General features: G+C 38.7%; 2 protein-coding genes across 3 annotated transcripts; both read left to right on the forward strand.

Moving 5' to 3' along the window:
• The first annotated feature begins 6,519 nt into the window (after positions 1-6,519).
• Positions 6,520-38,091, forward strand: ELOVL7 (ELOVL fatty acid elongase 7). Its single transcript, XM_054285131.1, has 8 exons — positions 6,520-6,595; positions 25,894-25,982; positions 27,930-28,120; positions 30,371-30,451; positions 30,951-31,007; positions 32,675-32,780; positions 35,595-35,731; positions 37,006-38,091. Exons 2-8 carry the CDS (start codon positions 25,919-25,921, stop codon positions 37,207-37,209), a joined length of 840 nt encoding a protein of 279 aa, XP_054141106.1. The 5' UTR covers positions 6,520-6,595; positions 25,894-25,918; the 3' UTR covers positions 37,210-38,091.
• A 3,108-nt stretch (positions 38,092-41,199) lies between these two features.
• DEPDC1B (DEP domain containing 1B) lies at positions 41,200-58,050 on the forward strand. Of its 2 annotated transcripts, XM_054287625.1 has the most exons (11): positions 41,200-41,247; positions 41,706-41,971; positions 45,734-45,869; positions 48,087-48,214; positions 50,931-51,061; positions 52,100-52,147; positions 52,589-52,729; positions 54,889-55,055; positions 56,550-56,726; positions 57,388-57,573; positions 57,889-58,050. In XM_054287625.1, the coding sequence occupies exons 1-11, from the start codon at positions 41,200-41,202 to the stop codon at positions 58,048-58,050; spliced, it is 1,590 nt and encodes a 529-aa protein (XP_054143600.1). The 2 variants fall into 2 exon arrangements, with proteins under 2 accessions (XP_054143600.1, XP_054143607.1); XM_054287632.1 differs by lacking the exon at positions 57,388-57,573.
• The last annotated feature ends 13,814 nt before the right edge of the window (positions 58,051-71,864 follow it).

Genomic DNA, 71,864 nt, shown 5'->3' on the forward strand with positions numbered 1-71,864 from the left:
ATTAGTAATTAGCTTATGCAACTTCTTTTTCAGGAATTGTCTGACAGGCATGTTGCCAATGAAGATTTCAATACCAACCTGTTCGTGTGTGGAACCCAGCTATGACAAGACAGTACAAACTATATGTTACACAATTACAAATTTGTTGAAATTCCCAGTCTATTATTCTTAGCATTTTCTCCAAAAATTAAACTAAATTAGCATGTTCTTACATTTGATAAACTAGTCACTTCTAAATTTATTGGAATAATAATTTAGAAAGAGGCAGTGCTTATTTTAATCCATTTGAAAAATATCTTGCCTGTGGCTCTTTTCTGAGTGTCTTGAACAGCATGTCTGTCTCACAACTATTTTTCCATGGTTTGCCTTTCCTTGAGTATTAGTATCTTCAGTTTCAAAGTAACTTCTTAATCTCTGCCTGTTTACCAAGCACAGGTGACATAATTGTCATGGGGAGAATGGGAACAAAAACAACCTGATTTGTCTAAAATCAGATGGGGAGTCCTACCAGGCATAACTATACCATATTCCCAGAAATTGTGTTGAGTACCTCTTTCCCTTGATTATCTATTTATTTACTTTTATTTTCCTGCTTTTCTTCCCAATCCCATCTGCAAAATGCTTTTATAAAAATAAATAAATGAAAATCCATTAAAGGATTAGGTTTCCACGATGTATTGTTAGGTGCATGTAATATGATCAAAAATCAATTTTAGAAAGTAACTTCTTGGTATGATTTTACTGTAGTTTTGCATTCCTTGAATAATGTTTTATATATCACGGCAGAATGGACCATGGATTTGTTCTAATTAATCATAAAGCTCTCTTCTCTAGTCTTTCATTTTTCTTCATATCTCAGAGACTGGCAGAGAAGGGGAAGAAAAACTGCTTCACTGTTAGGAAGGTTATGCAATTTAGTGTCTTTTATGGGAGTCCTTGTGGACACTGGCATAAGAAATATGAGAAGGGACAGGAGAAAAAGGTAGATGGTTGGCTTTTGAACAGGGAGAGGTGAGCTTTCAATGGCTTCCTCCAAAATTTTTTCGATTTCTCTTTCTCAATGTAACACTCAGTTGCCTTACAAGTTATGTCCTGAGCCGTGTTGGTCTGAGAGTGAAACAAGCAAAATAACTCAAGGGTTTTGATTTGAAGGTCAGTTCTCATTCCTTCACCCAGGTGTACCATCTTTGTAATGCATTCTCACAGCAAAATGTCTGCAATCTGGCAAAATTGGTAGAAGCTCTTGCATGGACACTGAACACAGCAGAGAGAGAGCTCTTTGTCAGCATCCCTGTCCCTCCAGTTCAAGGAACATGGCAGCCCATGGTCTCCTAGAGTGTAATGATTCACTAATGAAGAAATAGGAAAATTATATGAGAGAGAGCTATTTATACATCTGTGTCACCACATGCTGCTGGGATAAAGAGTCTGTCTCTTTCACGTTCAAAGTGTAAACCAGCAGGTACTCAAGCCTACACCGAAAATCTTATTTTTTCATACCCTTGCAGATGTTGTGCAGCACATGGCATGTGGAGATGACACAGGCATCTACATTGTCATTAGCAGCAAAGAGTTTTCACAGGCTATATTGGTTTATCTTTGTTTGCCTCATTAACTTACTTGTTTCTAAAAGCCCAAAACAAACTTTTAATCAGGTAAAATCCTGGTTGATTGTTCTGATTTGGAAATGGTGTAACATGTACTAGTAGCTTATTGTTATTGATCTTCCTACTGCAAGCCCTTCTGGTGGATTGCACCACAGCATGCACCTGTCATCTTGGCCAACTATAACCTAACCAGCACTGTGCAGGTGTTCTGCAAAGTTAACATTCACTTCTTTGTTGACCTTTGGTTGTCATGTGTTTTTATTTTTCTTAATGATACATGTTAGAATCCTTTTGGAGTTATGGAGTTCCTACTCTCTAAAAGGAGCTTATGTTTCTACACATGTTTATGCACCCAGTTCAAGGATAAGGCTGTGATTAATTGCAGCATGCTGTTCTCGTCCAGGAACAGCAAACAGGTCCTATAGCCCTCCAGCATCCAATAAAGATTGACACTTCCTTTAGCATTGTCTGAGTTCTTACAGGATAAAACTTTTGCTCCCATCAGTGTTAGTAATGCATACAGGTAAAATTTGACTTACAAAAGATTTAAAACAGTTGGTAGATAGCATCTGAATTAGAATTCTCAGCTGTGCAAAGCTGAAAGATATAGTCTCCAGAACAGCCACTGTCCGGCTCTTTTTTCCAGACACAGTTTTCAGACATGGGGCAGACTAAAATGAAAAATCTGCTGATGCAAGGTTATGATTTTTGGGAACAGGCTGGCCAGGTGTACCTTGGTTTTCTCATTATGTTCAGTCAGGCTTCTTTGGCTGACTGCAATGCACTTTTTGTGGGTTATTTAATTTTCCTTCCTGATATAGATTGAGTTGCAATCAGCCTGCATTCAAGCAATACACTCTGAGGAGGTGAATCACTACCAGTATTCATTTGAGAAGCCCAGTGTGTATATAATAAAGTGCATTATATAATATGTGTTTGCATGCATTCTAAGTTTATTTGTATATACAGTATATTCTACATGTGTTGTGTTCAGGAAGAAAGTTTAAAATGTACACATGTAGTAGAATATATATATTACATAGGTATATTATAGACGTATAACACCATGACACTGCTTCTGTTAAACATCCCCTTTAATTACATTTTTCATACACTTAATATTATTTCTTATACTTTTGCAACAGTCATTATTCACCCTACTTTTGTGGCGCCTTCTTCCTTCACTCCTGCCTAGCATCAATCTCAGAGGCAAAACAACTTTCTATGGACATAATGGTTTTAATATTTTTACTTGAGATAGGTGGCTTTACATGGAAAATTCTCTATCTGAATAGCTTTGTCGTATTTGCAAGAGTTCATCAAATTCACTATTGTTCAAATGTCAAAACTGGAACCCAACATGTAGGTCAATATGTGGCTGTTGAAACAGGCTGATGTGACAGTAGCGGAGTACACTGTGGTGTGTTTGTGGTGCCAAGAAGCCATGCAAACCCAGCAGTGACTACTCACTTCTGTACAGTCACCTGCAGTGACTGTGTCCCCAGATGGAGGGGGAAACCTCCCTGCAAAACTCAGCTCATCAAGAGAGATATGAGCAGGACTGAGTCATCTTCTCACTGTGTCCACAGATAAGTTGATGATACATGTCTGAGGAAGAATTCCTTTGTGGTGAGGAAACTGCTCCTGGAAAGTCACTACCAGCATTACACAAGGGGCCATTCATGGTGTTCTGGAGGAGACCTGGGCAGAAAAATTATCAGAAAGCCTCAGCTAAATGAAAGGCACTATTCTGGCTCAGAGGATTAGAAGAAGAAGCAATATTTTCTGCATCAAGCAGTAAGAAAAGTCTGAAAATAACTCCAACTGGAAAATGAGAAGGGGCATAGAGGGCCCTTTTTTTGCCAATCCAGCTGCTCAACACAGTGCTGTGATGGCTGTGGGAGACTTGCCACATGCAACAGAATCTGCCTTGGACAGGTTTGGCAGTTGTGATTCAGAGAACCAGTACAAGTGCACAGGCAAACCAGGTGTTCTCCAGAAAAGCAAAGCTTGCAAAAAAAATCTGGGTTACCCTGTCATCTCTCTTCAAGATTGGTGTGCAGATATCTGTTGGTGTTCTTGGGATGACTGCCTTGAACTGTGTCAGTGAAAGCAGCTAACACTGTTGCTGGAGTAGGGAGTGGTTCCTGTGGTTCTCCTGCTGATCAGCTGTTCAAGGCTTCAAATACAGCCCCAGCGAGTGCTTGTCTCTAAAAGACTCTTAAAGGGTGTAAGCTACTTGGATTCTAGTAAGACAAAAAAATATAAGGTAAAGCACTGGCTATCACTATTCATGGCAAGCACAGTTCTTCATTCATCATATACTAGTAGTTGTGTCTTTACCATCTTGTAAAGTCCATTGGGCTGTCTTCAGAGTCTACGTTTATCTCCTGTCCTATTCTTGGATGGCACATGTAGAGAACTTAATAGATTACTTAAATTTACAGTAAATATCATGTGCTGCTCTCACATGCTAAGAGCCGAGAAGCTGCTGGCTCCTCTTTTACAATGTAAATGTCTCTGTCTCTTGGTTTTCTTTGTGTGTGTAGGGCACAGCTGTCTCCTTCATGCTGCCTTTTTCCTGATGCATGTTAATGATTTACCTGCCCTGAACAGGTCAACCATTATTTCTGTCCTCCCCCAACACTCACAAACTTGCTTGATGGTTCAAATTACCTTTGGTCCTGAAGTGCATGGAAAGCAAGGACTCTTACTGTCTTTATGGGCTCCAAAGAAAGAAAAGCTGTTGATGCTAACACTGTTGGCATCAAATGTGTTAGAACTGTTAGTTTGCATCTGGTTGTTGCTTTTTGGCTTGCTTTTCTTTTTTGCATGAATGACAACAGCTGTGTATTTTTGAAGCCTCCGGGTAACCTACTTTTTATCGCTTTGAACCCCAGTGTCACATTTTTTCTTAGCCAAGGCAGCCCTATCAGGCAGGGCAAAAGAGATTTTGCAACACAGGAGGAATATTAGTTGCTGGCTAAGCCACATCCCTCTGGACAAAGTTAAGACTTACTACCCTTGAGGCTCCCAAGAACTCTGTCTGAGCAGGGATGTGGTGGTTCCTAAAGTTTGTTTTTGGTTTTTCTTGCCCAATATTTTAGACAAAAAAAATGGGTTTGAACCAAGAAATAAAAAATGGTTCTAACTTCTGATTGCCGAAGGGAAAAGGGGATGATTTAATTTTGTTATGTGATTGTTCCCCTCCTAGGTGAGACATACAGTATTGCTCAATTGTTTATCATATTTTGACATATCCCTTTTGGCCAAACCCAATGATCTTATTAAGACGCTCTTTCAAAAGCCCAGGGATTTCATAATCTGTCATAATCCTAACAATTCCAATAGAAGCATGAAGCAAATCCAAAAGGAAAAGATCCTCTTCCTACTCTCCACCCTAATCAATCACTCAGTGTTATGGAGCTTCTGCAGGATCTCTGTTACAAACTGTTTTCCACATCCCGCCATCTATTTGTCAGCTTCTCATAATTTTTCCACACTTTTAACAAGCTTTCTGTGGTGGTTCTGCCTCTTGTTATCACAAACTTCAGGTTTGAGCTTTGAGCTTCTTGTTGTCCTCCAACTCAGAGACTCCTTATGCATCTTTGCATTGACATTGACCATGCATTCATTTCACAGCATTAGCTCACAGACCCTTCATCTTGTGCATTTCTGTACATCTCAAATGATTTTGCCTCTTTTCTTCAAGTTGCCTTCATATTCTCTCCCTCCTCACTGCTTTTGCAGTCTTTTGACTCAGGCAATCATCTCCATGCTTACCATCTCAAAAAGCTATAATTTCTATCCTTTTGTGCACTAAAATGATAGACCAACTTAAATGGAGCACCTGTTTACACACTAGAAATTCCCAGTTACCTTTCTTTGTGCCCCATACTTGTCTAGATGGGAGTCACTGGGGACAGTTACTGTCATGCTGAACATCCTCTAAGAGAGGAGTATTTTTTGGGATGGGAGTGTTCCCAAAAGCAGCGAGCCAAAGCTGACTGGTTGTGGTTTTTTTTTAAAAAGGAATTTTTACACTTTCCTGGTGTTGCCTTGGGTGACACTTAGCTGCCACGGATCCCAAAGCAACGCCAAGAAGCCAGTTTTCCTTCCTCCATGCTAGTGAGACTGAGATCTAAGGGCATTTGGAGAACCCCTTAACACCACACCAGTGGGTACCACAACAGTTGGAAAACCAGCTGTCACAGGACCACCAAACAGTTTAGCTTGGAAGGGTCCTTGAAGAACCTATTTCCAGCCACCTTTCTGTGGGGAAGGACAGCATTCCCTAGGCAAGGTTGTTCAGAAGTCCTCTCCAGGCTGGCCTTGAACACTGCCTGGAATGGGATATCCACACCTTCTCGAGGCAACCTGTGCCAGTGCCTCAACACCCTCACAATGGAGAACTTATTCCTAATATCCAATCTAAACTTACCCTCTTTCAGTTTAAAGCCATTTCCCCCTTGTCATATCACTACATGCCCTTGTTAAAAGTCCCTTCCCATCTTTCCTATAGCCCCGCTGAGGCAGTAAAAGGTACTATAAGATCTCCCTGAAGACTTCAGGCTGAACAGCCCAAATTCCCTCTGCTTTTGCTCACAGGGGAAGTTCTCCAACTCTCGGGTCGCACTTGCGGCTTCTCTGGTCTCGCTCACGAGGGCTCCCAACCCCTAGCCGCGAGCCTCGGTCGAGTGAGACGCGCCGGGCGGTGCCGGGGCGGAGCGGGCAGTGCAGGGGGCGGTGCCGGGGCAGCTCAGGGGGCGTTCCGAGGGCGGTGCCGGGGCGGTGCCGGGGCGGTGCGGGCCGCCCCCTCGGCGCCCTCCCGCGGGCCGCGCGGCGCCGCCGCGCAGTTGCCGCCCGGCGGTGCGGGGACAGGTGGGGCGCGGTGCTGCCACGTGAGTGGGTCCGGCGGGAGCGGGAAAGCGGAGCGCGGCGCAGCGCGGCGATCTTGGGAGCAGGAGCCTTCGGCGTTCTTCCGCAGGGTCTGTCCCGCGCTGGGCGTGCGGAGCTGGGCGGGACGGGACGGGACGGGACGGGTCCGGGGCTGCCTCCTGCCTACCTTCCTTTCAAACTCCCTGGTTGCTCCTGCGTACCTCTTCTCTCTTCCGCACCCCCTGGCTGCTCCGCGCTGAGCTTTTTTGCTCCGCACCTTCGTCCTCTGGGTGCACCTGCATCCCTGGTCCCTCTCCCTATCCGCACCCTCTGTGCCGTATTCCAGACTCTCAGGCTCCCTGTGGTGCTTCCTCTTCCAACCCCGCTGAGTATACTTCACCCTGCGGTGCCTTACCTCCAAGCATTCTCACTGCGCCCTACGCCGCACCGCGTCTGTGCCCCTAAACCCTTTCACCCGGTCTGGCACCAAGCAGTTCTTGTTCCTCCAAACCCTCTGGCTGTGCCCCACACCTCCCGGTGCCTGTCTCTCAAGGACCTGTGGCTGTGCCTCCCAGGAACAGAACTCTCCTTCCTGTCATGAAGAACAAGTTACATCGTGGCATGTGCATGACCCCACTGCATCAGGGACCTTATTGTTGAGAAATGCTGTTTCTTCCCACACCTTTTGATCCCAAAGGGTGATCCCAGGCAGCAAGAAACGGAGGTTTTTCTCTTCAAGGGTGAAGGTTGGAGACAGTCAGGGGAGAGGTGTGGCCCATGTGCTTAAGAAGGTGATATTAAAATGTAGGGCTGGAGGGGTGATGTCTAGCCAGGGGTTGTCTGACAAGCTGGAAGGGTGGCTATCTGGCTTGCTGCCTTCCTCATCTTTGGAAACAGGTCACCTTTGCTGCCATGTGGGGCAGGTCTGTCCTTAAGGACTGGTCCCCTAGGCAGTGAGGCCAGGAGCCAAGGAGGCAGGTCAGCGCCAGCTGGGGGGGGTGATGAGGCTACATTGGAGCTGCCTCTTAGATTTACTTGTCCTTTGCAACTGTAGCTGTCATGTACATTGTTATAGAATTGTAAGTTTGTGGATACTTAATTTGTGAATACGTTTTGAATTGAAACTTTGGTTGGGTCTTGGGTGTTGCTATCACCAAGGCAAAATAGTGTGATGCTTGAAAAGTCATAGTGAGGCAGCAAACCAGCTCTTACAGATTTTTTTTTTTTGCTTGCATAGGAAATCAAGGTATGTTAATTAAAGGTGTTCAGACAAACCAGAAAACTTACAGGCATGTATGGATACTCTCTTACTTCATTGTAATTCAGTTCTTCCCAGACCCATGTGTAGGTCTGTACTGAGCCCTACTACCGTGTGGGAGAAGTTCCAACAAGTTTTTCTGGTTGTTGGGAGCAGCCTGGGAACATGCTGCCTGATTTATTCTGCTGCTCAACACTTGGGGTGCTGCCCGGAACGCACTCGGGCTGCCTTGGAGCTGCCTCAGGTAGAGGTGGAATCATGGTGTATTGACATGGCATTAGGCAGCGTGGATGTACCCTGGAAACACTTCCCTGAGGAGTGGGAGCGCTTGTACTCACAGGTTTACCTGAAGAAAATGTACAAAGACCTAGAATATGAAAACCTAGAGAAATATAGGCTTAAAGTGAGGCACTGGAAGAGTTTGCCCAGAGAAGCTGTGGATGCCCCAGCCCTGAAAGGCCCAGGCTGGATGAAGCTCTGAACAGTGTGGTCCAGTGAAAGGTGTCCCTGGCCATGGCAGGAGTTTGGAGCTAGGTGATCTTTCCAACCCAGGCCATTCTATGATTCTTTGAAATTCTTGCTAAGCAGCACCTCTGTTGATAATACAGAATAATGCAACTTTATGGTATTTCAATACAATGTGATCTTTCTATTTAGAACTTATTGGTAGAGCAAGACAGGTTCTGGTACAGGAAGCAATATTCATGGAATGTGTTGGGAAAGATGCCACAGCATTAGTCAAGTAATACAAGCCAAATAGGATTTAACTCATTATGAAACTCAGGAAATACCATGAAATGCCTATCAACTAGTGGCATATCAGTAAAAGAACTAATCAGGGGCGTTTTTGTATTTTGACATGACTTGATGGCATTTGCCAAGTGTGAACCCCATGCCTCTCTGTGCCTTTCCCGACTTTGTTTCTTTCTGCTGCAATAAACTGGCAAACTTCCCCCCCACTGTGGACTTCTGCTCTTCCTCTTGAAACTGCTTCTGCACAGTGTGTCTGCTTCCTCTGGCCTGCCCATATCTGGTTGCCTAACACACAAATTTCTGGAGGTGTGGGCAGCTGCAGAGTGAGGCAGAGGCACAAGCAGCACATGGGATGGGCATGGGAGGCATGTGTGGGGTGAGGGAAGTGGGAGAATGTCACCTCTGTGCCATGTTCAAGGTCAGGAGGTGGAAGGGAGCCAAGATCCCTTTATGGATCTTCATTAGCTGCTTGTGAAATTGTGTTTGTTGTACTGTGGATCTAGCTTGGCAGATTTCATGTGGCATCTCTCCCTGCCTGATGACTGCCTCAGCATGGCTGTCAGAGGCTGCTGCCCATAATTTTCCTGGTGAAGGCTGGTGTGCTGAAATAAGATGGTGTAGATATCAGTTATGGGTTTAGACCAACTGTGTTTTTTTGCCTGGAGTGGCTCAAGGACAACTTGTAAAACAGGGATAGTAGAGCTATAGTACATAGGCAAATATGAATTGGTAGGATGTTGACATCTTCAGTGGCACAACATATTTTGTACAAATAATGTCATAGCCCAACACTCATATTCTCTTCCAGCTAATGGATGCCTGAAACTTTAAGCTGCTTCTCAAAGCCTGGGCAACTGGAAAGGAAGAAATGCTTGTTCTCCTCACTCTTCCTCTGTCCCTCACTGCAGCTCTTCACTATTCTGGTTTTCTTTCATGAAGTCACGGCATGTGACACATGGGCAGTGTTTTTATCAGTTTCTTGTTGCCCAAGTATGTATTAAATTCAAGAAATGGCAGACTTAGGTGTGTTTTTGTCTACTGCAGTTTATGGACTGTTAACTTCAAACAGCAGTTTTGGTAGGCCTGAGTACTTAAAGGGAAGTTGGTCTTTGCTTGAAAGCTGCCCTGAAAGCTGAGTGATTACTCTGCATTTTTCCACAGTGCTAGGGAGCAAGTTCCATGTGCTTGCCCTGGGACCTCACCCAGTACTAAGGCTCATTGCTGCATGTAAAGGGCAAATACAGCCTCAAGGGTGGAAACAAAATGTTTTACTCCTCAAAAAGATGAGATTATTAGAACAAAAGAATTAATAAATCTAGTAGGTAATTCTGTAAACCAATTGTACTTTTTTTTAAACAGCTCAGTTTAAAGGGTACCTCTAAAGCTAGAAGGACATGCAGCAATTTAAGTGCCTCTCGTCACATTTCCAATTTTCCAAAAGTTTGGCAAAGTTGCCAGTGATGTAGCAATTGAATTTTTTTTTTCCATGTATATGACATTTAGTTGAAATCCAAAACATAAAAAGTTAAATATGTGAGTTTACACTGATGAGAGACACCAGAATAACTTAGGTGTTTCTTATCTTTACTTGTCTTTGGTTTCAGTGTTTAATGCTGACCCTTGACATGCAAATATTGAATAGTTAGTTGGTTTTCATTTTGTTTTTTGGTAATTTTTTTCTATTTTTAATCAATTCACAAAGTAAAATGCTTTCAATGTGTCTGTCAAGATGTCTTTTTTTTTCTTCCGCATGTTTTTTGTTTTTTCGTTCTGTCTGCTTATGATGGCTACACAAAGCAATTTATCACTGAAGATGTTGATTAGAAAACACCTATAAGTGATTCGTGAATGAAGTAATGTGAGATGAATAAACAGTTTAGAGAAACACAGATTTAAGTGTCTTTAAGTGTTATCTTGGTTCTTGATGAGAGTCTGAGGAACTGAATTTCAGTAGCATTTAATTTCAAAATCCTGAGGTAGCACACACATCTCTTAAAAACTACTTGTGAAGCTTATCCAGCCCAAAGCAAACTCTGGTTTCCACCTGCAGAGAGGCACACATGTCACAAGGAGGACAAATACAGGTGTCAGTAAACTCTATGAATCACCTTATTTGCTAGGAGCAATGGTATTCGGATTGCCCCTTTACACTGTGCCAGGGTAAAAGCAGCAAACACATGAACCCTTATCTCCACTCCACTTATGATACCTACTTAGGCTGATGCTGCAGTTTCCCCAACATTTTTCTTATTCCACCTGCTTTTCTTTGCATATGCTTCTTGTATCACTTTTCTTTTGCACTGGGGTATTTCTTGGTGAAAGCTGGTACTAAGAAGCACTGAGGAAACAGTCTGGATTAAAAAAAACCCTTTCTTTTTCTGTGAGGCTTGCTCTCCTGTGCTGGGTCTGTTTCTCAATCTGTTTTATTATGCAGCCAGAAAAATGGTTGTTCCAGCAGAAGTCAAGGGTGACATAGGAGCAGGTATGAGTAATGGGGAGAGAGGTTGATTAAAATTACATTGCTACTATTAAAAGTGCTCTTATAATTGCAAACTTACCCTGTAAACAGCCAGACTTGCTCTGCTTGAGCAGACTGTGCTCAAGAGAAGCTGCTTGTAGCAGCTTTATGAATTCCTACATGCTGCCTGCCTGTGTTTAATTGTATTGTGAAATTCTTTGTAGTTTGGATTATGTTTTATATTGATATGGGCCTTGCACTTTGGGCTCTGTGCCTGGAACCTCTATTCAGAGACTTTTTTTTTTTTTTTTTTTTTTAAGCAATGCCTCACTGAATGCATGTGAATATGAGCATAAGTTTGTCTAGTGCACTGCAAAACCCTGTGCAAAGAAATAGGATGTACTGTGCAAAAAGCTGCTAAGTTTCAACAGGCATCTCATGGGCAGGAATTCAAGAGAATGCTCCTATCCCAGTGATGGCATTCAGGGTTTATGGCTATGCCTGAGATAAAAATATAGCTTACTCTATTCCTTTTATTCTTTGTTTTCTAACAAAAGAAGGGGACGACTCTTGCTGGACTCTGACTCACAAAGATCAGTTTGTTGATTTGGAAATAATTTGCATTGTATCATCAGTCCTGAAATGACTTAAAGCCAAGTCACAAAAACCTGATTCAGTGGTTCTGTGTATGCTTTTAGAGTATGGGAATGGTTCACATTGGTACTGTGTTCTTTCTTTCAGGAAAGTTGTGGTGTTATGAATAGATGGAGATGGGCCTGTGGAAATGTCTGTAGTCAGTTCAGAGAAGTGGTAGCTGGCAAGGTTTCCTTTTGTACAGGTGAAAATTACTTGGATTCAAGTATATTGCAAGAGGACAGTGTGCTTTACAGTATTTGCATTCTTAACATCCACAATAATCCCTTTTGTATTTGTTTAAATGTACAGTTGGAAAAATCTAGATAAAATACATTCTTTATCATTTTGTAGTCAGAGTTCTAGCTTGTTTGTTCCGTGCTGAAGAAAAAAAAATCACTTTTTAGTCTTTAGCTCTACAGAAGGGGTGTGACAAGCTTAATGAAATTATTATAACTACTATTATTATTACTTTGGATGTGCCCTTGTCCCCCTTTGTCTCTTGTGAATGAGAATTGTAGAATATACAACTGATCAAAGCCAAGAAGATAATGAAGCAAACTCAAATGTTCACTGTCAACTTGGAAATGAAACCTTTCATAAAATTACTTGTAAGGTACTTCTTGAAAGCCTTGTTACAATCACTCTCATTATTTCTGCTGTGCTGACAATATTGTTTCTGTAGCACCTGTTGTTCTGTAACAAGTCAGGTTGTTAGGGAGTTTGCTTAAGTTTGTTTTTACATGAAAAAGGAAAAAAACCTTTTAAGACAAGACTGTAAATAGCCTTGCGCCATAGCCCTTAGATATTTAGGAAGTTAACTCAGTTTAACTTCTAACTAGGAGCATGGCAGATTTTCGAAAGAGAGGAGGGAATGAAAAATACAGGTGCCATTAGAATACTCTGTGCCTCTCTTCAACTAGTCCTTTAATAACTGCTTGAAATCTTAAGGGGTAAGTATTCTCCATCTGAATTTCAGATCATCCTGAAACAGCTTTTTGTAAACTGAAGTGATCCACTTAATCAGTTAGGGAAGCTTATCGGAAAGTTGTGGAGAAAATGTTCCTGAACATGGACCGGACCATGTTGAGTTCTGATTTGCTCTGAAATTTTTTCCAGTTTTGAAATGAGGTTGCTATTTTATTTTAAAACTGAACATCTCATGTACCCCATTTGAACTGCATTTAAAAGTATGGAATGGAAAATTGCCTCTGGAGGTGTGGAAATTGTGCAATCTGGTGTTCTTGCTTTTATCCTGTAGAGAGTTTACGCATATTGTTGTAAAATGTGATATTTCATCAGTTGCTTTCATCCAAGGTGCTGAAGCATCACCCTTGATTGAATCTAGAAAGACTTCTGTGATAAGTGAGGGAGTCACTTTTAGAGACCATGAAATTATATGACCTTGGCTCATTCTTTGAGATGACTGCAGTGGGAAGAGATCCAGTCTTCCTTTCCAGTCAGTGGGATGGCATCACACTTTTTGGATATGGTCATCTGGTTGAACCTGCACCTGAATAATGTATATATAAGACAAAGAATATGTGCAAAAGCAAATTGTTTGGCTTAAGTGTGAGCAATAGAGTCATTGTGAAGTGAGGCAGAAGAAAAGTAGAAGCAAACCAGGTTTGCTTTCATGATGAGGGCTATGGTGTTGCTTTAGGTTCAGAAAAGGGGGTGTGGCCCACTAGTTTTGCATATTAACTGGAGTATTGAACCAGCACACAACACTTTGGTTTTGTTTACAGCTTTGCTGTGTTAATTGGTAGCAGACATGCCCCTTTTTCTCTGGGGGCTGAGAAGTTCATGCAGAGAGTGAACCAAACCCACTGATGGACCTCTCCTGCAAGGCTTTGAAACTTGTATGTCAAAAATACTATTTTTGATAACTTAAATGCATAGCTATACATAAGTCTAATTTTCTTTTGTATTGGAGACAGTCCAGTTTTATCCTGTTATACTGCTGTAGCATGCTGAGTAGACTGTTAGACACTTGTCTGTTTCTAGTATACTGGTGTTTTAAAGGAGCATTAGTATTAGGCTGAGTACTCTGCTGCTTGCCAAGCTTCTTTATTGGAAGTATTATTGTCTCCTGTGTTATTCTGATGTTGCATATCCATTGTTTAATGCACTTTGTTGATGGGATCTCTTTTTTTTTTTTTAAGCTATTTGTATTTGGCAATCTTTCAGGATCGAAAAGAGGACAAAAAATGTGCAGTTGCCTTGCCCAGAGATAGCTGGTTCATCCCTCCATGCTGTCTGGATGAACTGTTGTATTTTAAACTGCAGAGATATCTTGTGATCCTGGATTGTCTCCAAGTGATTGGAAAGACAGTTAAAAGTACATTCTGTTGTGGTAGTGGAAAATATTGATAGAAGATGGAAAAATCCTTACATACCTGTGATCAAACTTGTGCATGGATGTTGTTTGATTCTGCTTCTCTGTGAAGTTACTGTTTGTTGTTCCAGGCTGATTTAAAAAAGCTCTGAGTTACAAACTCATGGCCTGCACAGTGCTGTTTTTTGTGCCATTCTTGAGCTTCCAGGAGGTGCAAAATAATGAAGACTTTTAGAAATCCCTATTAGCAAAGGAACTAAGGTCTAGATAACTAGATCTGGAGCTGAAGTATGCCTTCACAGCTGTGTATTGTTATTAATGTATCTTTGCCCATAATATCAACCTCTATTTTGTGTTTTGTTCTGTAAACTCTTGCATATTGATTTCTTGGAATTTGAATGAAAAATGTGTATATTTTAAAGCTGAATTTTCATAACAAGATCTGGTTTTAAAAAATCTTTGCAGATCAAACCAGTTAATGTTTTTAGGTAATGGATGATTTTGCTTTCATGAGAGCTCTTGAGGTTAGGCTGTCTTCTGAATACTGTCCATGCAACATTGTGTTGCCCACACAGTCTTTTTCTTTAGTTCCTACAGGCCTTTGCCTGCTCTGGGTCACTGTGTCTGGATGTTTCCTCTCTCCAATACTTATAGGCAAACATGAATATTCCTATTCCATACTGTTTCTTGAGTTCTCCAAGTTCTCAAACTTGGAGGTTTCAGACCTCCAAGTCTGTCACAAGAACCCTTTCAAAGTCCAGCACTTCCAGAGTCCTTAGAAGCTTTTCCATAGCTTCTATGGAAAGTGGAAAAGTGGGAAAGAGTATTTTTGGAACTGCTGCTAGCACTGTATGAAAGCAAAGGTGCTCCCATTCTTGTGTTCACCCCATGTGCCCAAGCTGCCAAACTGGATCTGCCTCCAACGGGTGAGTCATCCCAAAAACAAAAGGTACTAGGGAAAGTTATCAGGCAAGTAGTGTAAGCAACATGCAGGATGGCTGGAGTGGTACCCAAAAACTTACTCAAATTTTGAATAGAATCAAGTGGGGGTTCATAATGTATTAATTTCCATGCATTCATCTCTGGATTCAACATATAATCACAATGTAAGTGGCTTTGACTTCAGGATGAGCATGTGGGGTAATTTCCTCCAGTTATCCTTAAACTTCAGATACCTATTTGCTGTCCATTTCCATTTTCCACCCCATTGTAATTCCTCCATTGAGTATAAGATATATTAGAAATATCTGGCTTTTCCATTTCAGAAACTTGTATTTCACTTTTTCCCTTCCACAGTAACTCTGGTCATGTGTAAGTGTAAGCTAATTACCTATTTATTGGGTTTTTTTTTTAAGTGGAGCTCTTCTTTGGGATGTAGAAATAAAAAATTGAGTGCCATGAGAAATTGACTTTACTGCTCTGTTTAGTTGTTCTGACTGAGAGGCCTGTGTCTCCAAACAGTGGTATAATGTGCCTTCATGGGTTGCCTGATACTAATACTCATGAGTGTGCTCCATAGTGATTAACCAAACCTTTCATCATGCTGAAGAATGTTAATTTAAACAACAACAACCTAAGTCCTGTATACCTCCCTGCATAACTCTCAGTGATTTGAAACTTCCAGCTGCAGCTGTATAAATTACCAACTCTGGACTGGGAGGATTTAGGATGTGGCAGTTGCTTCCTGGAGTGCTCCAAAAACTACATGTGCCAAGACTGGACATGGGAGCGGCAGCTTTTTAATGATACTGTCAGCATGCTTTCTTGGGTAGGAGGAGTGTTCTGAGACCTTAGTTTAAAAAGCACTTAGGACATTTCCTTTAAAGTGGCTTTTGTCCCCCCAAGGTTCTGCCGCCACCTGTCACTGTGACCGTGTCACACGTCCCCGAGCTGACGTTGCGCTGTGCGGGTCACTGCCAAAGGTGCTAGCACAGCTGGTTCCCCCTCTCTCGGAAGAGCCTCCCAGGGAGGGTGCAGTTGCTGATGTTTACAATGCTCAGCAGCATGTCCACTATGGTGCATGGAAGCTTAAAAAGAGGGGGGAGGGAAGGGAGGGTGTCAGTTCTAGGTCAGCTGCCTTTAAAATTTATGCCTGCCTACCGCAATGCAAGCAAAATAGGAGCAGAAGGAATGCATTATTTTGCTGCCTAGGATATCAGCCCAGGACCCAGAGGGTGGGTAGGTTGAGCAAGTGCAAGGCAGTGGGAAACAATGGTAAAGCAAATTAGCTCACGTCAGCATGGGAGAGTGGTGTGGGAGCAGTTCAACTACTGTAAATTGCTGCGTTAGAGGGTGTACAAAATAGTATGTTGCAACTCTGCACGGGTGTTATCAGTGTTACTACTTACTAATATTCTGAACCCAGCAAGGGTAGAGCTGGTGCAATAAAAATTCCATAAAATGGCATTGATTTTGCAATGTTGTTTTGCTATGGCAACTACAGTGACAAGAGCTGAGTGTATGCTATACACAAGATGTAACTGTGGAAAAACACCTCTTCCTTTAATAATTATGAATATTTTTCACTTTAGTTGCTTACCTCTTCTTTCTTAAGGTGAATATTGTGTTCTTAAGGTAATTATTTACTTTTCTTTTTCCATCTCCTCTTCCTATAAAACTCTTTTCTGATGTATTGTCGTGTTACAAAGACAGCTCCATCTACCTGTCTTTGTCTACTGTAAGTGAAAATTATGGTCTAATTTTTTTTCCCCTAGTGCTGAATACCAACTGGTATATTACCATTGATTACTTGGTTATGACATGTCTTTGGAAATAAAAAAGCTTATCTACTTTTTTTTCCATCGGCATTGGCTAGGTTAGCAAGTTGCTACCTATGAGATGAGTCCTGTTCCCTTTATTTTTAAGGAGTCTTCTCTGGAAGCTGAAGCCTAGCTCTGCTTTTCTGTTTCTGTTTAGCTTCCATGGAGTGACCCCCACTGTGACTATTTAATGACAATTTATGCTGTTGTTCTGCTAAGAGGTGGGTAAACACAAACCAAGTCCTTGGTAGCAAACTGCTTCTATTGTGATTAACTCAATATATGAGAGCCTTATATTAAGGTAATTCTTATGCTATTCAGTTAATTTTTATGCATTAACTCTTAACTGTAAATTAGGGTAGATGATATGGTGGAGTGACTCAGTGACTCAGCTTGCTGCTAAGCGAAGGGGACACTCTCAGACATTAGACATCTTTGATCCCTTTCATTCAAAGTATTTAGTTGGCACTTGCACTCCCTCTCTCTTTTTAGAGCTTACCTATAAAGTGAGTATTAAAAATGTGCTTCTGAGGCAGCTTAAAAAACTCAGTGTGTGTTATCTTTCGCAGTGCAGGTAAATAGCAGTCCTTACCCCTCTAGTTCAGTACAGAGCTCTATATTCTTTTTTGCTTGGTTACTAATGATGTGTATGCACTTTAGAAACACCGCAACTGTAAATAATTCTTACATATCCTTATCAGGACTGTCTCTACTATAGCTGTTTGTAGAGGAAAAACAAACAGAATGGGTAAGAGCTCTGTATGTTAGGAAGATGTGGGCTTGTAGATGAACGAGCAGGGAGCACAGGGGGTATGAGTTAGCATGGTTGCACAGCACGGCTGAAAATACTAGATTGTGTTACTGATTTCTAGCCTTTAGTTCATGTTTTGTGAAAGTCTGCTTAAAATGACCTAAAGCTTAGTTGATCTGGTCTTTCAAGTAAATCTGAAATGGTGCTTTCCTAGTTGTACAATTAGGTAAGGAGGAAGCAGGCAAGTCTAAATCCTTTGGGAAAGGAGGATATTAACCTGGGTTGGATATAGCCCAGCTACTAAATCAATGCATTACCAAAGGCCTTTGATAAGGGTAATGATATACCACTATCTAATGGAAGTGAGGTTGCATTAGCAACCTTATTTTGACTTCTAAGTGAAAGTTGTCATGCTGTGTGTGCCTCAGGAGTCACTGTGTATGCAGGTCTAGGTGACATTGTGAGCTGGTATCACTGAGCTAGAACAAACTCAAAGGAGCCAAGGATAAGTAGTGCACTGGGGCACCAAGGAGAAGAGCTGCTGCTCTAAGCTCTATGAGGAGCCATGCACTGCAGTAGAGTAGGGAGGTGAGACTGGTTGGCTGAAGGATGGCTGACATTTAAATGCTCAATAAAGAGCTTTTGTTAAAGGCAGGGGAGCACTGAAAGCAAGTTGGAATCTTAGGAACTTTACATCTGCTAATGTTGTTTGTTTTCTCTGAAACATTGAAAGTATGGGGAGAGAAAGTTGGTGAAGATACAGTGATGTCCATGGTGCTCAAGTCCTAAATGAAACTGAGAACTTTTTCAGGGATGTGCCCAGAGTGTCACACTTGATTTAACCTGATAAGTAGATTCAGACTTGCAAAGAAACTTCCTTCCAGGCTATGGTTGCAAGAACTATTTAGACTTGAAAACTCTTTCTATTGATGTAGAAGATTAGTCCCTAGGATCATTTCACATGCATCCCTGCAACCTCAGGTGATATGTTTAAGATATTTAAGATACTGGTGATGACAGATCTTTTCCTGCCTTACTGTAGCACAATGTAATTTTTGTGGTTTCACATCTCATCTTGTAGAGTGTCCTGGTGGACAGTGGGATGACTTTTTGAGGTGGAGCATGTGAAGTGTTTGACTATCAATCAAGTCCAGGATTGTCTATGAGTAGGTGGGACTGGATGATGATGTGGCCTCCCTACATGACTTCATTATCAGCTTAAATGGATCTATGACAAGGCTGTTATTCCTACTTTTCTCCCTTTCTATGGCATTTTAATTTGTGAGTTTTAATGTTTCCTTTGCACAAGCCAGTGCAGCCTTTCAAGTCTGAGTTGACTGAGAAATAATAACTTTTTTTTCATTCTCAAAGCCTAAGCTTTAATTTGGATTGGTGAACTGCTGTGCCTTATCTTGCAGCTGCCTGGAGCAGCCCCACTGGCAGTGATGCTGTGGGACTGGACTGCACAGGGGGCCTTCCTCATTCAGACACTGGTGACTGACAAAGCAGGGCTATACTCCTGAAATTGTTCCCATAGGAAGGGGATTTTCCATGCCTGTTGTTGCTGTTCAGCTTTGCCATGAAGTTTTCAGCATCTGTTCCTTTAACTATTTATAGAGAGGTGTGGAAGCAAATACAAACTGGTCTTTATTTTATGCAGCAGCAGAGTGGGAAATGCATTGGACTGACAAAAAACCAGTGAGAAGTGTAGTTGAAATGAAACCTGCTTTCACTAGTTGTGCTACTTAAAGTACTTTAGTCACATAGTTGAATAACAGATTTGATGCTAGTTTAAAAAGCAAAGGATTAAATAATGAGGTGCTATGTAAAAAGATCAGTAAGAGTGACTATATAAGATAAGCAGTAGGTATCTTATTGTACAGTTCCAATGAGGAATTTTAGAAAATGTTCTAATAAAGCTTCTTAAGCCTCAGAAATCTATTTTTAGGATGTTCACTGTCATCTATCAGGGGCAGTGTTTATAAGTGATATTATCAAAGAGGAAAAAGCCATATAATTTAAAGCAGGATGTAGCAAAATGCATGTGAGGTCAATCTCACAAACTGGGCTGGATATGAAGGCATAAAAATGGAAAAGGTGACAGAAACTTTTCTCAGCAAAATCCATAACAAGAGGTGACACCCAGCTGAAGTTTAAAACTTTGTTGCAGAACATGGGTGAGTAATCCATGTCATATAATAGGCAGTTTGTAGTTGCTTGCCATGTGACATAAGGGAGTAGTGTAGTTAAAATAACTGCAATTATGTAACACACAGCCTTGGGAAATAGGAAGGGCAGAGCTGGTATTTCCCAGGTAAATCTTAAGATACCATCGGCAAAACGTCCTAATTTAATTACCTTCTGAACTTCAAGAGCAGAATTAACAACAGTATACAAAGTGATTCTGAAACATGAAAGTTTCATAATTGTGCCTGAATATGTAAGCCAGTATTACTGCCATTTCTTAAGCTATAATTTTGAAATCAGACCTGCATGTGTCAATGTTGCTGTAGGCTCTCCCTCTCTTCCAGTGGGGTCTGCAGGGTGGATGATCCTCCAGTCATCATGGGCTAGGTGTGATACTCCAGAAGCTTTGTTTTTGAGACCCATCTTGGGTGTAAATTAGACCACTGAATTCTGCCCTGGGTTGTCATAATCTCCAGACATTTTCTAAAGGTTCACTGTAAAAGTATCTTGTCTGTCTTTTTAGAAATAAGCTTTTTTCTCTCTAATGTTTATTTTTAATGTTAAGTGTTTAAGTTCATGTGAATTGAAAATTGTTTTTTTGGAGTGACAGAGCTTATATTAGATTGTTTCATTCTGAGGGGGTTTTTTGTTTGGTTTTTTTTTTGTATATTTTTTTGTGAAGTTCTTTTATGTGCGTATTTTGTTTAGTAGCCATTAACATAAAACAATTTTTGTAAAATTACTATTTAAAAGCAAATCTTGATATCTGTTTTATTATTTAAAAACTATGTAGGGGGAATAAATGAGCATAAAGAATGGCAAATATCTTTCATGTGGGTTAACCAAAGGAATGTGAGAAATTTCTTGTTCTCATTTTAAAACTAAGAATATTTGAGGCATACCAGTAATTCCCATTACAAAAATCGCTAATAGTTTTGTGAGCTAAGTGAACTTGAGCACTTTCAACAGCTCGTTTCCTTACCACTTCTCATCGTCAGACATTCTCATATGGTTTGCTGTAGTATTTGTGGCATTTCTGTTGGCATAAACAATCTTATCTGCCCTTGTCTCTCCAGTAAAGGTAATGGTCCAGCCTGGAACTGGTTCTGCCAAGCTGTTTGCCTTAGCTGAGCTGCAGTTAGTGGGCTCTTCCAGCTGTCTGCTGAGCTGCAGGCTACCAGAGCACAGCAGAGAATTACTTTGCTCTTTAACACAAAACTTTTCCTCCTTTGCCTCACTTATATCTCCTTTTCTTACAATGGTGGAGGCACATTTGTTTAAAGATATTTTCAGAAATTATGCTGCTACACTGACTTGAACTTAGGTACACAGTATTATTTCCATTGACAAAAAAAAAAAAAGTAGTGCTTATTTCTTTTGAAAAGCTGAATATCTTGCATATGTTTTTTAGGTGGTTTTGAAAGTTGTTTTCCAATTGCATGTATTTGAGAGGACTGTCTCTGTTATTTAGAACTTTTCAAGCTGGCCAGACTACTTATATGACTGTATTTTTGAGTTTATGTAAATTGTTTGCAATATATTGTTTAAAATGACCCAATTTTGAAAATGAGTCTGCTTGTGTTCCCTAATTTTGAGAGAGTTTGTTACCAACTGGGCAATCTATTGTGCATTTTAATGGCATTTTTAAGTTTTGATATGAGCAGAAAGGGGAAGATTGGAAATAAAAGTGCTGATGTACTGACTTTGTAAGTACATTAGCAGGTAGATAAATCACGTGTAAGTTTTCCTGACTGAACTAGGGCTATACAAATGCATAATGGGCAGATGAGCTTATAGTATGAAGAACTAAACTCTGTATTTAACAAATGGCCTTCTCTGGCCCCAACTCTTTGACCCCCTAGGTGAACTCTTTCCAGTCTCTTAGAAGATAATTTCTGTAGCCTACTGCCAAATGTTTTGGAAGATTGCATTACGGTCAAAGCATTATCAGTTTACTGCTTAACAACACAGTTATATTATTAAAAAACAGTCTTTCAGAAATGGTTTGGTTTCTTTGGTGAAGCACAAGCTAGTTGTTTATCTCGTATGTAGGTATGTGATTTCCTTTTTTTTCCACTCTTCCATTAAAAAAAGCAGGCCTTGATCATATTGTTTTCCAGTGTGTATAAATATGTGTGAAGTAAGTGTAACAAGGTAAGACAAAATATTTTTCATGCTGCTATTAACTCTCCTTTTGTAGGTGGTAAACAAAAAATTATCCTGAGAACCTAACATTAACATTCTTCTGTTCACAGAAGTGGATTTATGAAGGAAAACTGTGTAGCTAGGTAAGAAAATAAGTAGAATTGTAAAGCAAATTGAAAGTGAAATAGTAATGTCATATATAAAAGTTGGTTTTAAATAAGCCTTTTAACTGTAAGAAAGTTCTGAACAGCATTGTCTTTCTTGCAGACATTGTTTCTTAAAGTAATTTGAGTTAACTTACTGTATTTTGCTTACCTTTAGATTCAGATTCAGATCAGTCTCTATTGAGTGCTGAGGCTGGGGCTGCTTTCTATGTAAATCCTTCTCTGTTTACTGAACTCATCCTTCTCTAAGTTACTGAACTCCAGTGTTACTGAACTCCAGAAACTTTCAGAAAAAGTTTGCTAACTGTGGTGGAGTTATTTCTTGCTTGACTATGAACGGAAAAGAAATCTTGAAGGCTGAGAGCCTCTCCTGTCTAAACTTTTGAGGACTTTTAAAGGAAGAGGAGCTGTGAGTGCTGGGGTCAGGAGAGTTGGGACAAATCCCTCACCATCAGTATGGCAAGGGCCAGTTTCACTATTTTCATCATCTGCCTTTCTACTGGAGCTAGAAGAAATCTATTGGAAATAGATTCCAGATAAAAGTCTTGCATTTGGCCTCAATGCCTAGCAGGCATAAGAGCTGCATTTAAACGCTGCCAGCATATTTGTCTGACTTCTGATATAAAAACTAAAGCGGAGGAGTCAAGTGGGTAAATGTAGAATTGTCTGGTGTTCAAGTGGGTAAATGTAAAGAATTGTCTATTTGTGAGTTTGTAGTTGTTGAATGACAACTCTAAGAGGATGTCATGATCAACACCTGTCTGGGTGCCACATGCCTTACCAAAGCCTCTCTTTCACTCCCCTTCACTGCTGGACAGGGGAGAAAAAGTACAACAAAGGGTTCATGGGTTAAGATAAGGATTGGGAAAGATCACTCACCAAATAACATCACAGACAGAACAGACTTGAATTAAAGGTAATAACTGAATTTATTACTAACTAAATCAGAGCATGACAATGAGAAGTAAAATGAGGCCTGAAAACACCCTTCCCCCCCCCCCCCCCTCCTTCCCAGCTCTGCCTCTTCCCCCCATGAGTGGTGCAGGGAGGTGCCAAATGTGTGTTGTGGTCAGTTCATCACACATCCCTGCTGCTGCTCAGGGAGAGGAGTCTCCCCAGTGGGAGAACTTCTCCAGAACTTCTCCGTGAACTTCTCCAGTGTGAGTCCATCCCATGGGCAACAGTTCTTCATGAACTGCTGCAATGTCAGTCGCTCTTCCATGGATGCAGTCCTTCAGCCACAGCCTACTCCAGTGTGGCCTTCTCTCCCCATGGGTTCACAGCCTTCTCTCCGGCATCTGCCTGCTCCAGTGTGGGTCTCCTTCATGGGCTGCCAGTGGATCTCTGCATTCCAGGGGCTGCAGGGCCACAGCTGCTCCCCATGTCTGCACCATGGGCTGCAGGGGAACCTCAGCTCTGGGCCCTGGAGCACCTCCTGCCCCTGCTTCTGTGCTGACTTGTGTGTCTGTGGGGCTGTTCCTCTCACATGTTCTCACTCTGCTCTTCTCTGGTGGCAATTACAACTGCACAAACATTGGGTGGTTTTTTTTTTCTTCTTACATCTGTTACCACAGAGGCATTGCCACAATTTCTAATTTCTAATTGGCCCAGCCTTAGCCAGTGGCACATACATCTTTGAAAACACCACAGACTGGCTCTGTTGGACACTGAGGAAGCTTCTCAGGCTCTCACAGAAGCCACCCTATAGCCCCCCCACCACCAAAGCCTGGCTATGCAAACCAAAACACTGATACTATATGGCAATTGTTTTAGTGCCAGAATCTACACTGAATTTTCTGGATTTTTAAGAGCATGTCTTGAAGCAGATTTCTTTTTTAACTTTAGTCTTGGTCAGCATGTTGAGCTAGCCAGTCTGAGTTCCAGTAATGCAAGGGTGGGAAAACTGGGTGGTAGTGAAATCAGGAAGCTACTTTTCTTACCAAAGAACCAGTTAAATATAATATGATTATTTGTACTCAGTGAATATATTTGTTGAAAAATTGAGCCATGCTCTGCACAAGATTTCTGTGGGCTTTGGCAGAATTCTGTTATAACCTCTGCATGAAGTACAGTTCAGTTTGCCATGCCTTTTCTCTTGACATACTGTTCTCATGTGCTGAACTGAAAGAATACTGGATTAAAAGGATAATTTATTGTAATCAGTCTAGCCATTTAATACAATAGTTATTTATAAAGCAAACATTTTTAATGGTTCCTCCCCAGCACCAGTTATGGCTGAATAGCTTGGCTGTCACAGTTGAGCACTCTGAAGTACCTGGTGTTCAGGACAGGGTTGGATTTATGTGTGTTTGATATCATCCATAGTTGGCTTATGGAGCAAGGTGACAATAATATTTATAATTTGCCTCTAACCATAAAATGCTTTCTCTCATGTGATTGCTAGTGTCAAATGCAAGAGTGCTCCTTATGCTACCATTAGTAAAGAAAGAGGATGCCCCCTACTTCTTGTTTTGTCAGCACCTTAATCAGCATAGAGTGCTGAAGCAAATACTGTAATATGAATACAGGATGCATGAAAATGCTCAGCGTGAAGGAAGTGATATTGAATTGGGAAATGCTGATGCTGGAGGATGATATTTCTAGAAAATGTGAACTTAAAAGAGACTTGCAGAGGGAGTATTTTCCAAACCTGAAATTGGTGATGGTTTCAGATATTCGGAGACACAGGACAGAAGTGCAACCAGGAAAACAAGTGGGCAGCAAAATGAGAATGGAGATGAAATAGATCAGTTGAACTCTCATGGAGGCAGGCTTGTCTGTGTTACATCTTGCAATGAAGGGTGAGTGTAGTGGCTAAAAATTCCTGTGAAACGGCGGTGAACAGGATGTACTTGTAGAGGTGGAAAGAAGGGTGAAATTGTTTTTCTGGACTGTTAAGGTGAAGGTAAATGAGAAGATGATAGTGGGGAGATCTGAGGAGAGCAATGCATTACCATCATGAGGGAAGAACTGGCTCTCTCAACCTGCAGCTGGCTTAGCTGGAAGAGATGCAGAAGGGCTGCCAGAGGAAGTGAGCTGGTTATCAAGGTGTGCTGCAGCCTGAAATAATAAATAAATACTACTAATAAAGGTGAATACAGTGTGAAGATTGTGCAGAGGTATTGAGAGAATTCATATGGTAAAGTGAGGCACTGAGTGGGGTACGAGAAAAACATCATCAAATGTGCTGGGATTTTTAAAAGTTATTTTCTAAGGGAAATGAGGCAAGGGAAGGGCTGATGAGTGCTTGATTGTGGAGCAAAAATCAGTATTCATATAAGAATACTTCTCTGAAAAGTTTTACATAAGTAGGAGGTACTGCATGCAAAGTGGATGTGCTGGATAATTTTTGGGTTAATGGTGCTGCCGTTGGTACTATGACATTCCATGATTCTGGTGCGGAAACAGTTGATTCATCAGAGTGGGATTTGCATACTAATTATAACATGGCTAATTATTGTATTTAAAAGGAGTATGCTGATATATTGGTACTTTTTCTCCTTCCCACATACCTTAGAAATACTTATTATTTAGAATTTTTTTTCCAAAAATAAATATTGCAAAGCTGAACTTCCTCATATATCAGCAGCTTGGACTTTAAATGGAGATGGTGATAAAAAATAATTTAAGCATCTGTTCTTTATTCATATTTACCTCTTAACTGTAATGGTTAACCACAGCACAGTTTCTTGAGATAACACTTTATGGCACGGAAGCACCTGGTTTGTATGTAGAGATTGCAAAATCATATTGTTGTGCATAACAGCTCTGCTATGAATTACACCCAAGGACAGTGGGATGTGGCCAGCTAATGCTTCCTGATCTGTATTTCACATATGGTGCTCTGTTAGTCTTTTCTTTTTTTTTACCACTCTGCTTCCTGAAAATCTTTCCCAAAAAACTTTATTAATCTTTCTTTATTGATAAAAATCTGTATTTCTGTTTTGGCTTGTTTTCTGCAGGCAGCATCATAAAAATCAAGTGAAAATGGCCTTTAGCAATCTGACATCAAAGGCTATACTACTGTATGATGAATGGATTAAAGATGCTGGTGAGTCATTTAAATCTAAAACTTACTAACTCCCAATAATTTTGAATAGCAACGTTTTGCTATGCTAGGTGTGCTGTTTATCAACTTAGAAGTAGCTTTGTCATCCTGTGAATATTTGTAAGACTTGCCAGGTTACCTATTAACGTGGCAGTCTAGTTTCTCCATTTTAAAATAGGGAGTAAACAAAACTCAGACAGTTTATGGAATTAAAGTCAGAGTAAATAAAGTGCATAGTGATTATCCTGTCAGTGTCTCTGGTTGCCTGAATATATAGTTTGAGTTTTTCCTATGGTGCTGAATGTATAGTTTCAACTCTCTTTTATTACCAAACAATTGCATTTTATCAGTTAATTAATGCACATTGCGTCTAGCATTTTACTTTTGCAAAATGAAAAAAAACAAAACCCAAGCCCTGATAAATTTCAGTATTTTGAAATTAATCCTCAGAGTAATTAACTCTGTCACAGTGGTAATTTGAAAAGAGATGTTTGTCTCTTGTTGCAGTTAGTAAGGGATATTAATCACACTTTGATTTTATGTTGCCACTCTCTTATTCTGTTTGCTTACCAAAAGCTGGCAGAGAAGACCTCAATTTTGGGGTTAAGACCCATCACTCTCAGTGTTTCTCACTGTGGTAGACAGCTAGTGACAGGGATTAGCTAATTCCTAGAAAAAAAATTGAGAAGTGGTTAAGGTTAGATATATATGATTACTGATTTATCTTTTCTAGCATAGCTGAACACCACTTTTCTTGTTTTATAAAAGCACAGCCTGCAAGTGAGCAGGGAGTTTAATTAGTATGACTCATAGAATGAAGTGGATTGGGAGGGAGCGAGCATTTCTGCGGCAGTGTCCGTGACTCCAGAACCTGAGTTGTCTCCAGGCCCAACAGTGCTTGTATTTGGCATTTTGTATCACAGTGTTAGTGGAGGAACATGGTTTTCTCAGGATCAGGCTGGGAAGAACAGTGGGAAAGTTTTAGTAGGAGCAGGGCAAGGGTGGATACAACAAAAACAATCAGCTGTGAAGAGATGATGGTTCTCCTGCAGCACACACAAGCAGATTCCTCATGCTGTGGGTCACAGTCCTCCTTAGTCTGTGGGCAGCAGCACTGGCACATCACAAGCTGTGAGCAGCATTGTAATGCGCTCTCCTCCTCAATCTGTTTTTACACTTCCAGTGGCTGTTAACCACATCAGGAGGTCTCATGGGTGAAAGGTTGCTTGAATGCTGTGGGTTGAAAATTTGCTGACTTGAAACATTTGGCTATGAATTAAACACTTGACAAAAATAACACTAGTATAATTTTACCCTTAAAATACTGCAGCAAATCATGAAAGCAACAGAAAGCAATCAGTAGTTAAGTTTGGGACCATTCTGAGCCAAATCTTCTAAAAGTCAGTGTAAAGAAAATTAAGGAAAATTACATGAGGTTTTGTAAGTTCACCTGCTTTTGGAGAAATGTGGCAGTCTTTGGTGATCTGGGACTCTGTGATGAACCACAGAAGGGTGCAGTGAAATCATGGTGATGCTCAGATGAAATACCTGCCAGCCTCATCTGCAGGGAGGGGGAGTGGGGTGTGCTTAGGAGGAGGTGTCTCTGCAAGACAGCTCTCTGGCATAACTGTGGAATAACTTGCAACATTTGCTTGTTGCATTATAGCTCTCTTGTCATGTGAAAGTGTCTGCTTTGTTGTGCTGTAAAGACAGAAAGTCATGTCACTCATGAGTCTGTGTCTGCTTTTCATCATATGTGAAGAAAGAAGCTCTGAGTCCTACATGGGTTAAATCATGTCATCCAGTCAGTATGGATTTGAGGTGAATGGACTCTGTAATGTGATCAGTGACAGAAAAACCTAGACCATCAGGAATTAAATACTTTTCTGTAGCTGTTTTAGTAAGTACTGTAGACACCTGATTTTTTTTTTCTCCCTCTACCCCCTCTAGATCCAAGACTGGAAGGCTGGCCACTCATGTCTTCACCTTTTCCAACAACTTTTATCATTGGAACCTACGTTTATTTTGTCACTTCCTTGGGACCCAAACTCATGGAAAATAAAAAACCTTTTGAACTCAGGCAGATCATGACGTTTTATAATTTTAGTGTGGTAGCCCTCTCTTTATATATGACTTATGAAGTAAGTACTATGTTTGTAATGTATTTATGTATTTCATGTATTTAACTTTTAATAAAATTATTAATATAATTCCTACACTGCAATTATTAAAAAAAAAAGTTATTGTCATGGCAGTAATTATCATCCTCCAAGCTGTATGCTAAACTTGTAATTCTTGGAAAAAGAGAATAAGTCATACCCAGAAAGAGAGAGCATGAAACATTTTGTGTTATTACATATAATTTCAAAAGTTTAAAGTTTTCATAATTTAAATTCTTTGTACTGCATCAGGAAAAGCAGACAATATGCTTTTCTTAGTATTTTGTAATTGTTTCTGTCCTCCTAGATGATAATGTGACAACCTGCCCTAAAGGAAAGGAACAACAACTGATATTTCAAACACTGTATAGAGTATGTCTATTATGAAATAATCTTCAGTTAGATCTGCCTTTTAAATGACAGAAATCAATGAAAGAGGTTAACAAAATCTAATTCAAGGCATTTTTGTCCTTTAAATGAACAAACAAAACCCCTCTGAACAAAAAACCTCTAACCTGTGCCCCCTGCTTTCCCCTCCTAAGCCCAAATTATTAGTATCTTTAATGCTGCTTTTCCCCACAACCCCAAAATAGCAAATTGTCTTTTTTTTTCAAAAGCAATGTTGAGATTTTGCTGCTGTTGGGCATTATTTGTTTGTTGGGCTTTGGTGGGGTTTTTTGAAGCATAGCTATTTGTTGATGGTATTGTGTGAATGACAGCCTTACACTTTTGCTTGGTGAAGCACCATTGTGCTGGTAGTGACCCTGTGTGTGACTCCCAGGCCATATGGCTGGCTATTTCAGGCTTGGCAAACTAGTAATAAAACCTGTCAGATTATTTTGCCAAATTGGCAGGATATGTTCCTGTTAGCTTAATTTGCATCAATCTTATCATGACTTACAGTGAACTACCTGACATTTCTTCCAAGCTCTCTAAAAGCACTGCAGCAGCAGCTATTTAGTGTTGTGACTTCATGGAAAGTGGTGGGCAAGATGAACACTTTTGCTATTTAGACAATTTTTTGAAAAAAAATTGCTGAATTTCCTTTTGGAATTTGGTTCCAAGTTTGGTTTTGTTTATAAAACTCAGAAAAAAAAAAAACAAAAAACAAAAAAAAAAAACAAACCAAAAAAACCCACAAAGAAACAATAAAAGAAAAAAATTGAACTTCTTTTAGTGTCTGACCCTGGCACAGTATTCAATAAGTCTGCTGTCAAGGCTTCCATGTTATAATTTCATGAAAGAGTGCATGGACAGAGTGTAACCAATTGAATGTCTGCTATTGTCTGATGGTCAGCAAGAAGCTAATTCTTCCCCTTTTTGGAACCAAGTCATTTGGTGGGTGTTCTAGTCCTGGTGTTCTAAAGAAACCTGTTTTTTTTTAAGCAATCAGTTCTTCCTCAGTCAGGAAGTGAAATGGGCTGAAGCCTGCTTCAGTTAGGAGTGGTGAAGCTCTTACCATGCATGAGTGGATGATGATAATAGGAAACATCTTGAAGGTATAAAATACAATACAGATGTCATAGTGGCTGGCAGTAGAATAGGCCAACTATAATACTAATATTGTTGCTCTTGTCCAAACCTTATTATATTCCAAGAGAAAAGATTATTTTATATTTGGTACATATAGTGCTTTGGTCATGTGCTCTCAGTTATAGCTTCTGGTCACTCATATGAATGGAAAACTAATTGAACCATGAAGTTTAACTAAGCAGAATTTTAGAGAGTATGGTATTAAATATACATCATGCATATTGATTTGTTCCTTGTCTTTAATGATAATTAGAAATGGCTTTCTGTTGTGCTGGTTTTGTTAGAGTATTAAGATGCTGTGTTGTATTTCTTTTTGTGTTAAGATAGTTAGCTGTGATAGCAATTTTAAAAATAATTATATTTGGTTTTGTGGTCTTGCTTACACAGTAAGTTGTTTTTTAACACTGGTTTTGAGATGCATCTCTTTCTTCTCTTCAGTTACTAAAGCTGAAATAATGGGTATAGGAAGAAAATTCTTGTCTATGGGTGTGGTCCTGGAATTAGAAATTCATTAATCTGCAACAGCAAAGGATTTTTGTGGTAGCTATCCCACACACAGGTAGATGATTGACAAAGTTGCTGATTTAAGGTGTTTTTAATATTGTTTTTCCCCTCCTGCTTAGTGATTGCAAAAGTAATCCAAAATTAATGAGTTTTTCAAAAGATGTAAAGTTAATCTTTGCCCTTTTTTTCCTCCAGTTTCTTATGTCAGGCTGGGCCACAGGATACTCATTCCGATGTGATATTGTTGACTACTCGAGATCACCGACAGCTCTAAGAGTAAGTTGCCAAAGACAAAGGTGAACTGTTATCATAGAACAATAGAATGGTTTGGGTGGAAGTGACCTTGGAGATCATCTAGTTCCAATGCCCCTGATATGAGCAAGGACAACTTCCACTAGACCAGGTTGTTCAAAGTAGTGTGTTATACATTTGCTTTAGTTTTAGCAATGCTTTTTGAACAGCCTGCTTTTTGAATGCACTGTTGCAGAGTGGAATGCACTAAATGGAAATACCCTCTTGCATAATGTAGAGCACGTGAATTAACTGGAGGGATGTTTGATTGGTTAGTTGGATAAAGAAAGAGGCAAGGAATTCATTGGCTTGTTTTTGTTGGTTTTAAAATTCCTTTAGTTTAAAGAAAAAATAGTCAAACAGTACATTTAAATATTTCTGTCAACCTTGGAACATCACTTGGCCCAATACTTTCCTTTATATAGATACTCATTTGTCCTGCTATGACTTTTATGGTTTGACAATTTGATTTTTATTCTTGCAGATGGTGCGAACTTGTTGGCTTTACTTCTTTTCCAAGTTCATTGAATTATTAGACACTGTAAGTATTTGTAGCCTAATAAAAGAAGTGGTTCTGTTTTCTTTCACAGCAGAAGAGCTGGTACTGTTTAGAGTTTAGGACATAAGTTGCTTTTTATTTAATCCTCCAATCTTCAATTATTAGAATACCATCACAATGTTTACCCTTCTTGTCTCTTTGTATCTCATTTGTCTTTTTAACACTGTTCTTCCTTCATTATCAGGAAAAATGTTCATGAGGGAACAACAATATTTAGGAAGTCTGGATAACTTGTCTAACAGCTGAGTACACTAATCTGTTATGCTTGTCTCAACACTGCAGATAAAAAACAGTTGATCACGCTGAATATTTTTTTCACATCATTTTCAGATTTTATCTTCCCCATTCATATCATCAGCAGCACTGAATGCAGGACAAAATTGCCATACCTACTTGCTCTAAATTCCTGAGATTGTCTTGAGTGTTGTGATTATAGAGATGTTTGATGTCAGGCTGGCACTCTAACCTGTTTCGATCAAAGTCTGAGCAGCAATGCATTGAAGCAGAATGCAGACCTCGCTCAGCACCAGCAGCCATTTTCCCAAGACTAGCACCAGATAGGACTGATGGGTATTTTCAAAACAGCTTCGAGTCTTGGAATTAGCTGCAGTTTTTGCCCTGTTGTTTGAGATGCAATAGTGACGGTTCAGGAGCTGACTCATGAGCAGTGACGATGTTCTACATCCTCTGAGCAAAGCTGGCTGTCTGACTTTTCATCTGCAAATGTTCATGATTCAACACTGGGAGAACTTACTGACTAAACCAAATGGAATGGTAATGGAAGTGTCAGGAATGCTAAAACGGGAAAATCCTGACATGTATAGTCCTCTATTTGCCTTTATTCCCCACAGGTTATAGTGCTCCTTTTTAATTAGTCACAAGCCTATTTTTTTAAAAAAATTTGTTTTGTTTGAATACAGACAACTAGGCACTTGTTTCTCATCAGCTTTTTTGTTTTATTGCAAAGGTAAATTTTTAGCTGTATTTAAATCAGCTGATTCCAAATGTTTTCTCTGGCACACCAGACTTCTTTTCTTCTGTGTTTGTTTGCTTGCCATCTGATACTACCCTTTCCATGACCTGATTTCTTACTTTTTTTTTGCTGTCTTCCCTTAACATTTCCCTTGATGCCTGCCCTTTAAAATGGAGCCTCTCAATATCATTTAGGAGTACCTACATATATTTTGTACAATTTTAATGTTTTCCAATGGTAGCTAAGTCAGAGTTCATAATAAAGAGCTATTTTTCTAACATAGTTTTTCTACTGTTAGTCCTTCAGGTAATTTTCTCAAATGGCCTTTCATTAATGGTTCAGGGGCTTGAAATCTGATGCTTGTAGAGACTTCTCAGTCCAGGCAAGTCCATCTTACATGGTTTGATGCACATGTAGGTGATGGCTCTACCTTTGACATTTAGTTGCAAAGCTTGCCTGGGCTTTTGACATTTCATAGGTGGATTTTACTTATTGGTTTTAAGTTTTTTTGGAAACTAGTTTGCATAGCCAGACAGTTGCTCAGTTTTCCTTCTTCTCCCGATACTGTAATTGTGAAGAATTTTTAAATGTACAGTAGTGAGCAACCAGCACTGATGTGTATATCTTTCTTTAAATATTCTTCTGCAACATTCTGTTAATTAAAAATCTGTTTCAGATATTTTTTGTGCTCCGTAAGAAAAACAACCAAGTTACATTCCTGCATGTCTTTCATCATTCCATCATGCCATGGACCTGGTGGTTTGGAGTCAAATTTGCTGCAGGTATGGAGAGTGAGTGGAGTTTAGGTTGAACATATCTTCTGGTAGTGAAAGTTACCTATGGTAGACAAAAAAAAAAAAAAAAAAAGAGAATTACACACCTTGGAAACATCAGCGTTTTTAAATTTAGACATCTGCAGTATTTTTTGGAACAACTGAGATCACCATAATTATTTAAATGGGTGGAGATTACTCGTTTTTCCTATTTGACAGCATTTTGTTCAATGTTGATTTCTCATGGGGAGAAGAGGTGTAGAGAAGAGAGTTGGGTGCAAGCAAAAAACATTATTAGATGAGAAAGAGAAGTCATTGAAAAATCATAAGTGCTAGCGGAGATACATGAAGTAAATAACTCTGTTGAAACTGCTTCAATGTCAGAACCCCTTCAACCCCTACAATGTTAGAATGGAGTTGGAGGGGAGGGCTACATTCATTTTTTTTTCCTGTTTGAGAAATTACTTGGTCTTTGTTGCAGTTTCTTTTACTGGCTTTAGGTAGCATGTGTGGGAATTATATACACCTGATACTTCAGCTTTCATAAAACTACAGAAATATTTTCTGGACCTTCTTTATTAAAAAAACATATTTGAATTGTTTTGAATTTAAATTCTTTGACCACTATCAGCTTACCTTCACTTTTTCCTTTCCTGCTCAGTGTGTCTTTACATGCATTTTCTTGTGCCACATTACCCGTGTGCACCACTAATAAATACAACTTGCCATGAGAATACTCTGAAAAGCACACAGTGGAGAAATGCACAGGCATTTATGAATCCATTTCTGGAACAGCTTAGGCTTTTTTAGGAGTTTCTACTGAGAAATAGTGGGGTTTCATACATGTTTACCTAGAAATATGTTTTGTGGTTTTTTCTTTTTTTGTCCCAGAAAATTTGTGATAAATTGATGAAGCAGTTATTCCACTGCTTTTCAGTCTGATCTGTTAGTGTCTATTTTATGTCTGTTTTTTTTCTGGAGTGGTCCAGAAAGCACTCTAGAAAATTTGTACATATTTTGAACTTTTCCAGCTCTGCAGCTTTTCCTTGTGTATAAGTGGATATACCTCTGTTGTATTTGTTGAGTTTCTGTTATTAGGAAAGTGCTGAATTGATTATGTATTTCTCAAGTCTTGCTGAGTGACTGGTATTAAGTTAATAATAAAACTGTGAATGGTTGTCTCAGCATGCACCCCAGTGTGTTTATAGGTCTGCAGAGGGAAACCTGCAGCAAGTAACAGTTCCTCCTCTTCAACCTTGAAAATTTTCCACTTATAGGTGATTAACTTTCTCCTTTTTATCTGGATGTTGGATCAGTATACCAGCTACAGGCTTCTGATTTTGCATCAGATTCAAATTTCCCATGTGATAATTTGACAAATACTTTCAGCAAAGTGTGTAAGAATTGCTTCGTCCCCTGCTAGTAACAGTCCCTCGTATTTATGCAGACCTGTGCATATTCCAAAAACTCAATTGCTTATCTTTACATTTGTAATCTTTCCAAATACTCTTGTTTGATAAGTTTAATTTTTTTCCAAGACTTTAAGTCCTGCTGATGTTTATTTTGTATTCAGTTTCATCAGTGCTTGTCCTTCTAAACAGCAGCATCTGTAAAGTTTTCAACCTGTTTGTAAAATACCAATAGTTATGGATGGAGTTGCTGTTTTTCTTCTGATTTGATATAAATAGAGAATTATAAAATGATGCTTAATGTTATTTTTTGGGGCATATTTTTGTACTGTTGTGTAGCTTCTTTTTTCTCTCCTTAAGCTATTTATTTTTTCTTCTGCATATTCGCTGCACAAGCCAAAAAAAGTATGTATATTTGAACTGTAGGAACATTCAAATTATTTTTAAAAATACAAATAGCTAAGTTTCAAAGAAAGTTTGCAATCACAGCTGGAGGAGTTATGCCTTCTCAAGCTGGAAGATTAGTGTGAGCTACTAAAAACACAAAATATGTTTTATTTTTAATTAGAATGATTCTAAATGGGAAAATGGCATTCTTTTTCTCACTAAATGTCTCCTTTTATGTCATCCTGTTTTCTTTTTGATGATCATTGTTTTCATGTCCATGTTTCTTTTAAAAATACTTTGCTGTCAGTTGCTTCTTGGATCATTTTTACCTCTAATTTCTTGCATTCATTAAAATAAAGCTACTTTGAGCAGGATCATGTAGCTCCATGGTTTATTCAATGAAAAAGGAAGTATTTCCTTACTTGTTCTTTGAAATGCTCATGTGTTAATGGTTGGTCATAAATTTATCCTGGAATGAGCCCTACTAAAGTTTCCCTTTCACTGTAAGTATGTTTTGAGATTGACAACTTACTGTCTGAAACTGTATATCATTCCCTGTGAATCTACAAATCTGTATTGCGAAGAGACTTATTACTTATCCTCTACAACTTTTTGAAGTTCATCATGATGTCTAGAAAGGAGGAAAAAACCAGGAGGAATGCTTTCTACCAACTTTTCTGTGTCTCTATCAAATATAGGTTTTAGTAAAAAATAATAAAAAAATGAACTCAAAGAACAAAAAAATCCACTAAAATGTTTTTACATGTAATTAGATCAGCTGGGTTTTACTGCTGTTTTGGGAATGCTTAGATAAACCTTTTCTGAGACAAAAAACTGATGTGATCCATCAGAGCTGGTATCAAGGCAATTCAGGTAAAATATCTTGAGTGTTAGTCAAAGTCTAGGTTTTGTGGTACATGTTTTTCATACCCTGGCTCAAGGCAATCTGCTAAGACTTCAGGGGCTTTTTAAATACCTCCTGTATTACTTACTGTAATACCTACTACTATGTCTTGTTTTTCTACAGGTGGTTTAGGAACATTTCATGCTTTGCTGAACTGTATTGTGCATGTTGTCATGTACACTTATTATGGAATCTGTTCTTTGGGACCAGCCTATCATAAATATTTGTGGTGGAAAAAGTACATGACAACTATACAACTTGTGAGTAACTGTCTTTGACATAAACACCTCTCAAAAACCTAATTGCAGCTAACATGGATTAAAAGCAATAAATTTGTCCTTTCAGTTATGCCCATGTGTGGAGCTTACAGTTGGTATAAGATTTACTAATGTTTTAATTGAAAATAACAAAAGGTTTGAGCTCTCCCCAGTAATATATCTGCCAACTTCAGCATTCACTGTAATCACAGATTTAGGCAAATAAGCTTTGCAGTTATGCAGTACTTGGTAAATATATTTACAAGACTCATTGCTTGTATAAAAATTATTAAAATATAAATTTACACTAAGAAAACACAATTAATGTAGAGAATACACATGTAACTAGTAACTACATGTAACATGTAGTAAGGAAAGGGAAAAAGTATGTATTTACAACTTGATGTTCTTCCATAGAAAATGTATGTGTTTAGAAAATTTACTTCTCTTTAATGGTCTCTCCAGAGCATTAAAATATACCCACTCTTGCAGTGTGGGTATATGAAGTGTTTTATCCGCTTTAGGTCACTTTCAAAAGGTTTCTCTTCTGAGTGCTTTTTCATGCCCACCTCATTTATTAGGTGAATTTTCAATATTCAGTTTCTGGCTAAACAATTGGCTTAAAATGTGTGAAGATGCTGATGAAGGAGGTAAAAGAGCACCCTGTCTGCTTGTACCAGGGCTGGTTTTGGTAGAATAGTTCATGTAATCATGTGCAACTCCGAACAATATTGCCTGAATATTTATAACTTGGTCTTTTTGACCTAGAGGCAGTACCAGTGAACTTTTAACTTGGAGTTCATGTGGAGTGTATTTTTGTCACATACTAGTGTGCAGGGAAGGTGGGAATTATTGTTCCTTAACCCTGTAATGGTTACTTTCTTTTCTTCTTTTTTTTTTACCCCGGCTAATTTTTCTAAAGGAGCCTCCCATTTGTCACTGGACAAACACTGTCTGTCTCCTTCTTTTTTATATGAATTGGCCAGGGTAGAATCCTAATGTATTTCAATGAGTTTCTTAGTTTGTCCCAGACTCTCTTCCTTTTTTATGTAAACCTGTTTTTCAGTGGAATAATATTCTGGGGAGGTGGTCTACAAAGGTGCATCTCTGTCATATTAGGAACTTGTATTGTTGTCCCTGTTGCTCCTTGCTTTCCACCCACTTCACCCCTACTATCTGTTTTTCAACAAACAAGCTATGCTGAAATTTTTTAAATTTCTGTAGTAAGATTGTAATTTATTTTAAAAGTACTTATTTTTTTCACCTTTTTCCTCCAGGTCCAGTTTATTATGATTACAGTCCATATAGGACAAATCTACATCATGGATGATTGTCCGTACCAGTATCCAATTTTCATGTTTATTATCTGGCTTTATGGCTCCATGTTTTTAGTCTTGTTTCTCCACTTCTGGTACCATGCTTACACAAAGGGACAAAGACTACCAAAAATGGCAAGAAATGGCATCAGCAAAGATCAGTGAAACAAATTCTTGTCTCTAAAACCAAAGAAGTGTATATGTCAATGGGGAAACTTGTACTACTTGACAATCAAGATGTTTAGGTGCACACACTACATGGTGTATATTTTGTATGTTTTCTTCCAAAACAGAATTTGTATTTTTACCGTAAGTTATTTGGGATTCAGAACATGGGAGTGGGGAAGAGCTGCGGATCTCTGATTAAAAAATAAAGATATGTCTATCTAGAAAATGCACAAAAAGATAATTGGAAAAACTAAAATGTGTATGACAAGTACTGAGTACTTTGAACACACTTTGAGGGGGATAAAAAATACTTCACTTTTAATGTTGTAAGTTGGTAAGACTGTCAGCTGCATTTTATTATAAGAATGATTCTTCAGTAAGTACTGTTGATAGAATCTAAGGCATATTAATATAGTTAATACATAAACATTGTTACATCTGTTTATAAGCTGTATTACTTTAAAGGAAGGATTGTATGTTAATCTGTTAAAACATAGCGTTTCATTTGAAGATCGCAGATTTTTGGATATACTGTCTTTTACTAGGAGAACTGAATTCATTTCATGTTCTACTCAGTTGAACATTATCATAAATGTTGGAAAGCTACTAATATGGGGATTATCTGAATTGTCTTGTAGCATAGTGATCAAAACATCTTACTGATTTGTTCACTGTAGTAGCCAAATATTCTTATTATTCAGTGTGTCTATGGATATACTTTAAATTGCTAGCCTGTGCTGCTTGTGAAGCTAGGTGGATAATGGAATCTTTTAATTCAATAGCCAAAATCTTAGTGGTCAAATAAAATGTAAAAAAAAGTTGATTTAATGATTTAAGCTGAAATGTTGCCTACCATGATTGTACTGTGCTCTACTTTCTTCCATTTCCATTATCTATTGAAATACATGTCTAGAAAGAGTTTGTGTCATCTTGTTTTTTTTATTATTGTGTCTTGTTTTTATCAGCTGAAAGTTAGTTACTCCAGTTACCTTGTCTGGAACCAGGCAAAAAAAAAAAAAGTGACATTCTCTGAGCTTCTGAAAGTGGGGCAGGGAGTGGTGACTGGGCATGGCTTCATTCTGTGTAGAATTACCCAGTATGTTGTTTTCCAAGGTTAGGAAGATTGTTAGGGTCACATTTGTGTAGAAATCAAAAGGACTTGCTATTTGCAAGTTGCATTTGTACTGCATGAGTTTATTAAGGAATTTGTGCATGCAACAGACCTGGAAATGAGAAATTAAATGTGTTTAGTTTAATGTTACCATTAAAGGTACTGTTTTCTACAACACTAGGAAAAAAAGTAACTTGCAATATTTGCTTTTTACTTGATCTGATCTGTGGAATTTTCAAATACTCAAGACTTTGAGGTAGATTTTAATAGCCTCTCTGTTGCACAATTCCAAGAACATAAGCTTTGTTACCTGAACGCTTTCATTTTACTGAGATTTACGGTGCATTGTAAACTCTAAAGGAATGTAAACTTTAGGTTGGACATGAGTTGCAAATATTTTCTTTTGAGATTACATCAAGTTTTTTTGAGCAAATAAAAAATAATTTCTGTTTTATCTATTCACTATTTAATCTCTGTAGCTGTCATCTCTCATGGCAGCTTGAAAGTACATCTCAAAGTATTGGGATGACTTGAGGTTTAAATTGCAGCCCCTGAATTTTGGATGCTTGATGTTCGAATCATCGGCATTCAGTTCCCAGCAGTTCATGTGGAGAGGTGCTCTATCACATGATCCCAAACAGCTGTGATGTGCCTCTCTTTGCACCTCTCTTTGGTGGGAAATGCAGTCCATCCCTGATTCAAAGTCTCAAGTCAGACAGCTCTGGGCCGTATGTATGTCCCTGGCCTCCAGTGTTAGGGGGGCTTTTCTTAAGGACAGAGGCCTATTGCTGTTTTATCAAATAGCTGGAAAGGATTTGCAAGTTTTATATGGTTTTTTGGTTTGTGGTTTTTTTTTTTTTTAATGCATATATATAAAAAATATTTATTCCATAATTAATAATGAAGGAAGTGGGGCATTACTGTTGAAGGAAATGGGACAATTTGGTTCTTTTAGGCCTTCTAGAGCCTGTGCATTCAAATGTGCTTGAGAAATACAGGCCTTATGAGGGAAAGGCTGTAATAGCTAAACTGTGGTGAAGACTGGATAATAGTACCCTCTGCTTCTTGTGCAAGGAAGCAGGCGTTACTCTGTAGTCTTGTAGATGATTTCTGTGCTGGTAGGGAAAGTCCTAGTTATGGTCTCTGATTTTGCAATCATACCTCCTTCCCTGCCCATAAATCTGGATGGAGAAATGCATCCTGCAGCTGGCTGTGCAGGGACAGGTACTTGTTTGTTGGTCTGGGAGCTAGATCTGCAACTGATTTTTCAAACTCACTTGGGCTTAAATAGGAGCTGAGACTATGCACAGTGAAAACTAAGGAGTGCTGCATGTGGACAGGTGCTGAGCAGAAAGAGGCCAGGAAAACTTCCAATTCCAGCAGTTGTACACTAGCCAAAGGCTCCCAGATTCAGTTGTTTGAGATTAAGAACTAATAAGCAGGAGCAGAAACTGGAGATGCTAATCATTCTGCGGGCTGTCAGCAAGTGGCGTGTCAGATTGCCACTGCATAATATCTTGCACAGTGGTTTAGTCTTCTGGGAGTTATAAAGCACTTGGAGAGAGAGAATGCAGTGTTTCACAGTGAGTTGTATGGATGCAGCCTAAGAGGATGCCAATGACATCAGCTCAAAACAAATCCTGTCCTCCTACACACAACATGAGAATCACACAGTCTTTATCTGAATCTAAAAACTGTGCATCTCATATCCTTAAGTGTATACTTTTGAATGAGGCTGGAAAGAGGAGTCCAACAGTCAGCTAAGTCATCCATGTTATGGTGAATGTTTACTGACAGTGAGGGGAATAAGGCGATAATTTTGTTTTCCTTAGACCTGATGGAAAAGCAACACTGGTGTCACTTCTAGTGACTAGAGTCACTTCTCTCCTGTGAGAGTCCTAAAAATTGACAGAGATAGCTCATCTGTAATAGGCACCACAGGAGCTTCAGTAACATCCCTGCCCATGCAGGACAGGTGACTTGGTATCACAACCTCCTACCTTAAAATGGAGGTTTCCTATTTACTTTCCAAGTAACCCTTTTTAAAAAATACTCATAAAGAGCTAATATACAACAACTGAACGAGTTCTGTGGCACCAGCATCAACCCCTGTCATCTGTAGGAATATCAAATGTAATTGCAAGTAATTATCATCCCACATACTGCCTGAATTCAAAACAAAATTCTTTAACAAAAAAACTGATTGGAAACAATTTTAAAATATTGAAAATTGAGCGTTTGGAGGGGGTTTTTTAGGTTGATTTTTTTTCGTTCTGTTTGTTTAATTAATGCCAAGGCTGTGTTCTCTTTATGAGGGCAGCAATTCACTGGCCAATGTTTTCCTGACATGGTTTACCTTGTTGCCACACACAGAATCACCAAATGGGCCAGGTTGGAGGGGACTACAGCAGGCTACCTGGTCCAGCCTATCTACGCCAGCAGGGCCATCCTAGAGTACAGGACTGGCACAGGATTGAGTCCAGATGCTCCTGGCATCTCTACGCGAGGGAGGCTCCAGAACGTCTCTGGGACATCTGTTCCAGTGCACAGAACCCGCACAGCAAAGAAACTCCTTCTCATGTTCATGGGGAACTTGCAGGGCATCAATTTTCTGCCCGTTGTCTCTTGTCCTGCGCAGAGCCCGGCACGGCGCGGCCCCGCGGCACGCCCGCCCGCTGAGGCCCCCGCACGGGGCCGCCCCCGCCGCCCGGGACGGGGCCCCACAGCGCCCCCTCGCGCTCGGTTCCCACCCCGCCCCCGCCCCGCCAATCCAGCACGGCGCGTGCCCGTCACGTGCCGCGCCCGCCGCCCAATGGGCGAAGGCGGCGGCGCCCGGCTGGATTCAAACGCGGCGCGGAGCTGGCGCGGCCGCGCCCATGGAGCCGCGGCTGGTGGGGCCCGGGCCGTACCGCGCCACCCGCCTGGTGAGTGCCCCCACCGCCGTCCCCGACACCGCCGCCCTCCCCGACACCGCCGCCCTCCCGCGCCGCTGTCCCCCGCGGCCACTCGCCTTCCGGCCTCCTGGTGCCGGCCGCTGCTCCCAGGCCGCCTCTCTACTGGGCGGAGGCGCCCGCGGCTGGCGCGGGGCAGAGGCCGGCAGGGCGGAGCGGCAGGTTGAGCCTTTTGTCCCGGTAAAACCTAAGGGAGGCTAGAGCTGTATCCGTAGGTCCTCTGGTAGTATGGGGCTAAATATTTCAGCTTCCTAAACCTGATGTTTGTTCTCGGGTCGCCCCAGTTTAAATCCTGGGCTTAGGTTTCGGTGTTGTTGTGAACGCAGACGGTGGCAAAAGGGTGTAGCTCTGCTTACAGAGCCGGCTGCGTTCTGGCCATAGAAAAACCTGGGGGGAGAGCTCCCGTAACGACTGGCTTTGTTCTTTCCCAGTGGAACGAGATAATCGAGCTCTTCCGTGCTGGGATGCCCTTACGGAAGCATCGCTGTCGTTTCAAGAGCTACGAGCGATGCTTCAAAGCCTCGGAAGCAGTGGAATGTTTGCATGAGCTGCTTGGCTCTAACCAAAATTTTGGCCCAGAAGTGACTCGCGATCAAACGGTTAAGCTGCTTAAAAAATTCCTGAAAAATCATGTAATCGAAGATATTAAAGGAAGATGGGGCAAAGAGGACTTTGAAGACGATGGCCGTTTATATAGGTAAGCCTCTATAGGGTGATAAAAAAACCCCTGTTTTTTTGGAAACAGGGTATAATAACTCTTGCTCGTGTCTTACAAGCATTTTTGTAGAATGCCTCTGAAAAGTGTTGACACGTTTTCCCCTTTTCCTTTTAAAGACTTTTATTTTCTTAGTAATGGGTAGCTGTCGTGGCTTCATGTTTGTCTTCAGTTTTCTTGTCTATTCTGAAATGTTTTTGAAGGTCACGTCTATTCAGTTGCATTCTTTGAATATCAACAAAAGCTTTTGCAGCTTTCACATGGTATTGAGTTCTCATTGCTGATGGCAGACATCAGGTTTGTTGGTGCTGGAAAAGTACATATTAGGACACATAGGTGGAAGTGAGAATGCCATTGGTCACCCAGCTCCAATTGTCCTCCTTCACCCCAATCCCCTGACTATTTTGGTTGCTATCTCCACCTTCTTCTGAGAAAAGAGAAAGGCCTTCTGAATCTAAGAAATTTATAACATTTTTTGTGCTCCTTAGTTTGTAGATGGACAAGGGACAAAGCTTTATTTGCTTATCCTCAAGGTTGGTTCCTTACTTATCCCTGTTGAGCATCTCAGCTCGTGGCTTGTTAACAGAGGAGAAGAAATTTCAGTGTAATAAAAGCTTAGCATTAATGGACTGGATTCTTTGGCCTCTTGTGACCTCAGTTAAGGTTTGAGTGGACAGAAGTTGCAGGGTTTGAATTTGTACCATCTTCTAGTGTCCTGTTTGGTGCCGAAGTATTATAAAGATCACCATTACTTCAAGTCTAGATTTGTAACTTTTATCATGGTGGCCCTTCTTTTGAGGAAATGGGAGTTCTCATCATGCAAAACATTAGGGAAAATAGGCTAGCAATAAGTTTATGCTTCTACTTATTATAGCTATTATTACATACTCAAATTTTACATATTCATTTTAAGTAATGATTTCTTAATATTCTCTTTGGGGAAATATATAGAACTGAATTTCCACTTGATATATATTATGTCAATTTTTCATTTTGCTCTATTGATCTTTTTCTGTCTGGTATTAATTCTTGTCAAAAGATTTATTATGGGATTTGATAACTGCTGGTGTTATTCTATATTTCTTTGGTTTGGTTTTGCTGTGTTTGTGTGGCTGTGGGGTTTTTGTTTATTTTGCATTAGCATGAGTATATGTTCAAATTATTTTGTTCTCTTATTTATTTGTATTTTCAGTCATGACTTTACTGAGCTGCAGGCTGTGGAAGTTGGCTGGGTGAAATATTTCTGTTCTAATTTTCTGCATGCTCTGCCAACTGATCTGCTATTGGGCAACAGAACTCTTGTTATATATTTTGTTGTGATGTTCTTTCTCCCTCTCCCACTGAAAAAATAACTAACTGAACTTTTTTCAGTTAAAAATTTATACCTTTCATGCATCTTGAACTGGAGCCAGCTTTTAGTGCTGTATTCAATGTCCTGGCAGCTCCCTCTGGTGGGCTATCCTAATGCTACATGCAAAATACAGGGTGTTTTCTCCTCACAGTGCTGATGGAGGTAGTTGTACGAGTCAATTCTACTGACGGTGCTAACTTTGGAAAAGTTACATGCTTCGTACCTTCTGTATAAATTTATGTGTTAACATGCTGTAATGGCGCACTGTGGTACACAGTTGTGTCACTCATTTACTTCACATGTAAGTGTAGCTGTCTGCTCTTGTTCATCCACAGAGTATGCAAAAGAAATATTGCCAAAAGCTGGATTGTGTGAGAATATTTGGCAAGTATTAAACATGAAGATGAGATCTAATGTGACTTCTAAAAATAGCAAAGACTTATCAGTGTGTCCTGACTTACTGGCTCAGCTGAGTCTACAATAATGAATGAGAAGTTACAGTTTTGGGAGCTGTTGGGCTTTACACTTTTTTTTTTAATCTAAGCCAGTCTATTGAAAGCAAAGGGGTTAGCACTGTTGCAATGATAGCAACCTTTCGGGAATTCTGCAGTAATATTGTTAAATCTTGGACATCACTGCTAGTTGACTTTGTTCAGGATCCTTTGTTCTGGACACAAACAGATGTCTCTAGTTCCTCTTTTTATAAACTCCCCAAACTAGTGTTGCTGGCTATAACCAATTCTGATCTTGGTGTGTCAGCCTTGGAGTATTTCTCGATCCTTTGCTTTGAGTGACATTAATCCTTCTTCATCTAGATCTTGCTGTAATGCCACCTGAGAAAGGGAAATGCACCTCCTTTTTCTGACTGTAAGAACAACTTCTTTTACTGATTGGTTGCAAATCAGGGCAGCAAATGACACAAAGCTAAAAATTGTGAAGAACTGGAGAAGAAACAGGAAACTACTGAGAATAGTGTAAGGCAAAGGAAAAAGACTTGCAGATATGTGGGTATGTTCTATTTTAGCATTAAACTCTTAAGAAATAACGAATATCTGAAAAATGGTTGAGAACACTCAAAAGCTGAACATCTGCCATGTAGTCTGGCTTACCATTAAAAAACAGAGTAAATCTTGCAGGATGAGAGTCAGGTACTTGCTTCTTGTTCTGGGGGTTTGTCTGACGGGGGTGATATCTCTGTGTTGCAGATGTGCTGTTGAAGGGCACTGTGGAATATGCTCAGTGTGTGTGGTCAAAACAATCAATGTGTTTAACCATTCAGTGTAACAGTACTGGACTAACCAAACTGCAGAACAAATCTTAATGAAAAACTTATTAAATGTTTCAAGTGCCTTTAGAGGATGAGGTGACATTTTGGAGAAACTTGAGAGTTTCTCAAGCATTTTTTCTGGGAGGATACATATGTATGCTTTCAAGCAGTGTGCAAGTTTTTGTTGCAAAGTCACTGACGTATCTGTCTTTTACATTCTGCTTTAAAAAAGTCAATGAGGCTTAAGCAGTTGCTTAAAGCATCAGCAATCTCAGCACCTAAAACCTGGGTGTGCAAGTCGACAGGATTGGATCTGGGCCAGTCTGAAGAGGTGTTTCCGTTGAACTGATTTGTCTTTCTGATATGCTGTCATTAGTTCCTTTGTACATGCTCTGACCTGAGCTTAGCAATAATTTGGTGCAGGTCAGCCTGGATAGTTTGTTTTCCTTCTTTTCTTCAAGCGCTGGTTTAGGGCTTATTTCTGCTAATTTCTTCAAGGCACTTCTTGAAATGCCTTAAGAAGTCAAATAGTTACCTGCAAAACCAGCTGGAAAAAAGAACTGCAGGATATGATCCAGAAAAGAACTGCAGGATTTGATCTTCGCACAGAAAGCATGTAAATGCAGAAGAACCTGGTAATGTGGGCAAAACTTTGTGTGGACACTTGCATGCACTCTAACTAAGTCTGAGTGTTAGTCATGTGACTTAGCTATGTAGCTTTGCTTTAGGAAATGCATGCTAACAAAGCACTTGACATGGGGGAAAACATCCCCACGGCTTTTTCAGCAGAATCAACATCTCTTAGTGAAGATCTATGTCATTGTCTATGCAAAGACTGCTAGTGCTATAAGAGACGCACTGGGGAGCAGAGATTCACCCAAGGCTCAGCTATGTTGTGCGAGGTACAAAGCACCTGAACTGTTGTGGAGCAGCAGCTGGAGGGCAAACAAGACACTCCACAATGTTTTACATGTCATACAACACCAGTCTACAGTGAACTAAGTTGGGCTGTGAATGTCCAAAGCATTTGTTGCATTTTTGCATGTGAAGGCTGACTACAGTTTTGCATTGGTAAATAGGGATTAGATTGGCATTCAGAGACTTTAAAAATGTTCTCTAATTGTAGATTTCCTCCTTCCTCGCCACTGAAGTCATACCCAAAGAAACCTTCATGTGGAAAGGAAGTAATTAAATTTCCAGACTGGAATGAACCAAGGGCTGGCCCTTCTCAAGAACCCATCCCAGTGAAATCCGTCGCAATGGTAAGGCACCCAGTTTTATTTCCGCAGACAAAAGCATATTTGGAAAGCAAAACTGAGCTGATGACTTCTGTGCTGTGTCACAAAATACTTGCTTGTTAAATGCTAAATATTTTCATTCTAAACTTTTGTGAAGTTAAGTTGTTCTTAAAATTTGCCGGAGAAGTAATATTTTAGTGTTTGTGCTACACATTAAAATGCCCTGAGGAACCTGAGTTCCATATGGGTGTATTTTCCCATATTTCATTCCAGTTTGCTGAAATTCCAATAGGGCATTTATTATATTACCAGACAAAATAGTCACACTGTAACTCTTATTTGGACACTTCAGATATCAGAATATATACAGTTATTACAACCTTCCTAGCTGCTGTAAGTACTGGTACTGACTCAATTTCCTTTTTTATAAGGAATATGTTTTGGCTAAGGAGAAGTGGTCCTGATTTTTCAGTTATCCATTGTAAGCTCAGGAAGTCATCTGGCCTCATACTTATGTGGATTGATCCAGCCTTTATAAAATTGTTGGAAAAACTTGGTTTTATTAGTAAACCAAAACTGTATCAACTCTGTTCACCTTGACATAGTAAAAGAATAGGCTTCTGGAGTTGTGTATATTCTGAGGTCTTCCTTCAGTGTATCTTATATGTGTGCGTTCTCATAATTTGTGAACTAAGGATTTCGTTGATGATTTTTGCCTTTCTATTACTGCCCTGCAGAGCAGGAGTCTAGCCTTAGATTTTTTGATAAACCATAGTCTATTTGGAGAAGTAGCTCCTAGCATTTTGCTGGATATCTAAATGTTCTGAATGAATGGTTATTCCATACTTACAGTCCAACTGTGTACAAATCAAGTGTAGTCTTCATGTACAGCAAGCTTCTGAGGAGGAAAGGCATGGTCCTTAGTGCTTCAATAGTAGATAGAAGAAAAGATGGTGCCAAAAGGAGAAGAAAAGATGGTGCCAAAGACAGGAAATGAGAATGAGAAGGTGGAGTATTTTAGTTACTGAGCAAGTATCTGTTGAAGATGTAACATATTACAGCCTCCAGCTGTGCCCTGAATTTCCATCCAAGCATCCTGGCCTGATAAGCATTAGCAAAAGTCTGCATCTGACTTGGATGCAACAGCATAGAGTTTGGCATAGCTCAAAATCTCTTCCATTGCCAGTTTGGATTAATACAGTGGACTGTAAGTGAGGCAAAGCTACAAGCTTCTTTCTGCTGCCTCTTTTATAATTAGGTCTAGCTTCCAATGCAATGCTGAAGTAGACAGCTGAAAATTATGGTACCTTGAATTGCTTCAGCATCAATCTGAGCACTTAGTGGCTGTGTGTAGATTGATGAGCATGGTTGTGTGTCATGAAATACTGATGTGAAAGACCAGACCCTTAATTTCAGAGGGTACTATTTGCTTCCAACTAGCTCTAGTCTAGTCTGCCATGGAATGAGAGACAATTAGTGGTTGGAGTATTTAAGTGCATTCCTGGAATGCATTTTGCGGTCTGGTTATAAGGAAAACTTTTAATGTGCTTTAGCGCTGGTCTGTAGTGTAAATCAAAGAGCTGGAATGATTAGGAGTTTTCCCTTGAAAAGAATGCTGCTGATACAAGCTGCAGTGTATGTCCACCCATTGATACCTTGATGACAATGTTCAAGAATAAACTTGGATATGAAGGTTGCATAAAGTATAGTGGTCTTCTGCATTCTCAGCTTTACTTTACACTTTTGTAATGGTGGACTAGACCTGACGAGTGCCTTCAGATGTAGTGATTTGCTTTTACTTTCTTCATGTATAGAACCTGTTATTAAACTTAATGTTTAGTTATTTTAGTATATGCTGAGCAAGAATTTTTTTTTCTAATTCGTTGGTATCATAATTCTCCAGTAACTTTTCCATAAAGAGATGTTTAATCTTAAAATGGCAGATGAACTGATTTTAATCATAAATAGGACCTGAACATAGGATTAAAGGCCATTGACTCCTGAACTCTAATGGTTATTCTGACACATATAATTTTTCAGCTTTGGAACAAGTTATGGAATTGAGAAGCGATGTGTAAGATTGAGCAAGTATTTAATTTCTCTTAGACACAAATACTTACCTTGCATCCAGAAGACTTCACTGGAATTTAAGAACGCTTGCAATTTTGTACTATAAATGCTTTATACTGTTTAACACTTGAAAAGCCACCAGTTAATGAGGAGGGTTTTTTCTGATTTCAGAACTCTGAGATGTGGTACAAGCGACACAGCATAGCTATCGGGGAAGTACCAGCATGCAAACTTGTGTTCCGCAGAGAACTAACACAAACAAATATAGAAGAGATATGGAAATCCATGACTTTATCACGGTGAGTATACTTATGAGTCATTTGCTCTTATAGTAAAACTGTGTAGTAGGTAATAGTCTTGTCTATCTTCTCTGGTAATACTTGTAATTTCACCCACTCACTTTTTCTCGTTGCCTTCAAAGCCATAGTGTCTAGACTAACTCTACCACTTGTTATTTGGCTAGCAAACTCAGCAAATAAAGTCTGGAAAAAACTTCACTGTGCTTAGTACCTTTTGACTTCTGCACATTGTGTTATACAATTCTTTGTTGTGTGGGCTTTGTCTTGTTTAATCACTTTTTTTCTCTGTCTCTTTTTCTTGTTGCTAGGAAATAAAAGCACTTATGTAGAAGTGCTATGGAACCTTTCAATGGCAAGTACAATACTTTGTATGAGATAAATGGCATAGCTAATTGAGTGCTGAAGCTTTGAGATTCAGCTTAGAAATTCATTTACTACATTCAAATGGAATCTTCTATGCAAAGTTAAAACTATTGCTTTGGACTATTTCTGCAGAGGAAGAAATAATATACACTAATGATATTACAGCATGGTTGAGGTCTTACTAAGGATGACTTTAGCATAAACCTAACACATTATCTGCACATAATGCGCTTAGTGCTGAGGTGAGCAGTTTTGGTGACAGCATGATGGGCAGCAGACGGCATGTGTATTCTGGGTTTCCTGAACTAAGGAAGCTTCAGGGGAATGGAGAGACACCCTGGTAGACTAGAACTCACATGGGAGCAGCTGATAGGACCTGGACAAGTGAGACCAGGGGCAGTGGGGGCCAAGCCCTCCTTCACATAAAGCTCCCTATAGAGCACTGCCAACCAAAAGACCATATTGGGCAAACAGGGTTGGCACAGCAGATTGTGTGGAAGGATGCTGAAACCCTGACAGCTTGATCAGTGAGCAGTAGCATTCACGTGACAGAAAGTTCTGGACTCTTTAAGTTTGATGATTGACACTGGAATTCCCACAGTTCTGTGCTGGAAAAGTATGACTGTGGGAATAGGGAGACTCACAACTGACACTGAATTTGTTTGAAATTTTCTGCTCAAGCTGGATGTGCTTAAAGCTATGAAGCCCAATGGGATTAATCCCAGGGTATTGAAAGAGCTGGATGATGTTATTGCAGGATCTTTCTCCTTATTTTTTCATTTATCTTGGAATTCTAGAGAGGCCTCTGTTGTCTGGAAGCTGGCAACTATTTTCTCAACTTTAAGAAAGCAAAGAACAAAGACCTTGCTAATTACAGGCCTGTCAGTATCACTTCAGTGCCTGTAAAATTATGGAAAATTATTCTGGGAGTTAATAATAAAATATTTGAGAGACACGCAGTCATTGGTCATAGCCTGCACAGTTTCAAAAAGGGAAAATACTATGTAACCAATTAAATTTTCTTTTATGACAAGGTCACCCATCTAGTTGACCAAGGGAAACCAGTTGATGTGGTTTATTTGCATTTAAGCAAAGCTTTTGATATTGTCTCTCACAGTATCCTTCTAGATAAACTGTCCAGCATGCAGCTTGATGAGCCCCATAATATTGTTGGGTGAGCAGCTGGCTCTTGGGTCAAGCACAAAGGATTGTGGTAAATGTGGTTATCTCTTGTGGGCAGTCATCAGTGGGGCTCTGCAGGGCTGCATTCTAGGGCCAGAGCTCTTTCATGTTTTCGTAAATTATATGGATGGGGGAATTGAATGTACCTTAAGTTTGTCCATGATACTAGGTTAGAAGGAACTTTGGACTCCTTCAAGGGTGGACAGGGCCTGCAGTGAGATCTGGATAGAGTAAAGAGCTGTACAGTCACCAAAAGCTTTGAGAAAGCTGAGGGGTGCCCTCAGTGCAGCCTACAGTTTCTGGAGAGGGGAGTGGGGGGAGATGTGGAAGATCTCTGGTGATCAGTGATAGGACAAGGAGATGGAATCAAGCAGCTGGGGAGGTTCAGACTCCACATTAGGAAAAGGTTCTTCACTCAGAGAGTAACTGGGCACTGGAACTGCCTCCCTGAAGAAGTGGGCACAGCACCAAGCCCTACAGAGTTCAAGGAGCATGTTAGCTGTGCTTTCAGTTACATGGTATAGTTTTAGGTATTAAAATTACTAGACCTTTTCTAGGTATAAAACAAAACTTTTTTAGGGCTATGAAGATTGTGAAGGGTCTAGAAGGGAAGACATGAGGAGTGGTTGAGATGTTCTGGCTTCTTAACTTGGAGAAGAGGATGCTGAGAGGACATTGCAGTGCAATCTGTGATGGGAAGTGGAGGAGAATACACTGATCTCTTCTCTGTGGTGGCCGGTGACAGGACTGAGGGAATGGCTTGAGGCTGTCACGGGAGGTTTAGGTTGGATATTAGGAAAAGAGTCCTCATCCAGGGAGTGGTTGGGCACTGGAACAAGCTCCCCAGGCAAGTGGTCACAGCACCTAAGCCTGACAGAGTTCAACAGGTGTTTGGACAGTGCTCTCAGGCATGTAGCATAATTTTTGTGGTTGTGCTGTGAAGAGCCAGGAGTTGACCTTTGTGGATCCCTTCCAGTTTAGGGCATTCTATAAATCTAGGCAGTTTTGTGAGAAGCAGGAATTGCGCTGAATGGTCCTTATGGCTGTCATCCAACTGGAGATATTCTCTATGAAATGAAAGTCTCTTTTTTTTCTGAATTGTATCCTAATACTTCGTGTTTGCCTTTTCCAGATTAGACGGTGTATGACCTATGTTTATGTATTTTTGCAGATTACAAAAGGTGTTGGGTTTGGATTCTCTGGATGAAGTGTTAGACACAAAACTTGTGAATTCAAAACATATAGTTCAAAATGTATATAATGTCAATAAGCAAGGCATTGTCACTTTAGAGGACAAATCAAGTGAGTATTTTAGAAATTTTCTTTTTTTTTTAAATATTGCAATCTACTTTGTAAAAACTCTAGTTTTTATAATGCTATTGTTTTTAAAATGCTATTGTTCTCCTCTGGTATCCCAATAGTAAGAGTCAGCATTTATTCCATATTTACTCTCTTAAACAGATTCTGGCTTTAGTAGGGTTGAAAAATGAATGCAAGACAGCAGCAACTTTTTACCATTTATAAATACAGAGATATTAATCACTTCAAGGTAACTTTCTTGGCCCTATCCTTTTAATTACCCGAACTGGAGTGTTTACATGAAGAAAAAATGTATTAAAAGTACATTGACAGATCCAAAATGTACATTGGGAGAGTTTTCGGTATTAAAAATTGTGAGAGAGCGAAGATGTGCATTGAGAGAGTTTTGAGTTTTGAAGATAGTGCCATGTTTAAAACTGGTTTGCACATCAGAGAAAAAATAAAGCATCTTTACTGCTCTGATCTATCACAGTATTATTGCCACCGAGATTTTAATGAGATTTGTAGAGAAATTTAAATATGACATTAAAACCTGGTTTGGTTGTGAATAAAACTGCCTTCAGAGCATATCTGTGCTCATTTCAAAGGCAGTTGGACCATCTCAAAATATCAACTTTCTCCTAGCAGAACTGGCAAAACTGAATATATGAGTGCTTTTCATCATCTTGGGTACAAAGTAAACACTTCATCGTATAGCACCAGGGAAAGCTGTATCTAGAACTGGTTTAGTCTGACTTTTTTTTTTTTTTTAGAGTAGGTAAAAGATTTGTGATATGACCTGTTTTGCTGATTGAGCTGCAAGGGCAGAATGCATAACTGTATGATAGTAGTGCAGGTACTGAAGTATAGATGTAATTCAGGCTAGATCCTACATTAATGTATAGCCTGCCTTTGGAGTCACTTGATTTACCACACAGGAGGAATGTTAAATTGTTTTCAGCTTTGCTTTTGTCTAACAGTTGAATATTTTTCTTGTTTTTTCTTTTTTGTCATTTTAATTTCTGTTTCTTCCCTTTGCAGAGGAACTACCTCATTGGATATTATCTGCAATGAAATGTCTAGTAAATTGTAAGTAAATTCAGAAGGGGAGAAAGATCCCACAAACAACCCACCCCCCAAAAAATAAATTGAACTGACTGTGTCTATACCACTCTATTAAATCCTGTATACAATGATTTTTTAAAAGAAAGTTGGAAAAGACTTGTCAGCATGTATTCTCCTTCCAGTGTAGCTTATTTAAATTAATTATATAAAGGTTTAGCTAGTCTATTAATGTTTTTCCTCTACTTTGTATCTTCACTAGACCTTTTGGGAATAGATCAGTAAGTAGTAGATCAATAAAGTTTCACTTATTTTGAAGAATTAATCTTTTTTTTGATTTTTTTTTTCCTCTAATGATCCATTTTAATGGGCTGGATTAGAAAACACTGATCTGCTCAGTGGCTGAAAATCAATATTCTCTCTCTTTTTTGCTCCTTTTTGTTTTGTTTTTTTTTTTGTTCTTTGTAGGGCCCAGCTGTTCAGATCTGAAGCAGCCTACGTACTCAGGCTTTGAAAGAGATGTCTTCAAAACGATAGTGGACTACTTTAGCCAGATGAAAGAACCTCTTCTCACATTTAATTTTTTTGATGTTTTTGTTAGTGTGTTAGGTAAGTAGTTTGGAATCTAATGAAAAAAATATTCTTTAGAGTTAATTTTCTGGAGTTATTTTACCTTAAATAATATCACAGATTAATTATTTAGGGCCTGTCCTTTCCATTCTACATAGAGAACAGTTCAATATTTAAATTTATTTCATATTACACAGTGGTTTTATTTTTGTGTCTTTTTAATCACATTAGTTCAAGTCTTCCATTGCTTGTCTTTATATTATTAAAGGCCTCTGTTCATTGCAGAGCATGCAACAGATGGATTTTAATAGATTTTTCTTTTTTTACAAGTGCTTAAATGTCTTAAAAACTCTCATAAGCTTTTAGAAATTGCTTGACTGAAGTCTAGATTAGAAAGGATTAGGGCTTTAAGCACAGTTTTTAACCCTGGAAATATGATATTTAAAGGTAATTGAAATACTATGTTGCTTTAATTTAGAAATGTCATTAAGTAATGTAGTGTTTTAAAGAAGCAATGTTTTAGTTATTAAATAGAACTTTCCAGAGTTCACACTATATTAAAATTGACAATTCTGATCCTACAGATGGCTTACTGAAAGACAGTAAATAGTACGACAGTAAATATTTGATTATATTTTATGTAATCAAATTTCAGAAAGAACAATTGAGTTGAAAAGTAAACCCGCTTTGTAGCATGTTAGTTTTTTGAGCTTCTTTCTGTGTGAACAACAGTGTTTTTAGTAAACTATTGAGATGAGAAAGGAATCTAGAATGACACTTCTGTTTCTGGAATTTAGTATATATGCTTTGTGAATTGTCAATCTTGCTTCATATGGAATACAAATCAATTTTCTGACTTTTTTTTTTTAATCAGCTCTTGTTTATATCTTTAAAACATTCTTCTGCTTTCATATTCTGTTTCTGTTTGCTTTTCCATTTTTTTCACATCTTTCAGGTTTTACTACTATCATTTCACACCATTTTGTAAATGTAAAAGTAGAAGAAAGAATTCATGCCAGTATGTATGTGGAAGCAGTGAAAATTGTGCTATGTTTCAAGAAGTCAAACATTAATTTTGTGATCTCTTTAAAAAAAAGTGAAGTGTTGATATGGAATCATTCCTTACTCTTCTAAGCATATGCATCAATATGCATGCCAAATCTTCCTTTGAAGTTAGAAAAAGCTTTACTATGAAAATTAGCTTCAGTATTTTACCCCTCTCCTTGAAATGTCTTACCTAGTCCACACTTCTTTTCCAATAAGAAACAGTTTCCATGTTTTACATCATGAAGTTTACCAGAATGGTGGATGAGGAGATAGCAGTGGATGCTGTTTATGTTGAGAGCAGTAAGGCTTTCAACACTTGTGTTCCATTTCATCCTTCTAGGAAGTACAGGCTGGATAGGTGGGTAGTGAGGTAAACTCAGAAATCGGTTCAGTTGCTGGGCTCAGAGGGTTGTGATCTGTGGCACAAAGTCTGGCTGGATGTCAGTCAGTGGGAAGCATGCCAGGGCTGGTAGTGTGGCCAGTAATGATTATCACTTTGTTAATGACCAGGGAGGTGGCACATTCTGTCCTAAACTTGGGCACAGTGCCCTAAACAAGCGTGCAAATTAAAATGGGGAAGAGTAGCTTATGCAGCAGTGTTGTAGTGTACCATGCAGAGTAACCTCGACTGGCTGCAGAAATGGGTAAACAGGAATTAGAAAAGGAGAAATGTAAATTACTCTCCTGAGGAGGAATAAGCAGAATTAGGCACAAATTTAATATCTATAGGTGTGAGGCACATGTATAAGCACATTTTCTTTCCCTGTGATTGTTGTCATAGACGTAACAATTTATCTAACATGGTTGCTATATCTGTGCATACCATTCAATTGTGTTTAGTGCTGAGGTAATAAAAGAGCAAAGGATGAAAAAAAAAAGTTGTAATTTTTAGTGTATTCTAATATTTAGAGTTATTGATTATGGCTATCAATGTCTTCCAGTGCATCAGAAGAAAATCTTCTAAAAACTTAAGTCCTAGTAGTCCAAATCTAGTGATATCTTTATAGTCTCATTGGGGAGTGGAGCTCTAAGGCAATCTTGAGTGAGTAAGAAGGGAATTTTGGGAGTTAGATTTAGAAATGTTATGTTAAATGTTATGGAAATATATAACTGAGAAATGTTCCCCAACCTTCTGATCTCATATAAACCAGGTCTGCTGCAAAAACCCAGCAAGGCTGTAGAAGCTCTTCAGATATCTTGCCTCCTACTGCCGCCAGAAAATAGGAAAAGATTACAGCTTTTGGTGAGAATGATGGCAAGAATTAGTCTAAACCAGGATTTGCCACGTCTTTCTGAATCAGTGAGAACCAGAACTTTGGTATGTGTAAGCGTAAGGTAAAAGGTCTGGACAGACTTTTGGAGAACAGGTTAAAGATTCTTACTAGAAAGTATGAACAAAATACAATTTGCTTGTTTGGGGAACTGGTTTGTATGTCCCAGCTATTTGGAAAGCTAATCTGGATTTGAACAAAGTGGGATTTCATGGCAATTTGTGAGCATGCAAAGAATTTGCTCAGAATTTAGAGGTTTCCTTACCTTTCCCAGTTAAATCACCACTGAATCCACTATTGAGTAGGAAAAAAGCACAAACAAACAAGCAACCCCCAAAAATAAACAATCAAAACCAACCAAAAAAAAAAAAAGCAGATGAAGTCTCTGGTGTTCTTTATCACTTCAGACAGTGTGAATGAAAAAGACTGCCTGTTTCAGTCATAGCTAGAAATATGGAGCTGAATGTTCTGATTGACCTGTTTTCAGCCATTCAAAAAAACTAAAATCCCAACTGTTTATTTCAGTAGTTGGTTTTTTTTCACCACACACAGAAGTGTCTTAAAGTAAGATCCAATTTTTGCTAATTCTTCTGTAAGAACTTATGTAGTGATATCACTACACTGATGTGTGCAACAACACCTTATTACAAAATCATTAGGCATAACTTAACTATTCTGGTGAGCTAACAACATATATTTATTTTGTTTAATTTAAAAGTCTTTGAAAATTAAGTGCAATGGAAAACTAAGCTGCAGAGCTATTCTTTAAAAATGCTATAACAGCATGTACAAATCTAAATGTGCTCCACAGCAATTAAGTTTTTAGAGAACTCTGAATAGCATTTGATTAAAATAATTAAATTTTTTACTGCCAAGGTTATAATTTAATTAACTGTAAGTGGTCTTTCATTAAAATTATTGTTGTAATTGAAATGTTGATTTTAGAAGTGAATTCTTGTAGTCTGAGTGTTTTGTACAGAGTGTTAATTCAGCAATGTAATGTATGGTACATCACAAAAGTCTTTATTGAAATCTTCTGTGATTTTAATGTTTTAAGTGATTGGTGCACAAGCAGAAACTCTTGTAACTGAGTGCTTGAGCATAAGACTACCTGAAGTTAACTAGACCTGAAATTTTATTTGATGATTTCAGAATAGTGGTTTCAGGTTTTCCCTCTGGTGCCTAATTTCTATTAAATTTCTGTGTTATTTTAAAAACAATCTCTAAATACATATACCTATTTAAATAGCCATGTGAAATGGCTATTTGACAAAGTCTTGAGAATAAAATGGAATTCATTCATTCTATATCTAAAGTCAGGAGTGGATTATCTGTGTGAAGCAGGAGCAATCTTCAGTGCACTCACATAATGTCACTGTACATAATACATTTAAAAAAATATTGATATGTTTGAAGTACAGTAAGTATTGTGATGTTAAAATATTTGTTCTAAAAGTTCACTTTTTAAATGTAGCCTGATTCTCTACTCCTCACTCCCAAACAGAAAAATATATTATAATGGTGTGTGTGTTTTCCCTCAGATGGTTCAGGCGTTTTCCCGTTGTATTCTCTGCTCAAAGGATGAAATAGACTTGGATGAACTTCTTGCTGCTAAACTAGTATCTTTTCTCATGGATAATTATCAAGAGATCTTAAGTGTTCCTTCTGCTTTAAAGTCTTCCATAGAGGATCATGTTGTACATCTCCAGAGAGTCCAAGTAAGTATCTAGTGAAAAAGCCTCTTTTGTCTCTCTGTTTCTAGATTGAACTTATCCTTTGTTCTCCAAAGATCGACAGTTCTTACAAGGTTTTGTTCTGTCTCTGTTAGCTTTTGAGATCTAATTAATTTTGACTACTGATATTCAAGCACAACTATGTGTTTAAATGAAACTAAACAAATATTGAATTTGTTTAGAGATGAGAAGTCTCAAATATGTTTTCCTGTTTGTCAGCACTGTCTTCCCATGGAATGGGCAAACTATGTTTATGGTAGTGAAGAAAACAGAATTATTATAAAGTGGTTTCATTCTTGTTTTTTTTTTTCCCCCTTTAGAACCATCCTTACTTGCTCAGTTTTTTCATCTGTTTCCTGATACCGTAATTTCTTTTTGTTCAAAGATGATTTTTAGTTCTTTTGTTTATTTCCTACTAGAAAAGTAATTTTAAACTTATTTCAAAAGCTGAATAGGCTTCCTTTCTGTCATGTTTTTTGACTTACTGGAACTCACTCAATTAGGGTGGAGATAAAAATTACAGTTCAAGGTCTCTATTCAGTATTTCCTCCACTTAATGTCTTGGAGTGGTCAATTGATTAAGCCAATCTATGCAAGTGTTTTGCAGAAAACCTAGCTTTTTTTTTTTTTTTTACTGTATCTTCAGATAAAATATGCTGGGGCTGATAGTGATGCAACACTTCCTCCTCCATCATTTTGTCACCAAATCACTACAGGTGAATTTGAATACCAAAGGGCAACTGGCTCTCAAGAACCACTGGCAGCTTTGTTGGAAGAAATTGTAATGAATAAAGAAATATCTGTGAAGGATAAAAAGAAGAAGCTCAAGCAAGTAAATAAATTTTTCTCCACAGTTTCTAATTTCAATTTGAAAATATTTATCGAGTCTTAGACATGCATTCTTCTAGAGAAATACTGAAATTGAAAACAGTGGCTACACAGGGGGATGTCAAGATTTATAATACTTTAGAACAACTATGCTGTGATGAATCAACACAAATCAGAAATACTGCCTAATTTTCTATATAGCAGTGTAGAAAGTCCATTAGAGATATAATTTCCCCATTCCAGAAATGCAAGCTTCACTTTAATAGCTTATTGTACGTGTTTGAACAAATTCTTAATTTGAATTAATGTACTTTTCTAGTTTCAGAAATCTTACCCTGAAGTGTACAGAGTACGATTTCCTAGCCCTGAAACCGAAGCGATGCTATTTCCTGAAAAAACTAAACAGAAACCACCAATACTGATGTGGGCCTTAAAAAAGCCTTTTCAGCCGTTTCACAGAACCAGAAGCTTTCGGATGTAAATGGTTTGAAATATATCAGCAAACAAACAGAGACACAGTGTATTGTCAATGGATCTCATGCAAAAGGAGCCTGAGCAGCATGTGGTTACTCAAAAAACCTACTGGGGATACTGCTAAGATCATAGAAAATGTTGAAAGAAGAGGAGAGTATTGAGGTTGTAGTAATGTGAACCTCTATCAGTATTTTTGTAAAGCATTATTTTTTTAAATGTCTGTTACTTTAAAACAAGCAAAAAAACCAGAAAAAAACCTAAACAAACAAACCCACTGCACACTCACGGGGATTATTCTATATATGGGTGATAATGTACACTTGATGTGGTTTGTTTTGACTATCATTTTAAGGCCTAAATGTATTTGAATGTAATGTATTCTTTGTAATTAGTCAACAGCTTTTTTCCCTCCCTGAAAATGAGTGTCTTGCATAAAGTAGGCTGTATTAGTGCACATATAGTGTGAGGAATTAACTTACTGTACATGCTTGAATAAGTATGAAACACTGGATTTTGCTTTGCTTTTTGTGAGAGATTAATATTAAAAGTTAGTGATGCAATCAATTGGCTGTTTGCACCCCTCCACCACAGGGGAAGGAGAGTGTTTTTGGGTATGTGGTTATGCAACTTTTTGGTCTGCCCAGGTGCAGAGGGGATGAGCACCCATCACCAGAGGATGACCATGACAAACCCACCTTTATGTAGCAGCAAGCTAGGGTTTGAGACAGACAAAGGAAAACACCTCCAAGAAGCATATCCTGCAATGTTGCTGGTTTGCTGGTTTTTATCATGCCAATTTCCTCCCTTACACAACTGGCTCAGGCAGAAGATTCTCTCCCATCCTGAGAGGTACAGGAGCATTCACACTTAGGTCTGAGGGTGTTTATCCCTTCTGTTAAGGCAGAACTGGCTCAACTAAGCTGGCATGACAGAGGTGGGTCGTGTCTGCCTGCAGTCTTATTTCTTGGGCCTGCCGCCAGAGGACTGCAAATGATCCACAGTGGTGTAAGAGACATTGTAAAACTCCTCCCTGAGCAGAAATACCTCGGCATTCCCACCTGAACCTGTGGAACCATTGGACTTTGGGTTTCAGGGATTTCCCTTGGCCTTAATGGGTTGAAATTGTAACTGTTACTTCAACCACTGGACATCTAAATTGCAACAATCAGGTTTCATAGGTGGTGATACCTTTCCTCTTCGCTATCTGTTCTTATTCTTTCTTTTTATTTTCCTTGTATATTTTCTCAGGTGTAATCATTTTACTTTTATATTAGTCTATTTCTATAGATAATAAGCAAATCTGTTACATATTTCCTCTCCGTTTTAACCAAATTATTCCAAAATGAACCTGTTATCTGTCTGTCTGTCTATCTATCTAATCTTTTTATTTATAAAACCCCCACCATTCATTCAGTGTTGCATCACTCTAGTCTGCCCTGAGGGATCTGTTAACAAGAACCTCAGTTAACCTGCCTCAGGGGCAGATTGTAACATTGCTGACCCTAACATGGCAGATTTATTTTTGAAAAGTAGTTCTCAATTTCCTGATTCATATGGTGCATTACAGGTTGAGTGTACTTCCTTTCAAATTCCATTAACTTTTTGTAATGCTGACCTATTCTGATAGGCAATGCAGTCTTTTCCTCCTATTTTCTTACTGCAAATTGTACAAAGCTGGGTGCTTGACAATAAAATGTACTTTATCAGAAAATTTTAAAGCCTTGAGGTTCCTCTAAAAATGGAATTCAAATATTGAAGTGGCATTGTAGCGTACATGCATTTATGGATTTGATTAATTTTGCATTATGAGATCTAGTGTGCCTATATCCTGATTGTACATATTGTAGTTGGTTCTGAGACCACTTTTTTATCTATTAAAGCATTGCTCTTTTCCTGTACATACCTAGAGTCATGATTTCATGCTATTCATTAGAGATTTGAAAACCAGCATTTCATAGCATATTGAATGTCAGGGTAGTCTGTGCTGGAGAGAAGACATCTGACATCAACAAATTTCTGAAATTTTAGTAGAAAATGTAATGCAGTATTCACAGCATTTGTACCTTGCTAACTTCCTGACCAGTCAGTAAGTTTCATTATCTACACTACAAGGTGGTTACTTCTTGGGTTATAGATTGGGTTATTTCTTAGGCAGTGTGATATTGAACAGTACATCCTTTCATGATGTGTTCTCACAGAGATACGTGGACTTCATATCAATAATCTTAAGCAAATTTGATACAGAAAGATACACTTTTTAATTAAGAAAATATAAAAATTACTTTTAAAAAGGGTCTGAGGCCATTTCTAACCTTTTGTGCTAGGTCTTCAAGGGTGAGAAAATCTTAGATATGTCATAGTATTCTGTGTGTGTTTACGTGCTGTCAAACTTTGACTGTAACTAAACTACTCACATGTATTTTGTTACTTCAGTAATCCATGGAGCATAATAATGAGCAAGGCTGCTTGGAAGCAAGTCTTGCATAAAAGTGGAAGCCCATCCTAAGGGATCTCTGCCACCACTTCCTAAATTGCAGAGGAGAAGTTGAAGCCAATCTATCTGCTCTTTGAAATAATCTTACTGCCTGCCAATAAGCCTTCTGCTGTCCTGTTGAAATTTCCCTATTATCCCTTTTAAAAAATATGTAGCCTTCCTGAGTCTATTTTAAATAGCAATTAAAGTTTACTAATTAGTTTTCATGATGAGAAGCTGAAGATAAGACTTGGGATTTTATGAATTATCATTCTTTTGTTTCAGAGATCTATGACTGTGGTAAAAAAAACCCTAAAAAGTCCATTTGCTCACAATTTCCAAGGCTGTGAAAAATACAAAATATCTTTGAAAAGCTTGAAGAAACTGTAGGGAGAGAATTTTATTTGAGATCATAATCTCACAGACTGAATTTCAACCATGCTCCTGTCTTGGGGGACATTTTAGAAAAGCTTACAAGAGCAGAAGTTATGGGAGTATGGCTCCTTATTACAGCTGAACCTAGTACAAATATGCAAGATGAATAGGGTAGGAACACAAAAGTAAGGTTAGCTAGGTAAATTTGCCTATTCTTTTCAGGGTGCAGGTTAGAAAAAGTAAGCTTGAAACCTAATTCAGGGAAGACTCTAAGCTTGGTAAAATATCTCAGAACAAACCAGAGATTCTCTCACTCTAAACTGTAGGCAATAGAAACTTTACTTTTGATAGTAGATTTCTCAGGAATTTAGTATTTACTTCTGTGTTAAAACCATGTGATGTCTTGATATTGCCAAGACATCATGGCCTCCCCTGGGTTTATTTCCCTTGAACCATGAGGCCCACAAGCCAAACTTTGTTTTGCTTCTCCTAGTGACTGTTCTGAAGCCCCCCACTAAATGGATCTGACATTTTTTTAAAGCAGATCAGGAGGAAGACTCAATAAAGGCAGATGTTGCTGCTTTTTTTGGTCTGGTTAAACCTATGTTTATCATCTAAGTGGAGCATCTGGTGTAGTCTTGTACGTAAGTAGGAGCTAATTCTTCTTAAATTTGGATAATATTTAACTTTGTAGTACTACAAGTACTTTGTAGTACTTGTAGTACTAGTGTAATGCCACTAGTTGTCAAGGCAGTATTAGACTTTTTGAGCAAGATCCTGCAGCAGAAACATTGTATGGGAGGGGTTTTTTGTGTCTTGCTTTGTTTTGGGTTTTTTGTTTGTTTTTTTTGTTTTGTTTTGTTTTTTTGTTTTGTTTTGGTTTTTGGTTTTTGTTGTTTTTTTTTGTTTTGTTTTGGGTTTTTTTTGTTGTTTGGTTTTTGTGGGGTTTTTTTGATTAGTTGGTTGGTTTGGTTTTGTTTTGGTTTTTTTGCTGTGATCTTTGCCTCCTGCAGAGCAATTTTTTTCCCCTCACCTTCTACTCCACCTTGAGCATAACATCTCTCCTGACCTACTGGTTATTAATGACATATCTGTGACAGTTTTGCTGCAGTACTTCCTCAAAAGGTATTTATCTTCCTTTCTTGAGAGGGGGCTGAGTCTTCACTTAACATTACTCTTTCTCCTTCTACAAACAGCTTGTTGCAGCTCCTAAATTAACAATCAGCCATCTGCAAAACCCTTTAGTCCTGTGCTTTTGATTGAGTAATAGCCGCAATTCTTATTTGCTAATATGTAAGGATTATTTAATTGCTCATATTTTATGAGAGGTCTCTTTAACTCCTCATTGATGTACCAGGATTGTGGTATCAGCTGTTTACATTCATGACTACAAAGAATGATTGATGACTAATGTTATTTTCTGAAATTATTTTCAGATGTTACTTCACTTCATATAAGAGGAAGCTTAGGCAAAATCTATGTGATCTTGCCTTCATATTCTACTAAATGGAAAAAGGAACTAAAGTGAAGTAAATAGTATGTTAATATACCACACTTTTTAATTTATTGTGGTGATATATCATAGCCTTTTCTGCCCATCTTTTATGTGAAGATGTTTTACATTGTAAGAGAATTTTTCTCTTTATCAGAGACTGTGCTAACTCAAATAACTGGCTTTTTTTCTTGATCACAATTTTTGGGGTTTCCTATTGCCTGGGAGCCTAGGATTCTAGCTCTAGAAAACCTCATGTCTTAGATTTAAAATCCATAAACTCACAGATGCAACCCTGTAGGGATTTCATTACTTTGGAACTTTTGGTGTACTTTATAATAGTTGTCATGCAATGACGCTACTATTTTCATGAATTCATTAGTCTTGAAGCAGAAGTGGGAGGAGAGAAGCTTTTCAGAAAAAGAAAGCTTATTAAGTGGGTTATACTGCAAATCTATTTCCAAAGATTTGCAAATCTTTGAAAATAGATTTGCAAGATGATATTTTTAATTTACATCTTCTGTATTAGATGTCAGTTTGGGGGCTTGATTTTTTTTTTTTCTTCAGAATCTGATACAGAATAGTTGTGCATCTAGGACATCTTCACTTTCCATATAAATCATGTTTTAGAAGGTGAGTGTTGCATTCTACTGACTAAAAGAAATTGACTGATTCACTAAATATAATTGTACAAAGTTATGTGACATAACTTCCTTTTCATGAGTTTTTGTTTGTGTATTTAACTCACATTTAATATTGCCAAGCTAATTAAATAACAAAGAGAAGTATGTGTTTAAAAAGAAGGAAGTTGGTACATGTTTGTGAAGTCCTTTCTAAAAGTAATCAAAAGAGGCAGGATATTTAAACAATGTTGATTCCAGACAGTAATATTCAATTTCTTTGGTTGAAAAGGCTTTTTTCAAACTTTTCATATCTAAAGCTGAAAAAAATCTCTTGATTGTCCTGACAAAGTTAGAAAAATAACAGAACAGTGTCAAAAGCATGATTTTTCAAGACAGTAATTGAGAATGAGCCTAATAGCCAATAGTAAATGAGTCTGATGGCAAAATGGGGAAAAAATTATTCAGAATTTTTGTGGGAAAACAAAGCGTAATAGTAGAACTAAAGTCTATTAAATATGTTATTTTAATTGTTTATAGAGAACATACTCTTGCATGGCAGACTTGCTTTCCTTAGCAATAGAGCTTACGCATTTCTTTTATAATGTTTGTTGGGTTTTGCTGAAAATTTAATGAAGGTGGGTTATTTATATAGAAGATTTATGTAAATTAACAATAGACTTAGCTCTTGTCTGTTTTTTACAAATTCCTTGGAAGAACTGATAGAGCCAAGGATATGGCCAAATATTGTGGATACAATAAGCTCATTATAGCATTTCATTTAGTAGCATTTGATTAAATTATTCCTGGATAATGTTCAGTAAGTGTTTAATGATTAAGAACTGCCTAAATGTGTAGGTAAGGGATAATATTGCAGAGATGCCTTATGGGTTTTTGCATCAAATCAATATACTTTCCTATCAGTTGGTTTTCTTTGAGGATGTGAAAACAAAAATCTGTTAGCATTGTTAGCTAATCTTATGAGTGTTTTCAGACTGTTCAGTAACAAGAGAGGCATAAATATGGAACAGCACAGGTCGAAAATAAATTCTAACATGGCCACTTCTTACTTAAATGTCTGACAAAAAGATACGTAGGTCATGTAAGAAAGAAAAGAAAAGGAAGGAAAGACTATGTTCTGGGAAATCACAGATCTATAAAAAGTTTCTTTTACAGTCAACAAGGCTTCCTGACATAATGCTGTGGCAAAGGGGCTAATGTGGTTTTTGACAGTCTAAATTGGAGATTGTTATATAAAATCAGATGACTCATCTCATGGGACCTCTACTCTCAGTACTGTCTGACATTAGAGAATTGCATTTTTTGCAGCTTTTATAAAACTAGATTATGCAAGTTATTTTGAACTATTTCCTTCAACTGAGAATTCACATTACATCAGTCTTTCCCATTTATCAGAAAAAAACCCCAGAATCACAGATCATTTCTTGAACTCTGAACTTTGTTCAGGGGTTCACTTGATTATCTTGTGGGGTACATTACAATGAAGCAGTACTTGATAAGCAGCAGATTTGAGTTGAGAAGGGAGTATAATACTCTTTGGGTAGAAGATGGAGCTGAATGTGTTTTGGGATTTTTTTTATGTTCAGGCTACTGAATGATAGAATATGATGAGTATAACTCTTCCTTGTGTCTTCAGAAGACATTTTTGATAGATATTTACTTTAACCCAAGTCACTAAGCTCAAGGCATAGTGAGAAAGGGTAAGTATAATGACTCATCATCTGTAGAAGACTGGACAAAATCTCATGGCTCTTCAGTCTGCATGCTATGGATTTTCATATGTGAGTCACACATCTATTTAAGTTCATTAGCTTCAGTCAGTGTCTTGATATTTAGTGGATGATGGGAAACAGTTTATTTTTTCATTTCTCTCTTGATTTTTGAGGCACCTAAAGAAAACAACTACTTTTTCTTCTTCAGTCAGATCCCAGTGTTTATGGCAAATACGGATCACATTTTGAGTTGCCATGACATGACTAATTCTGAGGATAATGGAAGTCATCTCTACCCTGCCTAGTAGTCTGGTCAAGGAGGACAAGGTATGTCTCTGGTATGCTGCAGTTGTGTTGCCTGGGGTTGAGGCAGAGAGTAAGATACACAGAAGCATGATCTGGTGGCTGGTATGAGTTATAGTAACATAGATGCTAATTTAAGGCTGTCTAAGGCTGTGTACTGCTGCTTCTTTTTGAGAGTTTTTACACTTTATAACTGTGATTTGAAATCACTTCAAGGTTTTCTGAAGTGGTGGTTTCTCTCTCAGTGGTGACTGAGAGAAGGTTCTGGGAATCATTCATGGGCTTTCCTGCTGAATAGAGGAAGAACTGACCTTGATACTTCTAGGCAGACTCCAAAGCCACAATGTAATGTATTTATAGCTTTTATGCTTTACCCCCCCCTTTTTTTTTTTAACCTGAGTACTTATTCATGTGAGGATCTGGCCTTGTGAATGACTAGGACTTGTGTGATTTCAAGGATATTTACAGTGCTAATTTTTAAACTTAATTTCATAAAAAGCAGTAGTTCTGAGTCCTTTAGCTGTTTTTATGTTCAAATACTGGTGAGTGAATAAGTAGTGGGATCATTAGTTTCTTGTTTATTATAATGTCTTGCAGCATATTAATTTCCTCTAAGAGATTGTGAAGAATCACATGTCCTTTTTATGTTGAGATCCATGAAAAATATTTTGGGACACTAAAAAATTCCTGCTTTTTCTCATGCTCAATGAATTTTTAATACTTGTGTGCCACTTCAGATGCTTGATAATTTGTGACCCAGCAGAGGTCAGCCTTGTGGCAGTTTCAATACAAAAGCTCAAAGAAATTAAGTAGAGCCAAAGTTCTTATTGTAATAAGTCTTTGGAATTTTATTTCATAAAATAAATTCCTGCAAATTAGAGTTGATGTGATATTCCTGTGTTGTAGCTAGATGTATGACTTAAACATCTCAGAGAAACTTCTATTTATGTAATAGGGATATTAATAGCTTTATAAAATTGTTACAAATAGTTTAAAATATTTGCCTTTTTGGTATTCTGAAATAGCTACAAAGACAGCATTTTTTCTTTTGGGATGCTTAAAAAATTGAAATTTAAGGAGTTGAGGGAAAACATTGTTCAAACCCTACTCCAGCTCAAAAGCACTAATGATTTGTTTACATTGTAAAACGCTATTCCCATTTTGTATCTCAGTGACGGCTTCTTTAATACTAATAAGGGTCTAATATTTTATAAACTTGATGACTCGGATCATAATTCTTCTCAAGAGCAGTGGCTGTCCTGTCTTAAATTGGATTACTGGTTTGTAAGTTCTGCTTCAATAGGCAGTCTCAGGAGTGCCTGATTTAATTGCTCTTTGCTCTGCCTGAGCATAATCTCTGTACCTTGAACTAACACCAGAGTAGTTTTACCCAGGTAAACAGTAGAACTGAACGTAGAATAACACCATTGTCAAGGCTGAAGATGATAAAATGACTTGAGAATTACATTGGGAACTGGCAAAACATGTTGTTGCCTTTTGTTTAGCCAGTTCACTTTCTGAACTGCTCAAAGATGTTTTACTCCTTTATTGTTAGTACATTTTTTGTGCACTCTGAAGCTGGTTTCCAGATGTTAAAAACCCTGTGATAAGAACAATATTTCGAGGCTTTGCAGTGGCTGATAACATATTCTGTGTCTGTTGCAGCAGCTAGTTGGCATACGAAAATCAGTCTCAGGAATAAACACTCTGCTTTTTACTGCTGGCTTTTCTTTAAGAACCTCTTCCACTCCTCTCTGGTTTGTTTTTTTTTTTGGTGTGTTTTTTTTTTTCTTTTTTTTTTTTTTGCCATCACTGAGTCAAGGTCAGCTTGCAGCAAGAGCAGCTACTATGTTTATCTTCTGCAAAAGCTAGTTACAAATCACTGAAAAACTGTCAGAATTATCTTACAAAAATCTTCTCCAATTAGAGAGAGAAAATAATAATTTTAAAGCAAAAGACTTCATTAATTTGCTGTGACCAGAATATTGGAATACATTCTTTTTGAATATGCTTTTTGCTGGAGATTAGAAAACCACACTATTAACACAAAGAATCCTATTTAAGGTTAATCAGCAACAGTGATGTTGTTCTTGTGCCTGTCCACTCTATTTAAATGAAAATAGTGTTGAATGCTTTGAGCAGCCTGTGCACTTAACTGTCTGTGCTTTTGTAGTTAAGCCCTAGCCTTAATGGGTGTGCAAAAGAAAGGATATTGTGAAATAATTTTGCATTAATAACTATCATTTTATGTGCTTCCTAGCTCTTGGCTCTAGTAGCTTAATATGTTGTGCTTTTTCCACAGCACAATGACTGTTGTCCAGTACTTCTGTTGTTATATAACCCTTTGTGAGAAACTCTTCAATTTCATATGCCTTCCTCTAGCTAAAAGAAGCAGAAGTAGGTACAGGAGCAGGTGCTCTTAACTGACATAGCTTGGGTCCAGGTGAACTAAAATTAACACAATTGAACTTAGACTGTCTAAGCAGACAAGCACTGAGATATTTGCACCTTGCTGCCCTCCACACCTTTGCAGAACACAATGCAGAAATGCCTGGTACGTTTTGGAGTGAGAGGCCTGCTTCTCAAGGTGTCACACCAGCGTGTAAGCCTCAGCTAGCAACCTTTCAAATCTGCATCCAGAAAGGCTGTGAAAACTAACCTCATCCATACACTTACTTCAAACAAGAAATTTGTGTGAATGGAAATACACAGCTATCTTTAGGTTCTTCTGGGATGCTGTCAACCAAGATCTTCCTAAATCTTCAAAAGATCTAAATACTTTTACCCAGTATGTGTTTCTGAATTTCCATACATAGAATTAAACAGAGAAAACATAAATCCATATCTGTTCTTAGCACCAGAGCATGGTAGATTGTGAGGCAGATAAACAAAATGGCTATTTTTCTGGCAAAATTCAGTTTCTTTTTTCCTACTTTGGGGCAAGAAGAGGGTGTGGTTGGTTGACCCTGCCTGGTTGGCAGGTGCCCACCACAGCTGCTCTCTCTCTCTCTCTGTCTTCTATACTGGGCAGGGCAGAGAACATATAACAAAAGGCTCATGGATCAACATAAATCTGGGGACAGATAACTCACAAATTACTGCCATGGGCAAATGAGCCTTGACTACAGAAAATTTATTTAATTTATTACCAATCAAATCAAAGCAGGATAATGAGAAAAATAAAACCCAAATCTTGAAACATCTTGCCCCCATCCCTTCTTTTTTTCAGACTTAGCTTCACTCCTAAATTTTCTGCCCACTCTTTCCCAGTGGTGCAAGGGAATGGGCAATGGGAGCTGCACTCAGTTATCTCTGGCACTCCTTCCTCTTCTCACTCTTCCCCTGCTCCGTCATGAGGTTCCACCCATGGGAAACAGTCCTCCATGAACTTCTCCATTGTGGGTTTCTCCTAGAGTGATACAGTACTCCACAAACTGCTCTAGTGTGTGTCCCTCCCACACACTAGAGCTTCAGCGTGGCTCCTCCATAAGTTCTGCCAGCAGATCTGCTGCAGAGTGGGCTCCTCTCTCTGTGGGGCCACAGGTCCTGCCAAGAGCCTGCTCCCATATGGGTTTTCTCATTCACACCCTCCTGCAGACATCCACCTGCTCTGGAGTGGGGTCCTGCAGGAGCTGCAGATTCATATTGAGTGGCGTTTTTTCTGTAGCCAGCTAATTTGTGATGATGTGCCGCTGCTTACCATGGTACTACTCTCTTACAGTGCTCTCACTTTCTTAGGAAAGAAAAAGGAGGGAGTCAGGGTTTGAGACAGCCATCCTGTTTTACTGCCTGATTTCCCAAACTATTCTGCATATTTGCTTGTGTTTGATTATGCTCATAATATTTGCAAAATATTAACTGATCTAAAACAATGAATGATTTATTCTAGATTACCTGTATGCTTCTTTTACTGGTATTTAAGAGCATAAATAAAAAATTTTTCAGGTTTTATCTGCTTTCATGTCAGGTAATTGAACCAAAGGAAAAGAAGACTTTTAATGAATTTCAATGTCAAATGTATAAGGAAAGACCAAAATGGACTTACTTTATAACATCAGAAAAAGTTTTCTTTCTATAAAGTTTTATTTATTTTCATATATAGAAGACAAAGACACAAATGTTAATCATCCACTTTTATGAACTTCAAGAAGAGCTTTGGATTATTTTCTTGAGCGTATATTCTCCAAGGTGTATACTTTTGGTGGGGAGGGTTTTTCAACATATGTAACTGTCTTTGCTCGGGGAACAAATTCTTTTTGTTTGTAACCACAAACTTCTGTCACTGCAGGCTTTAAGAAATTGGAAATTGCCTAATCATAGCATTGCAGAGTTTAATTGCATAGTATTCACATTTTTTTCCTGATGCCAATATATCGAACACTTAGATATGCTCTGTTATCAGAATAAGGACCAGACTCTGTGCATGACTTCTATAACTCCATCTCCTGACTTGTTTCTCATGAATCAAGTTCTCTAAGTAGGATTCCGTGATTGCATTTGATTGCCTACGAGAGTAGCAAGACTATTAGTCTCTGTATGTAGAGTGTTAGCTTGAAACATTGCACAAACCCATAGGTCAACAGTTGGAGAAAGGTCTAGAAAGTGAGTCCCGTGAAAAGGAGCTGAGGGAGCTAGAATGTGTATCCTGGAGAAAAGAAGGCTCAGGGGAGCCTTATGGCTCCTGTAGCTGCCTGGAAGGGAGTTGTGGTCAGGTGAAGGTCACACTCTTTTCCCAGGCAACAACTGCCAGAATGGGGGGGCACAGACTCAAGCTGTGCCAGGAGGTGTTTAGATTGGACAGAAAGAGGAATTTCTTAGTTGGAAGGGTGGTGAAGTGTTGGAATAAGCTGCCCAGGGAAGTGATGGAGTCACCATCCCTGAATGTGTTCAAGAAATGACTGGACATGGCACTTAGTGTTGTGTTCTAGCTGACAATGTAGTGTTTGGCCAAAGGTTGCACTCAATAGTTTTGGAGATCTTTTCCATCCTTAATTATTCTGTGGTTATGCTAGTTTGGAAGAATAGGAAAAATTGTTGAGATTAATGCAAAGAGGGGATGAGGGGGGGAAGCAGGTGCATATGGAAAGGTGAGGCACAAAAGTAGATATTGTTTGGACCAAATAAGTGGGGTAATATTGGAAGGAGCTGAGCCTTTTCTCACTGTCAAGATGTCTGTTATAGTTATGTGGGAATTCTCTGGCACTGTTAGTATGGTTTCATTCAGCATTATGTATGAACGTATGGAAAACAGAAATTAAAATAATACACAAGTGGGTTATCAAAAAGACTCAGTAATGAGACTAACTGAGTTTGATATTCTCTTAATGAATATTAAATTAAGAGAAAACCTGCAAAGCAGAGACGTTTACCGGTGGGTAGCTAGGGATTTATCAAGGAAGAGGAAAGCCCATTATCTTTTACTTCTTTTCATAGGTCTCTTTGAAGGCCAGAAGTTGGCTGAGTGGTTTTCACCTGGGAACATGTTTCTGTCTTTGCCAAAATGAAATATAAAACTACGGGAGGGAAAAGGTGTCCAAGAGTTCTTTGTGAAGACCTGCTGAAAGCTAACACGTGATCTGGAGGCATCTTTCATGCAACTTTTTTTAAGGACTGTTAATTTGTGATACACAATAATAGAACCATGTGGTGTTCTATTACCAGAAAAACCCTTGCAAGTTTACTTGAGAGAAGTACAAAAACTACTAAGCATTTTCAGGAACAAAGCTGAAGCTATGAATGGTTCTGTGTTACCTGTTAGGATTACAGGCATATCTCCACTGTTTCAACCTTTCTAGTAACACATGCATTTCCATATCTAAAGAACAGGGAAGTTGCAAAAATATGTCATCAAGAGTGCTTTTAGTCTTGTGTTTGCCTTTCTATATATTGCAGAAAATATTTTCTGTAAGGATACTTGCTTTGCAGTACTACGCTGCAATATGAATTGTTTGACTGCTGTGGGTTTCAAGAAAGGGATTGATGGGTAGTCTGCATCTGCAATACCTCCATGAGCAGAGATACCTTTCTATTTTGGATCCCATTTTAGAAATCTTTGAAGCAGTAGGACTGTTATTTCCTCAGATTGCCTTAAAAGCTTAACAGGCCCTAATTGGTATGTTGTTTTTGTGAAAGCTTTTTTGAGACATACAAACTAGTGGGTTAAATTAGGAGCTTTTTTACCACTTATTTTTCATAGTCACCTATCAGCATCTGTGGGGAATATTTTGCTGTTACTCTACAGCTGCCTCAAAAATGTATGGAGAATAGGTATGCTATCATCTAAGTAATACATAGCAGGTTTTCTGTTCCTGGAGCCTTGACCAGGGCAATATCTTTGCTCATGAGGTCTAAGGATTTTGACATTCATAATTGTAACTGATGGATGCAAATTCTTGTAAAAAACCAAAGATCAGGTCCTAACTGCCATTCTTTTGCAGAGAATGTGTGAGAATGATGTTTTATTACAGGTAGAAGTTCAAACTATTTGAAAATACCAGCAATTTTTGTTTCATTTTTTATCAAAGAAGTATCTCCAGGATGATCTGTATATGAATAACAAGCTGCACAGTATTTGATCATATGTTTTATTTCTTCAAAATATGCTCTATTATTACTGTAGCTCATGCAATCTTTTAGTATTGTGGATTTTATTTTCCTTTTTATGCACCCTATTCCACCTTCTCTTTCTCTCCCATACCTCAAAGATGTTTCTTTCAATAAGCCTATGTCATTGCCAGCACTTTGGGAGGGTCTTGGAGAGATCCTGATATTTTGTGCAATTCTAATCTTCTCAATGCTGCTGAATTCAATCTTATGTTTGGAATT

Source organism: Melozone crissalis, unplaced genomic scaffold (genome assembly GCF_028551555.1).
Source record: "Melozone crissalis strain CALT ecotype California unplaced genomic scaffold, PUWL_Pcris_2 ptg000005l_1, whole genome shotgun sequence".
Lineage (NCBI taxonomy): Eukaryota > Metazoa > Chordata > Aves > Passeriformes > Passerellidae > Melozone > Melozone crissalis.

Bases quoted from the DNA above. Each gene is read 5' to 3' on its own strand.
- ELOVL7 (XM_054285131.1), top strand. From the start codon at position 25,919: ATGGCCTTTAGCAATCTGACATCAAAGGCTATACTACTGTATGATGAA. The intron at 32,781-35,594 runs GTATGGAGAGTG...GTTTTTCTACAG, and splicing joins TGGAGTCAAATTTGCTGCAG to GTGGTTTAGGAACATTTCAT. The intron at 35,732-37,005 runs GTGAGTAACTGT...TTTTTCCTCCAG, and splicing joins ACATGACAACTATACAACTT to GTCCAGTTTATTATGATTAC.
- DEPDC1B (XM_054287625.1), top strand. From the start codon at position 41,200: ATGGAGCCGCGGCTGGTGGGGCCCGGGCCGTACCGCGCCACCCGCCTG. The intron at 48,215-50,930 runs GTGAGTATACTT...GTATTTTTGCAG, and splicing joins AAATCCATGACTTTATCACG to ATTACAAAAGGTGTTGGGTT. The intron at 55,056-56,549 runs GTATGTGTAAGC...GTTTTCCCTCAG, and splicing joins CAGTGAGAACCAGAACTTTG to ATGGTTCAGGCGTTTTCCCG.